Raw genomic sequence first — 67,467 nt, forward strand, 5'->3', positions numbered from 1 at the left:
TCTACTGCACTGATGTTACATGAAATTATAAAACAGTGATTGAAAGGAGCCCACAATGCCTTTTTGAATAGCCTGTGGGTGGATTACTCAATGCAACTACTGAGCCTAAGGCATCGAGGGTCTTAACCCAGGGCCTCTGCTTGAACAACAAGATCAGTTTCTCTGGAAAGTCAGAGAGCTCAGTCAGAGGTAGTGATGTCACTATCACATACTTTCCCCCTGATAATGATCTAAGTCCTTAGATATTAAGCATGAGGCAATCTTAAGAGCAATCCTAGGTTTATTTTTTTATCATATAATTCGTTCCTATGTAATACAGCTGTGTAGTACATACTTAGGCTACAGTGATCTTACATTACTACATTAGAATTAGGGATTTATAGGAGGGGAGGGCCTTTTATGTGTCTGTTCCCAGGGGCTCATTGTCTCCTAATCCATCCATGACATAGTCTGCTAATGGAGCAGCTGCTTCTAAATATGTTTCTCTCTCGACAGTCATGAACAGGCGCCCACGCCGATGCTATCTGTGCAGGTATCCTGCGAAGCTGTGCGGAGGAGAAATCTCCCAGATCTTATTGTAACTGCGGTGCTCGTGTAGCCTCTGGGTTTGTGAGAAACCTTCTCGACTGTACAAGCAATCAAAAAAAGGGATCTCGGTTCATAATCCCGGTCCGCACTCCATGCCAGCTGGGGGCGGTAAATGCGCCGTTTGGTTGTGTGCCACAAAAATATCCAGAGGAAGGAGAAGAAGAAGAAGAAGAAGAAGAAGAAGAAGAAGCAGAAGAAGAAGAAGACAACACTAACAGAAGTATAAAATGGAGGAAGCTGTGCTTTGTGCTAATTTTGTTTGACACACTTATTTAGCAGAAAAAAATTGCAGCGCAAGTTCTTTTGCATAATTTCCGTAAAAAACCAAGAAGACGTTTCAACTGTGTGCTTTTCAAGCCTGTTGTACTTTCAGGCCTAACTGGTGTAGGCTAGTGATGCTAGCCTGAGAGCTAGTTTAACTGTTGACTAATTTCGGCTTTAATCGCAACGACACAACATAATCACTTTTATTGTGGTGTGACCACACTTTTCTGCCTTTGAAGCGGACAGTCGAGTCGCAAGAACAGGTAAGATACGAGTTATGGTTCAAGTATTACTGTTGATTTAATCTGCAGATTATTGTCATTGTTATGTGTTAACCATTTGGACAAAAATGGTGAAAAATGCCCATCACAACATACTGGAGTCCAAGGTGATGTCCTCGAATGTCTTTATATTTTCAAAGCAACAGTCCAAAACCGCCAACTATTAAATTAACAGTGTTTTAAGACCATGAAATGCAACAAATTCTCACATTTGAGAGCCTTGTATCAGTGAATGTTTTGCAGTTTTTCTTGACAAATCGCTTAAATGATTATTCGATTATTAATGCACTGCAGCTGTAGCGGAATGACTACTTTTTTTCAGCAAATCCAATTAATCAGTCTGATATCAGAAGCTGTGGCCTCGCATTTAAATGGATCTGTCTCTACTTCAAAGGAATAAGCAGGAGAGCAACCTGGTCTGAATGAGAATATTTATTAACCTACCATCTTATTTTTGACATCAACCCCGTCATGAACAGGAAGGAAGATGGTTTTGCCTATTGTGAGGTGTGTTGCCCGTTTCTGGAGATTTTTTCTGGTTAGGGCCCACAGCAGTTGATGTTGAAGTCGGGTGGTCCGTAGTGAGAGAGAGGTTATTTCTACCATTTGCCTCATGTCTTTTTGGCCCTGTTAATTCCAAGAGGCCTCTGTCATATATCTGTCTGTTGTGCTTAGAGCTGGTCTTTTCTGGGAGTGGGTTGACTCACCCCTTCTTTTTAATGTCAGTGTGATAGTTTTAGTGTGAGGGAGTGAAATGAGATCCTCGGGTCCATACACAAACTGAATAATACCCACCATGACCTCCTCAGTGGCATACCAAGGATGCTGAGCTGTGTCTACTACATAGCTGCTGATTAATTTTTTGTTGATTGACTAATCAGTTAACCGAGTAATCGTTGCAGCTCTATGTCAGACGATTTATTGACCTTGCTAATATAATGGTTGGGCTGTAGTTTGTAATCTGTGTCCTTGTATCTTACTTCTTGAACATCCACTTGAATCGTGAGATATCTACTAGAGTTCAAACCCTTATTTTAAACCACACGTACTGTATATTGTTACCTGGTTTTCAGTGTTGTTGGCTGGACAACAACAGTGGGGCTAGCTCTATAAAGGTGAATGTTGCTGAGTGACTGAGTGAGTGAGTGCTGAAGTTACATCATTGGTCAGCCGGCTGAGTGTTGGCGTTTCCCCCATGGCTGTTGCTCTTTAAAAATGAATTGGCACAGACAGTTTCTATTGAATCATAAGTGTTGCCAATTTAGCGCCTTTGTCACCAAATATACTGACTTTTCACAGCTCTTTAGTGGGAAAAAAAGCACCTAGTGATAAATCTAGCGACTTTTGGACAAACCTTAGGAACTTTCCGTAGAAGAGAGTCGTCAGTATTGCCCTGCAAGCGCAAGGTCAGGCTTTCCCTCCACAGGCACATCTCTCTCAGCATCTTATTCAGTTGACCGTACTGCAGCTGCATAGATGTGAATGAGCTTCTAACTTTCTCTGAGTGATAATTTTACAAGTAAATATAGCCGAAATCACAGCACAGCCCTTTTCTTTAGCGTATGTGCATGGTAATTTTTTTTTTTTTTTTTTTTCTTTAGACGATGACGCGGTTGTAAAATCAAGATTCTTAGCAGTGCAGAGCTGCAGCTTGGAAATGGCTTAGAAATAACTGCCAGTTTACGTGTGGTCTTAATGGGCTGCGTTTCAATCACTATTTCATACTTGTTCCGTTTACAACAACAACAGAGACAGAAAAACATGTCAATGAGAACAGCTTTATTGGGAATTTGCCTATATTAAATTACTGTATTTGGGAGCACTGAGAGCAGGAGAGAAAAAAAAAATAAAGGGTGATCCAACCACATTCTAGGTTTTGACCTAGTCTTGTTTATTTATGTGCCTGATGTTGTATTGTCCTGTCTGAAACTTGTAATGCTGCTGTCCCAGCCAGATCTTAAATAAAAAAAAAAAATTAAAAAAAAGAATAATTATGTGTTGCAGAGGTTGTGGAGCTGGAGTTGGAGACGGAGACAGGAATGTCAGAGCTCTAGGGGTTTGGGGAGAGGGTAAAAAACGAGAGACTCAGAATCTGATGAAGAAAGAGATGACGATAGTAAGCACATTATTGTGTTAAATGAAAACATAAACACATGGTAGTTTTCTTTTTAACTAAGCTCATGTTCAGCTTTGATATCTAAAAAGGAAAATCTAGCCAAACTGACTTATGAATAAAATAGGGCTGAAACTGACTGTTATTTTCATTATTGATTAACCCTCTAATTATATTCTTGATTAATTGTTTAGTTTATGAAATGTCAAAAAATAGTGGGAAACACATTAATTTGCTTGTTTTAACTGACCTACCATCCAAAATCCCCCCCAAAATTTTCATTTATTACCATATCATTCAAACAAGCTCCAAATTCACATATTTGAGAAGCTGGAACCAGCAAATATTCGGCCTTTTTTTCTTGAAAAATGACTGAGTCAATGAATTGAGTGATTGTCGAAATCGTTGCCGATTAATTTTCTTTGGATCAGCTAATCAATTCATTGACTAGTCATTGACACACTGGGACACACTGATCTCTGTTGTAGTTTTTTTTTGTTTGTTGTAAGTCACAATTTCACCAAAGATTTTTTCTTTTGCAGAAATATGTCTGACTCCCCATGTGTGTCTATCCCTTCCATAAATGAGACTTGTAGCAAGAGGACACAGCTGGAAAATGGCTCTGACTCTCTCAGTCTAATAAAAAAAGCAGTGGTGGTCTTGACCAGACTCCCTGAATATAAGATCAGTGCTCTACGGCCTCCAACGCCTCAGCAGTTTTACAGTGAAGACGAGTCGCTCAGCAGCTCTGACTCTGATATGCAGTGGGAGCCAGGAGATGATTCTAGTGATTCAGATTTTTCAGTCTCAACCAATAAACAGAAAAATGCAAAACCGACAAAAATTGACACAACGAGAACACCTGCACCACCAACAAGCAGTAACAGCAACAACAACAACAACGGTAAGGCCACAAACAACACCATTACTTGAACACCACTACCACTCACAGATGAATAGCAATGGTTGAAAGAAAAATACTCTAGGACTTTACAATCCGTGAGGTTCATGTGTTTAAATATACACATTTTGTGTGTTTTTTCTGTTTTTTTCCACAGTGACAGATATAAGCCCCATAATAATATCCTCAGCTTTTGCCCATTCCTCTTATGAAACCACAAAGGTCCGTCCTAACTTGCCAGAGGGAGAGGTCAAAGTGGACATGATGGTGCTGGCCAGGAAGGGGCCCATGAGATGGCAACGGGGGAAAATAGTGGAAATTGTTACAAAGGGTACGAAAATTATATTTTTAAGCAGGAGTATGATCATAAAGATGTTAAAACAACAGTAAAACAAAATAAATCTATAAAATCAAAGTACCCATGGATGCATAATACAAGTATCTTGTGCTCTGTACATCCAAAGACCTTGTTGCTAGATATCTTCAATCAGTTATTTAATTAATTGATTATTGTATTGATAGAGAATTTGTAAATTGACTTTGATAAACGACTTCTATGATTAATTGATCATCAAATATGAGGATGTGATGCTTTTTTTACTACTTTTTATATATTTAAAAAATGAAATATCTTTGAGTTTTGGATTCTTGATCCAGCAAAAGATGCAATTTGAACATGTAAATTTGGGCTCTGTGAAAATGTGGTGGGCTATTTTTAACAATTTTCTGACGTTTTTTTTAGACTGAATTGAAATAGATTAATCAAACAAAAATGAAAAGATTAATCAGTAAAAATAATCTAAGCATAAGTTGCAGCCCTAATAATTATCGTTTTGTCATTTAGGTGGGTTATTTCACATACAAAAATCTAGATGCCACATATTCCTCACACGCAGATACAACATGGTTTTTAGAGAGAACTATGTTTTTCACTTTGATGATTAATTATAAACCACAAGGAAGCAAAAAATTACATATTGGTGATTTTACCCATTTCACTTATTGACATTTTGCTCTTTGCAGAAGATGGCCGGTTGAAGTACAAAGTTAGCTTTGAAGAAAAGGGGAAAAGCCTAGTTTCTGGACACCACATTGCCTTTGACACCACACCGAAGCTGGAGCAGCTGTATGTTGGCGCTCGTGTGGCGGTCCAGTGTCAAGATAACAAGTTCCGGTTCCAGCCTGGTATTTTGGCAGAGCTCCCCAGCAGAAAGAACCGCCTAAGGTGTGTTTGACTGAGTGTTTATCCCTACATCTATGAACCACCTAAATCTTGGGCACTTTTAGAAGAAACTAATACCTCAAAACCCCCTCCAGAAAATCCAAATGCTTTTCTAAGGGTTTGATTTAATTTTTCAGGTTCTTGGTCTTTATGGATGATCACACGCCGGTCTATGTTGGTTTACCTTTACTTCACCTGGTGTGCAGACCATGTAAGTTTGGTTATAGGTTTTTTTTTTGTTTTTTGTTTGTTTGTTTTTCTCCACACCTGAAGCCAACTGTCCTGCAAGTTACTGTAAATTCTCATATCCTATCCAGGACCTTTATTTACCTCTACTTCAGCAAGAACCAGGCCTTTATTTAAAATCGGTTTAGATTAGAGAAAGACATTTATTTCTAATTTCCTCTTTTTTCATATTTTATATTTCATCGTATTTGGGTCGGAAGCCTCCCTGTTTTCTGATCCACTCCAGTTTTAATGTGATGGCTATGCTGTTTTCTGTAAATGGGCACTTAAACGCCCTCCATGTTTACTTGTTGTCTTGTCAAAGACAGTGTTAATTAAATTTCAACAGCACTAAATCCATCAATGCAAGATAATAATCATGTCATACTCACCATCCTGTTTTTTGGAGTTTCTCTTCTTTAGCACAAATACTTTTTTCATTCACTAATTCCTGCTTAGGTTTCACATTAAAAGCCTACCAGGAAAGGCAGTTATAATGCCCCCTGAGCTGCTGGAATGCTTTTAATGTGAAACATCTGTATAGGAAGTGATGAGTATCACTGACGAGCTTGAAAGCGATCAAAAAAACAGCAAACTAGAAGTGATTGCAGATGATTCATGAAAAGAGAGACTGCTGTGAAGATGTACATTATGCTAAATTAACCATGTGAGCTATTGAAAGTTCAGGTCATTTCACCTGTTAACTATTCATTATTTATATATGATGGTGATGGTATGTGATGGTGCTTTCAAGGTAACCTAATGAGTTTTGGCCATGTGTAGGGCATGGAGCAATGATTAGGTCCCTGAGTTGTTTGTATCGAGTGAACATAATTGTATTTGGTGAACATGTTCATCCAAAGTGACTGCAAGATGAGTGACAGACTTTTTGTTTTTTAAACAGTGGAAGACGTTTTAGAGGACATTCCGGACAGCCCTCACAAAGGTTTCATGAAGCAGTACCTGAAGGACTGGCCATACCCACATTTAACCCAGTACAGAGTTGGACAGTCCTTTAATGTAGAATTAAACGGAGACCAGCAGAAGTGTGAGGTGCAGGTGGTCGACTGCAGCTTGATACAGGTGGTTTTTCAGGTCAGTATCATTTAGCACTGCTGGTGTTCATATGATGTTCTCTTCCTCTCTTTTTTGTTTTTTAATAATTCTGATATAACTTGGTGTTTGTGTCATACTCAGGACAATCAACATAAAGAATGGATCCATCGAGGCTCCATACGACTTGAACACATGGCCCGGTTTTTGGAATTGAAAGCGGGGGAGGAGCGTAATGATGACTTTGACTAAAAGCCCATAGACGCAGGTGAATTTTATTGTAGCTCGGGAAAATTTGAAAAAAGAAAAAATTGTAACTTTTATGTATGGTACAAATGTGCAGATATAGTTATTTGAGTGTTTATTGTGATTCCAAAAATAGTTGTGCATTATTACTCATAGAAAACATACTTAACAATACTAATTTTCAGTTTGATCAGAGATATGAATTTATGTTAAAATAGCTTTTGGCACCATGTTCAAACAGTTAATGTTTAAACCTATATTTGGCAGACAGGAGATCAACTTCTTCTTTTATTGTATTGTACCTATTTATTTATTTTATTCATTTATTTTTTTTTTAACAGTGTGACAGACCATTAATCCAGACTTTGTATGAATGAAAACACTTAATTTTATCAAGCACGGAGTGGATAAACAGTAACACATTTCAGTGTAACAAGTGGCCTGATCATCCAAATATATTTTTCTATGTTTTTTCATGGTGCACTCATATTTATGATTTGCATTAATGGGTAACACACATTAAACTGCTCATGTAAAACATCCTGGCCAGTGTTACATCAAACTGTAATTGTTCAGTTACTGGAAAAATACTGGAGGTGGTATTACTGGAGCATTTTAAAGAAGTGAGAGAAGGTGCTACGTCTACATGCTGTGAGTTTTGGGAAGCCGGAACGACAGAGTTAGACATGACTGTAAATGTTTTTTGTTGTGCTTAATATCCTTCATTTGTATAGGTTTTATTTTGATAGGTCCTGTTTGTCTTTAGTCTTGTCATTTGTTAAAATCTGGGAACAAATTGTACAGGGTAACCCAAACAAGTCAGTGATTAAATTATGCATATGCACAAAAGTCAATAGCCCTTGCTTTTCTCATCTAGCCAGTATTCAACATTTTCTCAACACTATCCAATTTGATTTCCATTCATTTTTTTTTTATATATACAGCTTCCAAATCCATTTAGTTTGTAATACTTTTGTTTCATTTTGTAAATAATAAAAGTAAAAAACGTTTTACACTGTATATTAGTCATTTGCAAGTGTCCTCAGCCCCAGAGATGTATTAATAATCAAATTTCTCAACCTTGTTCAACCTTGTCTTTTTTTCTGCTGTCTTCCAACATGTCCAACACTCTGCTTACTGTAAAGCTACAGAATACAGGCCCCTAATTACCTGTCGCTCAACAAAATAATCTAAGGTCTTAATCTACCTGAAATTTAAATGTTAAATTGTCCTGTTCAGTAAACATAGATTCTTATTTCATACAAACACAAAAAAATATATACTGACATATATATGTAAGGGCTAGTTCAAATTAGAGAAAACTGATTATACTGTTAGGTAAACTGTGAATTTAAATCTGCAAAAAGGCTAAAGCAGAAAGAGTTGTCGGTCGTTTGTCTGGACACGGGGGGCAGCAGTGAGTCTGTCACAGCCTGGCGCAGCGGCATGAGGCGAAAGAAGAAGCCGCACTCGAAAACACTCTTGGACAAGCTACACGGAGGTAAGATATATGTCCTATCGGAGGGATTTGTATACAAAATACCCAACTTTTACAATAGAAAAGGCGTCGTGGATGAGGATTTGCCGACGAGTTCGGCAAGTGTATCTCTGCTATCCTTCCCCGCTGCCGATGAAAACCAGCTCTAAGCCGTTTCCTTAACATCTGGGGCTGGCTCCCAGGCAGTGGATGAAGCGGTCTCAGCGGCCGGTCATGGTACAGGTCCGAGTGGCAAACCCCGCATTATACGTGTGTTTCTTAAATGGCCCTGTTTTTTTTTTTTTGTCTAGTCTGGTAATGTAGCTTGGCTCAGGCACTGCCCGGGTACAATAGAAACGAAACTCTTCTGTGCGTGCGTGCGATGTAACCTCGGACGACTGCGAGAAGTAAGGCTCCCATTTGACTCCAAAAATGCGTTTTACTTATTGTAACTTCCTTTGGATGTCTGACCTTTTCTGTGCAGAATGGTTTAACTTGTATGAGAAGTTGGACATTGGGCTGTCGTCGCACTGATCAGCCAAAGTTTCTTTGTACAACCAGATCTGGTTTTGTAGACAGTCACGGTCCATTATGCAACTTTCACAAGTGTGCTTTCGAAACCTGAAACCTCCAATGAACATACCAGTACTGGAGGAGACATCTTGTGTCCAACAGTCAAAATTTTGAAATTGAGAAATATTTGCATATCCGTAGATTCTTTATTTTTCAAACAGAGAGAAGGAGCGGATGCAATTTCAAGAATGCCCCAGAACCCCCGGACCCCCAAAAGCACCAGATTTACTCCACATCATTTGGGTCTACGTAATGTGATTAATTACAATTTGTTGGAATTTGCAAACACTGAAGTCTAGTATCATTTATGACGGGTCCTCAATCCTCCATCTCTGACCTCCTCCTGTAAAGGGATCTTTTGTTAAAATCTAGTTCCAAGTCCTTTACTTTAGTTACTTTTTATTTTATTTTTTTCTGTTTTTAAGGTTCATGAAATAAAATCTAACCGTGCATTGACATTTGCAGAAAGGCTGATTTTTAATGTCTGCTTGCTGCAGGGGTTGGACTTTTAAATTCGAAGATCAACAAAATAGATAATCTACCCGAATTTTTGCATAATCTTTGCATAGGATGAACTTTTAAAAAAATCTAACAACAATATATCCAGGGTGATTCATTGGTCAGGCTCTAGAAACTACAATAATCATCTTCTCTACCATGTTATCTAAACTCCCTGATCCACTGCTACATATTTGAACTTTCGACCCCCTTGTTTTTTTTCACCTCGCTGGTCAGTTTTATGTCACCCGCTATACCACAATGCTTTGAGAGGTGATTCACTAGAGTTCCATGGAGAATTGCCACGTTCTGTGGGTCTTGGCTGTGATGTAAACATCCTGAACATCTGTACGAAACAGTCCACAATTAGCCAGGTTCCTCACCACAGCATCAGCATCGTCATCGTTGTATGCAGTGAACACATGCAGACAGTTGCAGTTACTGTCAAAGTGTGGATAGACACTCATGGGTAGAAGTCATTAATAGTTTTAAGTTTTTACCCAAGCATCCATTCATCTCTGCGCGAAAAAACTCTAGAGACCGTCTTGCAATGGGCTCACACCAGCCGCGAGGCCTGTCAACATGTTGACGTTCCGACCCATGACCACTCAGTAGTCATTGCTGCATTATTACACGAGTACTCGGTACCTACGGGTTGGACCACACCCATCTTTGACCTTGGCCTTCATTTTGATCTCAACTACACACCTGTAAAGTTTTGTGAGTGTATGCTGCACGGTTGTGACGGTTATCATGGCGACAAAGTCTGTGCACAGACAAGACATGAACTGGTGGTCGACCGACATGGGCTCCTCAGTGGCCGATGGCGATGCTGATATTTAGAGAGCAGGGCGGCCGGTGCCTGATATTTAGTGCCAATATTATGTTGTTGTTTTTATTTTTTTGCATCTGATAAAATACAACAATTTAATAATAATAACAAATGAGACACAGAATTGCTGAACTTAAATGAACATTTATTTAACACTAAAGTATTATTATTCACTTGAACACAGAAGAATATTTGAAAATAAAAATTGTGCATTGTCTCCGTTTGCTTAATTAGATCTGCATTCTGCACTCTACTTATTATTTTAAATTAAAAAATGTCCACAAGTAATCAAAAAACTAAATTCTGTTAAAAAAAAAAAAGGAAACTTTTATTTAGATGTCTCCAGATGTATCTGCAGACATTTATACCAGCCCCACTGTTGTGGTTGGTAAATATTTTAAGATGCACAAAGGTGAACTGAGCATTCCTCAAGGAGCCTCAGCCATTAATGGCCTTGAAAATCAATAACAGACTGTGTATATTCTATTTTCTCTGTGACTGAGGCTATAGTCTGTGATTGCACTTGTTCACAGCACTAGATAAGGGACAGCAGTACTGTGCTGTTGCTAGCTCTTGTCCATGTCACTTGTGGTGACATTAGCTATTACCTGTAAACTCTGGCATAAAAAACAGCTGTTCTAGTAGATGCCAAAACTAAGGCATTGTGGCATGTGACCAAGTCCAAGAGGTGGCCCACCCACTGTGTGTACTCAGACTCAGCAGATGTGCCAGGAGCCACTGCGTTTTTGAAAATTTTAAATCCAAATTTTTAACAATCTTTGGCAATTTGTATTTTTCTCTGCATCATAAAAAACTTCTTTTGTGCCACCCCCTCAACTACACGACTGCTGTACACCTTACCTCTGGCATTCGATTTGACGCCTTGTGTGTTGCAGCGATTATGGAGGGGGATGAGATGGAGATGAGCAAAGAGGAGCTCCAAAGGTGGATATCGCAGAAGGTAAATAAGAGTGAGCTGATTTCCCCAGACGTGCTAGAGAAGTGCAATCTACTGCAGTCGCTGCTGGAAAGGAGGGAGAAACAGGCTGCCCACCTCCTGAAGCTCTGCGAGTGAGTGTCACATCTACTAAGTGCTCTTGTTTTCTGTCTCTTGGAAAATCGCTTTTGGACCAAAATTAGTCTCGCATAGCCAGACAAATTTAGACAAATTTACCAATATCTGGTCGAGGTGGATTGAGTTCATTAGATCCCAAGGACAAGACTTGACTGGAAACACAATTATTTGACTCATACATATTACTATTCCTTACAGTTGTTTGTACGTAGTTCTGTTTGGTAACAGCAATGGATTCATAATAGATTTGACCAATCGGGAGGGAACCTGATTTCTTTTCCTGTTTGTTTGTTTGTTTGTTTGTTTTTCTTTATTTGTTTTGTGTCCTCTCCTCTTTCTTTTTTATTTACATTACAAAAGTGAGAAATGTACGATGAAACTTCTTATTTATTTACTTAACAATTTAGAGTTAATTTTTTACGATTTAATCTTTATTTTATTTTTAGTTATGTAATGATCAAAGTGGCAAATCTGGCTATTGTGGAAAAACAAGTTTTTTTTAACACTGTTGACTGTGTTCTTAAAATCAAAGAAAACATTTTCCTGACTGTTGTAATTTACCCTGCTAATACATTTCCTTCAAATGTATCTACCCATTATAAAAACCGCCCTGTCCTGGTCAGGTTTCTTGGGATATAGCAAATATTACTAGTTGAAAGGGAAAGTGGTCTCAGACTATTGGACCCACAAATTATATACAGTATATTATACAGTATATGTGGGCATAGTTACACAGGACCATTATCGCTCTATTTTTATAGACCTTTAAAGTATGGCAACCAACCTTGGCAACCAAAAGCAGATGGCTACTTGCCAGCCTCGAAACCAGCTCTCAAACTGACCGACTACATGTCCAGCGAATACAGTTCAAGGGGGTTGAAACCTGGGTTAATCTCTGCTCTGTGTAGTCTGAAAGTTCAGCGCTTATCCTGCAGTGCTCACTAAAATAGAATAAAGTGTCCCTTATAGTTGACGGGGAAAGCTGGAGGCCCCCTTGACCCACGCTAATTTGTCTTGTCAAATCCAAAATATCAAATGCTACTGGGCTGGCCACTCTTTAGTGGCTCTGAGTCATGGCTGCACAAAATGTACCAAAGCCAAAGTATTGAAATATTCCAAGGGCATTTGTGTTAAGGAAAGATGAAAATGTTACGCCGTATTTGTATTAAAAAGTCGACATGTTTTCTTTTATTTATTTAAGATAGAAGAGTACAGGTCCCTTCTTTGTATTTGAAGTATAATTGTACAAAGTGTTTCTCAATGTCCTCTGCTTGATTCACGTCCTCATTGATAATGCTGTTGATGTCTTGCAGGTCTGTGGCAGCATGTGAAGCGACTGTGAAGAAACAATACTCTTTGCTGGGATGGGAGTACAAAGACACAGATTCTGATGATGACGATGATATCACCGATTGTGGTAAGACCATAATTTGTAAACGTGTCTCTTATTATGTCTGTTTCCATTGATAATTGCTCAGTCATTTTCAACCAGGCAAAGTGGCTTATTTTAGTTTTTTTCAACCTGTGCTTTTCACCTTTGTAGGAGTTACACCTCCATCACCATGCAAGTCTGTTCTCTCTGAGACTCAAGTCCGCCGTTCTCCAGCTACTAATGGCCTTACTCCTCTGTTACCAACAAGGCCGGACAGAGAGAATCTGAATAGAGATAATGGGAAAAAAAGCTCCTTTAGACTAAGGGAACCAGTGGTGGTCTTGACCAGGCTGCCTGAATGTAAGATCAGTGCTCTACGTCCGCCAACACCTCCGAAGCACGACAGTGAAAATGAATCCTCAAGCAATTCGGATTCTGATAAGCAGTGGGAGCCAGACGATGATTCAAGTGATTCCGATTTTTCTATCTCAGGTTTTAAGACGGGCTCAAAAAGGAGGAGAAAAATAGATCAAATGTTTAACGTAAAACTTGCCAAGAGTCATGCAACACTGCAGGCCGGCACGAATACTTACACTAAGAGCAATGCAGCGAAAACACCAGCACCCCTAGCCACCGCTAAAACTGGTGCAAACACTAATGCAGCGAAAACACCAGCACCCCAAGCTGACAGAAATACCAACTCTAAGCGCAACGCAACGAAAACATCGACGCCTCCAGCAAACACCAAAGGTAATGGCCATAAACAACACACCATACAATAACATGAACACCCCTCAGACTCAGAAACTTTTTTTGTTGCGTCACATACTTTAATTCTGATCCTGGAAAATTATTCTTCATTGCTTTCATATTGCTCCTGTCATGGAAAAAAACCTGAAGAAGAAATGTTTTTGTGGTTATTTACCTGTCCTTCAGCTGAAAGAAAGCTGCAGTGAAGATGGTCTGCTGTTAGGCATGGTTTATTTCTCTTCTCTTCCAATTTTGAGAGGAAACTTTCTATTTTCCTGTCAAGACATCAACAGTCACCATTGTATCTAGTCTGCTAACCAGTGCTATTATTTTGTTGGGCCATCTAATTTGTATACTAGGTATTATACACTGTAGAGGCCATTAGTAGTGAAAATATTGGCTGGTTTAATGTTAAAAATTAATACCAAAAGCTTTGCAAGAGATTAGTCCGCTGGCTAGTTGGCTATATATTAATATGAAAACAGTTTTTGGCGCTAACCTGAGTGAATTACAGAGTCATAGAGAAAAAGATATGAGATAGTTTGCTGTTTCATCATTTTTGTAATCTAACTTGTGGCACAGTTTCATCTTAGCGGACCTATCACAGTTAACTGAATTAACTGCCGAAACCCAGGCCAGCTTGTTTTAAAGCTGTCTGGGTTTGTGGATATTTGGACATCGCTTATTAACAGAAACCTCTCCTCTTTGCATTTCAAAAGAAGTACATAGACATAGGCAAAGAAACTAATTTACCTCAAGCTCATCAGTTAATGCGTTGTGTTCCTTTGGCACTGACAGGAGTAACCCCGGTGTGCATAGTATCAGCTCTTTGCCAGTCCTCTGAGGAAGCCACCAAGACCCTTCCTAGTGTGCCACAAGGAGAGGTCAGTGTGAACATGAATGTCCTGGCCAGGAGGAGGGCCATGAGCTGGCAACGAGGGAAAATCAAGGAAATACTAACAAAGGGTAAGACTTGTTAAAGCAATCTATTCAGCACCACAACGTAGAATACAATGCAATGTCTATTAAGGGGGATCGTACTAAGCAATTTTCCCCCAGCTAACAAAAAATAGGTTTGTCGAAGTATTCAGGAGTATTTATGTAACATCTGTGGAATTGATTAAAAATGGTTCATACCATAACTCAGACTCTTCACAAAGCTTCAAAACTTTCTGGTACAATAAGGTTGATCACAAGCAAGGTTAATCAAAACTTATGTAGCAGAGCAATATAGTACAAGTCTTGGGTACGCAGTCCTATGCTCATTGCATGTCCAAACATATTTATATACATTAACTACAATATTGCTGAATTGCTGAATTTCTGCAGAATCTTCTCATGCTCTCAACTACAGACCCTCCTTGCCTCCTGGGGGCACTCATAGCATGCCTGTCCATGCCTCTGCATTTTGAATTGTTTTGACTGTGGACAGCAAACCTTCACAAATCTGCAACTGGGAAATTTTTAAATGTTAATGTCATTTCAGTTTTATCTGTAACGGTGTGGACATACTGTAGCTGTGTTGCTCTGACTGTAAACGGAACAACTGTTTTTCCCAGACCCATCGGTAGGGTGTTTTAAATTCAAGGGGCTCATTGGGATTTAGTTGTAGGCTCATGATGTACAGCACTTTCACAAAAACTGCAAACTTTGTAGAAATGCTTTTCTTATTAGACATGCTTTTCTTATAAGGGTTTTTTTTTTCTTTGCAGAAGACGGTAGGTTGAAATACAAGGTTATTTTTGAAGAGAAGGGCAAGAGCCTTGTGTCTGGTCACCACATCGCCTTTGACTGCATGCCAAAGGTGGAGCAGCTGTTTGTTGGTGCTCGTGTGGTGGTCAAGTGTCAAGCTGACCAGCCCCACTTCTGCCCTGGTGTCCTAGCAGAGCTCCCCAGCAGGAGAAACCGCATGAGGTGTGTGTGTGTGTGTGTGTTTTTTGTTTTTTTTAATAATGAATAACTTTTACGATATTCAGATGTTACAGTTTTTCAAGAAATTAATTCACTATCTATTTTCTGCTTTAGCCAAATTCTGGTTTGATGAAATTATTATTATTTTTTTTCATCTTCCAGGTTCCTGGTCTTTATTGATGATCACACACCAGTCTACGTTGGCTTGCCTTTTTTTCGCCTGGTGTGCAGACCATGTAAGTTTAGGTCTTTTCATACAACAACTGTTTTTGAGGATTTATTTAAGTGATGATAGGTGCATTCGATTCAACTTTAACACCTGTTTTTTGGAAACCTGGATCTGGTGGAGAAAAGCCATTTTGAGTTGACCTCAGGCTGATCTGGGGTTTAATTCAGGTATACTCTAAGAGTGAAGGCAATGAATGTCAAAAACATGACTGGCTGATATTGTTTCTTTTACTTGTCTTTGTTTCATCATGATATATAAAGTCTAATTTGCCCTTGATAAAAATTTGACTCACTGCATCATATGAAAACCTTTTCGATGCTGATGTTTTCTCAAATCCAGGTCCCAAATTGATCATAATAATGATAATGGCATTTACTGTATTGCCGGCTAAAGGATCTCAATTCAAGGTCCACTTGCTTGCTGGTTTCTGAGCTTTCGACTCTATCACATGGTCCTCATCAGCAGATATAGTTTGCTCGGTTGCAATGGAAATGCACATGATTCTGACCACCTTCAAAATGTCTCATCCATGTTGGACCTAAAATTGAAATCTGAAAATTTGTTCTTAACCTCAGAAACGGCAGTTAACAAAGCAGTCTCAACTCAAGGTGCACTTACTCACTTGTCCTGAAGCTTTCAAGTATTCCTCAGAGTCTTCATCAATTTTGCACTTTATTATGTTTCCTATTTTCTATATGACGCTTCTTTGTGTACGGCTATGAACAATTACCAATGTATGAGTGATAACTGATAACAAATGATAAAAGCCAGACTGATAATCAAACTGAGATTCATTTTCATTTTCACATTATTATTCAGTCTGACGTCATTTTTATGTTAGCCGTAAAGACTTTCCTTTTACTTGCACCTGGTGAAAAGTCTTGAGCTTACTTTCTATACATACATTATTCTCGGTATCTTAGTCACAGCCCCCATGAACGGTCACCCATGCACTGAGGAGTTTATACTGACTCCTGTACATTCGGCAGGAATCTCTTTCCTTTCAGCGAACAGCAAATATTTTGACACAGATGCATACATTTTAAGCTGGTGACCCCAAGAGGAATCAAAGCACCAAACTCTCGCACTTGTTGAATCACAGTTGTCCACGGCGCCTACTATTTTACCACTTTGTTTTCATTTTTCTGTGACAGTGACGGACCCTTTGGACGATATTCTAGACGACACCCACAAGAACTTCATGAAGGAGTATTTGATGAGCTGGCCTTACCCACCCCAGACCCAGTACAAGGTTGGACAGTTAATTAATGCCGAATTTAACGGAGTCCAGCAGAAGTGTGAGGTGCAGGTGGTCGACTGCAGCTTGATACAGGTTGTTTTTGAGGTCAGTACGTTTAGACATTACTCTTTAAAGTATTTTCAACTGGATTCTTGATGATTTTATCCTGTTATGTTTGTTGAGACTGTGTCACTTACAGTAGCTAATGTGTTGTCACGCTCAGAAAGATCAGCATAAGGAGTGGATCTACAGAGGCTCCATACGTTTGGAACACATGATTAATATGAGAGAGCATTTGGAGTTGAAAAGGGAGGACGCGCAGAAGAATAAATCTACCTCAGGCTAAGGTAAATTAAATTTTTAATCTAAAACAAAATATGCATTTATTCGAGTTATACCCGGTATCTTATTTGTCTCCCCTGTATTTCTGTGTTTTGTGTACTTCAGAACGGTCACAATGTTGATGGTGGCCACTGTGCTAAAAATTGCCTCACAGCCCAGCGATGCTCGTGCAGGCTTGATTTGGACCACGGATGGGACTCACAGGTGCTGCTGAAGGTTCTGCCTGTTTGGAGTGGCTGAAAACTGTCAAAGTGTCTTGAAACCATAAAAGATTGGAATTGTTTGTTTATAAGAATATTTGTTTTATAGTTTTTGTGCTCTTAAATAAAAATAAATTGTCTCATTTTCTTCAAGCTTATTTGAAAGTTTTAACCCATAAATATGGTTATGAGGAAAGCGGCAACTATTTTAGATGTACATGAACATAAAAAACAGTGGAAGCCTGTTTTATCCAAGAAAAGAAAATAAACAAATTAAAAAGTTAGACATAAGTCATGGTAAGTCAAACGAATGAGAGAATTAAACATTTTGACCTAAGTAAAAATTATGATAAGTCAAAATGAAGAGTTACTGTGTCAAAATTATTCGAAGTCCACATTTTTACAACCAAGTCAAAATTAAGACGGCAAAGTGGGGAACTGCCCAGGCTTCCCCAAAATTCCCAGGTTTATGCTACTCTAACTCTGACTACAAAATCTGACTATTGCAAATTTGTTAGACACCATTTAAGTACAGTATTAACTATGACAGGTCCTCCATCTTGTGGCCCTGTCTTGAAGAGGGACCCTGTCTCAAAATCTAGTTTTAAGACCTTAATTGTTCTAGTTTATATTGCACTAATTTTATTTTAAATTTGTTTTTTAATCAAATTGCCTTTATTTTTCTGTGTCAAGCAAGGCAGTCTTTTTCTTTAATAATCAATGGATTGTTCAGTGTATAAAAAATTGAAAAAAAACACTGAAATGTGCCCATATCTTCCTTAAAACCCAGTAAACTCTCTTTGAGTTTATTCTCATAGAAAACTGGTAAACTAGAGAATATTGACGTGCGAATTTGGGGACCTGTGAATTTTTTGAAATGTTTGTTATCACCGATTTAAACAATGAATTAATTTTGAAAATTGTTGTCATTTGAATTTAGATCAGTCAAGTAATCGATTGATCCAAGTAATCATTTCAGCTCTAGAGCAGCCTACTGGGTGACTGTGGAAAGTTTCACAGTCAGTTTTTCATCCGGTGCCTCGCAGGACGTTGATCTGGTCGTAGATACTAAGTCAAACGTTGTGAGATCCGTCAAAAATTTTAAAAAAGTAAGTCAAATGTTTGACCTAGAAAACATTGTGAGATAAACCAAAAACAATTATAAATCAAAACTCTTTAGAGTCACGTCAAAAGTTTGACTTAGTTTGTCAGATTTATTAGGTAGTAAGTCAAATTTCAGGTTTACTGATTAAAATACAAATAATGTCAAATCCAAACATTTGACTAAATATTTCTCCATCAGTATTATATTTCGACATCAACTCATATCTGGGAAAATTAAATTTTGACCTTAAGATGTATTTATAACTGTTAGTTACGACTTGAGAGTAGTGAGTTAACTAGTCAACAATCTGCGGTTGTTTGTATACACACAGACGCAGGGAGGCGTTAGCACCTCTAGTCTGAAGCAGAACTAGCTGTACGGGGCAGACAGAAAAAAAAAAGCTGGCCGCTTGCAACAGAGCTTTGACCATCGGGCCAGCAAGAAGATAAAGGCGAAAACTGGAAAGCCACCACGGATTTCTTGTGGGACAAACGTACAGGCCTCGCTGCTAAAACGGTAAATACTATATATGAACCGTATCTTGCCGTTGAATAAGCCACATTCCGATCGAACGGTTAGCACGGCGGCTAGCGTAAGTAGCTGTTTAGCTGGTGAACGTAGCTAAGATGGCGGTCAAATTATTTACATTAGCTAATGTTGCTAGCATAGCATGCTATATGCCGTCGCTTGTTGGTCAGTTAGTTGCTTCGAGTTTAAATACATTTTTGTCGTTAATATGCTGGTGGTTGAAAATGGGAACACATTTAGTAATAGCACTTAATGTCCAAGTGGTTAGTGAAATCGACAATGTTAACGGCAGTGTTACTAACACTAGTAATGCATCGTTTTTCATGATATAAAAAAACATTAGCGACGCCTGTAGAAGTGTAAATTGAATGTGTGATTTGCTTATGATTTGAATCTTGTTAAAGTTAAACTGGTAATGGTTTTCCAAGTCAAGTTGTTTATTGTTTACAATTGTATGAAGCGCCACTACGCCTGCCAGAGGTGAGTTGATACTAGTTCAGTGGGATCATGCAACAGGGTTATTAAAATGTTTCCCCGCATTTGATTATTACTTCTCATTTACCTTTCTGTTATTTCACACATCTCCAGGCCCGCTTCAACAGTTGTCTGCTGTCTAGCTGCAACTATTTTTTGCACAGATTTAGAGTCAGCGTGCTTTCACTTCATGCACGTTAAAGTTGCAATGTGCGTTTCTGTGGTTTGCTGTGTTCAATTGTAGGTTAGGCCTCCTACACAATCAGGTTTCTTAACAAATACTGAGTTTATTAATCTTTTTGTCGTCAGTCAGACCTCTGATTTTTTTTTTTTCTGATCCGATTTTAAGGAGCACTTTGGTGTTGAATGTGTGGTGACAACAACAAAAAAAAACTGTTTCCAACTGCTTATTCAATTTGTTCTAGATTAGGTTTGTTCCTTTTTGTCCCCTTAAACTTTTTCCCCTACAGACTTACACAAGTTACAAAGAGACTGGCAGCCAGTGATGTGAATATTTGAATAAAGGGTCTCCTTTATTTGACTGCAATTGCTCACTGTAGTTATTAATTCAACAAACATTTCATTTATTTGAAGGGGCATTTTAGCTGTAGGCCTTCATTCTTTTTTAATTTTCTGTAACTCTTCATATGTCCTTTGTATGTCCTTTTTTGCCAGATGCCTCACACTAGACGGTATTCGTCTTCGGACAGAGACAGTCGAAGCAGCTACCAGGACCGTTACAGAGACAGAGACAGGGACAGGGACAGAGACAGAGGGCGAAGACACCGGCACAGAAGATCGCCTACTTACACTTCCAGCAGTGACAGAGACCGAGACAGAAGGGGGCGGGGACACAGACAGGAAGGGAGCTATGCACGCTCAAGGAGGTATGTTTGTGTGTATAGTGAGATTTGTTTGATTTCTTATGCTGAAAATGTATTTTACAGTAACAACTCTCCAGATCTTTTGTAAGTTTGGTTGGTTGCTGGTCTGTAGGTATTAATGTTTGATTGTACTCTGTTTTAGTCGTAGTTTTGACAATCGCTCAACGGAGCACCGGCCATTTGACCGAAGATACTGCGATCGAGACCGCGACAGAGAAAGGGAGCCACATGGAGCAACCGAAAGTTACTATCCACGCGACTTCTCCCCAAATATGTATGACTACCGACGCGGCCGTGAGAGGGAACGCGAACGGGATGAGTCGTATAGGCGGAAAGGCAGCAGGCGTAAGCACAAACGAAGGCGGCGTAGAACCAGGTCCTATAGCCCATCCTCCTCGGTGAGTACTGCCAGACCTGAGATTGTGTTTTAACTCTCCTCATCCTCTCTCTTTCCACCTCTCTCTCCTTCACTCAGCTCTTTCTGTCTCTGTCTTTCCCTAACAATTTCTACTCCTCAGCCCCTGGAATTGGTAAGTAGCACAATCTTTATGATTTGTTTTTGTTCTGTCAGAAGGATTTTTTTTTTTTTGTTTTTTTTTTTTTTTTTTTTTTTTTTGTTTTTTGTTTTTTTTGGTTTAAGTGGGTTTTTTTTTAAATTGGCATTTCTTTTTGGCAGAGCATTTTCATTTTTATGCAAACACGTTTTCATTGGTTTCTTAATGATCATCCACAAATTCTTGCTGCTCTTCAGATACACACCCACCATAGCTTTCCTAACTTCTTAACTTTGACTTTAGTTACACTTAATTCTGTATCTGTGGCCCTACCTTTCATAAAAATATATTTAGATTGTTATTTTAGATTATAGTTGTGTCGGAAAAGGCCTAAATGCCTGGGATAGCAGTTGTTTGGCCACTTGTGAACTTAGTGCAGATAGACTGAAAAAAGTGAAAATGTTCTACCAAACATCATATTAAATTCAGATTTAAATTGAATGTAGATTTTTGTTAAATTCAATGGCATTTAAAATGTCTTAGATTGATTTAAAATGCTGTTTTTGTGTGGGCTATATTTGACCACACCTGTGTATTAAGTAGATTTAAATTAAGTGAGCAAGGGGTTGAATTTGATATAGCATAATTGTTGGGGTTATCTTTATATGTTTCCTACTTGATTACATATGGTCCTCTCTTTTTATTTTCCATCTTGTTTAATGTGAAAAGTCAGCCTGATAAGTTTTGAATGAGTTATTTTACTGTCTTAATTGGTTTTTTGCGTTGATGAATGGATATGCCAGTTGCTTCTTTGTTTGTAAGCAGCTGTGGTTTAAAGGTAGAGGGGAGAGAGGAGCAGAGGACAACATGTGATCTTTGACTTGTTCCCTTGCACTATATCCCTATCGTTATATATTTCCTTCACGTGGTGTCATGCGTGAATCGCCCCATGACCACCAAACCCACCTACAACCACAACTACATCAACTACCACCAACACCACCCTCCTCTTCCCTCCTCGTCTACCTGTGCCGCCTGACGCCATGGCTGCGGCTGCCCCTGAAAACCCCCTGTTCCCTTTGGTCGTGTCGTGACCTGCTGATGGCGGTTTGGGTGTGAAAACAGCGGAGCGACAGCCGGACGCGGGCACTGAGTGTGAGGGACGACGAGGAAGGGCACCTGATCTGTCGGAGTGGGGACGTCCTGCAAGAGAGATGTACTCACTGCCACTACTCTATCGTAACCCTTCTCCATATGAGTATTAAAGCATAGAGCATTTACATGACATGGGAGTGCCTGATGATGATGATGATGCCTTGCTAGAATGCTCTTCGCTCTAGCTGAAATAGCAGGGTGGATTGCAAGAATGTTGAAGATTTTAGGAGGGACTTTAGATACTTTCTCCTTTTTGTTCTAGGGTTTTAAGCTGTGGAGCATTTTCTGTGTTTCACAGGTTACTTGACTTTTCTAAACATAGAATCCCATTCGCAGCTGTTTGTGTCTGTTGTGTTTTAGATTAAATCTCAGTTACAGCTTTAAATCTGTAACTTCAGCTAGCTATTTTCCGATATGAGGGTTTCAGGGATGTTGTTTATTTTATTTTCTTTACTAGACATCCAACATGCACATTGCCTGTTTAACCGTTTTATAGTACTACCAGCGCACATATAGACAGTACATTTATACTAGCACTTTTGTTATTTTCAGGACCATGCATTGTTTAGTAGAAATACTAATCATTTTTACAGTTTTACACACACACCTTGTCCTATTGGACAGAGACAGCTACATCATGAGAGGATGTGCCCTCAGTTTCGATGGCTGCAAATTGGTCATCAAAGGAAGGGAGCGCTTTACATTTGCCCCCTTATCATAGAGCAATGCATCTGATTATCATAGATAACCTCAATGTGTTTCAAGCCTGCCAGATTGAATAGGCAGCCATTTGAAAAGGGGATGGGCGCTAGCATGGATACGCCTGTCTACACTTTTGCATTATGTATTCCTGCCTAAGTCCACATGTCTAATGCTCCTGTTCTTTTTTTCCCTGCTCTCCCTTTCTCTTCCTTTTTTCTCTGTGTTGTGTTGCAGATGAGATTGTCAGTACTTTGGGGGAAGGCACCTTTGGGAGGGTGATGCAGTGCATTGATCATCGCAGGTGTGTGTATGTCAATTAAAGCTGAAAAACAAAAGCTGTCAGCTTGATTTTTTTTTTTTTTTTTAAAGAAACAAATGTTTTTGTGTTATGCTTGTCAGGGGTGAGACTTGAGCAAGAAGATATTGGGATAGTAATATTTAACATCCACGTTTACTATAGTTTAACACTGCTGTTTCCAGTCAGTGGCTGTTTATTTAAAAGCTACTCCCTCAGATTTTATCCAGTTTTTTTCTGCTACAGTTGTTGATTACATAGTGCAGTTTACTGCAGGCAAATTACTTCTTCTGTAGCTCGGCTTGGTGTGGCTGTGGGCATCTTTGAACACTGTGCCTCTCTTCTTGTTAGATTAATTGTGGAAGATCTGTTGTCTTCTATCAGGGCTAGAAATTTAAATCAAGCAAGTTAATTTTCATGGTCAGTGCCTTCACATAGTGACACATAGATTCTAGGCTAATGTCTTCTCACCAACTGGAGCTACTGTAGGGAGTGACTTCTCTTTTTATCCCATTTTATAAATTCAATGTAACAGTTGGGCCCTTTTCTGGGAACTGCATCTCCTTCTCAAAGTGAGGTTTACACACAAATTTGGTTTATTTTTTGTGTTTTATTACTTATGGTTACAGGGGAGGAGCACATGTCGCACTGAAAATCATCAAAAATGTGGAGAAGTACAAGGAAGCAGCTCGCCTGGAGATTAATGTATTAGAGAAGATCAACGAGAAGGACCCTGATAACAAATTGTGAGTTTTGACTCAATACTTTGGAGCTGCAACTAAATGAACTTTACTCATAAGTAACAATACTTGAACCAACACCATTTTCCTTATTGGAATTGGCCCATAAACCTAAAATGTACCTATACTGACAGTGAGTGTCACCAACCAGTATAGCTTTGGTCATGTCAGTAGTTTTGGTAGAAGCCTTACCCTTTCCTTGAAGCTTTTGAGAGTTACCAAGAAATGTTGTGCTAGATCAGTTTCTTTGAAAATTTCTGATTCAGCTGTTGTATCAGTAAACTGCTGTTGGCATAAAGGATCCATTACATCACTGACAAACCTCTTGTATCCTGTTTACCTTGCAGCCTGTGTGTACAGATGTATGACTGGTTCGATTACCACGGTCACATGTGTATCTCCTTTGAGCTGCTAGCCCTCAGCACCTTTGACTTTCTAAAGGAAAACAACTACCTGCCCTACTCAATTGGTCAGGTCAGACACATGGCCTACCAAATCTGTCTCGCTGTGAAATGTAAGTGTTTTTTTTGTTTTAACTTTAACTTTAATGTTCCTGTAATGAAGCTTTTTGACTAAATGCCCCTGCAATAATTAGTTTTCCAACAAACACACCTACATTCTTAGACTTATTTTCGTCAGTTGCCTACATGTGGATTGACAGGAGTAAAAGCAGCTGTTGTTTGTGGTAGAAAGCATGTAACCACACAAGGGCATTATAGCTCCAAATTGCATTGTGACCATTAACTTAATAAGCATCACAAGAGGAAATTATACTGTATAAATTCTGGCTAGGTCTGTTAAGACCTTGAGAACATTTGGAATAGTAAAAAGAACAGAACCCATAAAGATACTGACATTTGAGACAGTAAACTGAACAATTTATTTATTGAATTATTTTTAATAAGATACTTGTTTTTTCAGTATTTTATTTCTATATTCATCATTTTATGTTGTAATGATATGTTTCATCTAATCTGAATGGAATTAAGATCAGCCCTAGGAATGATTAGAAAATGGAATTTTGTAAAGTAACTTTCAGTTCATTTACAATCAGATGTGAAAGACTAAATAAGCAATGCTTTTTTTTTTTTCTCCATAGTTCTCCATGACAATAAACTGACACACACAGACCTAAAGCCTGAGAACATCCTGTTTGTCAACTCAGACTTCACAATGTCGTACAATGTAGAGAAGGTAAGAGGCAGTAGTATGCTAAGGAGAAAGGTGAAAAATATTTTTTAGGTGTCATGAATAAATATGAAATACCCACTGCTGTAACTTGAAAAAAGAAAGCGGATAAAGTAAAGTGGGATTGTGCTTTTGTATTGTACACCTACTACTACAACAAAGTTTGCATAAGATTTTGTAAGAAAGTCAGTCTAAGCTCAGTAATTCTGAGAAACACGTGTGTTTTCTGTCTTGCAGAAACGAGAAGAGCGGACGGTTAAGAGCACAGCAGTCCGTGTAGTGGACTTTGGCAGCGCCACTTTTGACCATGAACACCATAGTACCATTGTGTCCACTAGGCATTACCGTGCCCCTGAGGTCATACTAGGTGAGAATGACTATAAGCTGTTGGCCACGAATTCATTGAAAACACAACTTTTCAGAAAGGCATGTATGATTATTTCCACAAATCACAGGTCCAGTAAAGAAAAAGGACCAGATATTCACCAGGGAAATCAGTTTGGGGATGAGCAGCTTTGCCTGTTTCAGTTGGCAAATCTCGGTTTTTCGTACTTTACTCTGTTGCTTGAAGATTTACCGGGAAGTTCCTATAGAAACAGGCTTCGTCCTATGAATTGAAACAAGCTCAGCATCCCCACCCTGATGTTTGTTTGCAATTGTTAACTCCAGCCTGGAGTACCATCCATATAGGACATACATTTCTTAGTATTTTTAATGTATTCATTATGTGTTTTTGTCCTTCAGAGCTGGGCTGGAGCCATCCCTGTGATGTGTGGAGCATTGGCTGTATCCTGTTCGAGTACTACCTGGGCTTCACCTTGTTTCAGGTACAACAGCATCAAACTGCTACTAGCAGGTTGCAACCAATAGAATGGCCTCACTTATGTTTTAAGATGAGGAGAATAATAGGTAGAATGAGTTACCTGGTCGGTTAGATGATCTGGGCCCATATTTATCAAACATTACAGAATCATCCCCCTTATCAATTGTCCACCCAATGGGAATTTCTAACACGTTAGCACAGCTCTGAAGCTCTTAACTCTGGAGGATATCAGGGTAATATTAGAAGCGAAGATAGTTTAGTTTAGTTTAGTAAGAAATAAATAAGGACTGACTTCCCATTTTGAGATGATTGATAAATGTGGCCTTATATCTCGCCAAACAATGAAAGACGTTTGCTTGACTAAAAACATGTACTTGGCATGTGTAGATTTTCTTCTTCGCTGCTGAATTATTGTCATCCATCTCATTCTTCTTTCAGACTCATGACAACAGGGAGCATTTGGCCATGATGGAGAGAATCCTGGGACCAGTGCCCTCTAGGATGATTCGTAAGACAAGGTGAGAGAACATACGAACACACCAAAGTGATACTTTTTTTTTTTTTTTTTTTAAATCCACATGTACACAATTGAGCATTGCTCACACTGATGTCTGTACCCTCTCAGGAAGCAGAAGTATTTCTATCGTGGTCGTCTGGACTGGGATGAGAGTTCCTCAGCGGGGAAATACGTCAGAGAAAACTGTAAACCCCTGCGGGTAAGTGGAGTGGATGCGTAGTGGAAAAGGAATAAATACGATATTTAACAGGGCTGAAAAGTGAAAACTTCTGTTGTACTGAAAGAGCCAAAGTGTCTATTTTGTGCTACAGTTCTTCTCTTGACAGTCACTCAATATTCCCCCTCATGTTTTTTTGTTTTTTTCCCCTCTATGTCCTTCCATCAGCGGTATCTGCTGTCAGAGGCGGAGGAGCACCACCAGTTGTTTGACCTCATTGAAAGCATGTTGGAGTATGAGCCCTCGAAGAGGCTGGTGCTGGCTGACTCCCTCAAACACCCTTTCTTTGAGAATGGTGGCATTGGCGAGGCAGCAGGCAGCAAAAACTGGGAGGGCAACCGAGACATCAGCCGGTGACCCATGAGCCTCCAAAGACTGAATGACAGAGGAGATCAAGTCTTTTATATGTGGAACAGGTGAACTGTTGAATTGCTAGGGGCTTCAGATGTTTTCTGTCGTTAATCATTAAAGCATGGACATCTTAACTTCTTGCTCCTCCATCCCGTCCCTCTGATGTCCACCTCTGCAGCCACAAGGGGAATGTTTTTTTTTTTTGTTGTTGTTTTTTTTTTTTGCAGCAGCAGAGACCAAAACAACTCACAAAAGACTGGAAAAGGGTCAAAATTAATCTTTTGTAGTTGTCACAGCCTCAGTACAGGACAAAAACCTTAAATGGAAGAGCGTTTGTACCCAAAGTAAGCCTCTATGCAGCTCCGGTCTTCCTTTTGACTTCTGAACCACCTTTGTCCCTTCCGTCCGCCCGTCTATGAATTTCATCAGCATGTAAAGAAAATAATTCACTGAAGAAATGAGCACTACTACAGTCGGTCATAAAAAACTCAGTTTTGGATAAGAAATATCTTCTGATTCTGAAGTCTAAGGAAAGGGTAAAAGGGAGATTGAGCTGTATATGCAGTGCGAGTCCTCACCCAAGTAATTCTAAACATGGAGACATAATCTATTATGCTAACATCAAATTAGTAAATTTGAATATCATATTTCCTTGGAAATTGCAAGTATCCCCAGCAGAGCCAAGTGTCTCAAGTTTTTGTTTACGTTTTTTGTTAGGTGAGCACTTGAATTGCATATAAATTTTCATGTTTCTTTTTTATGTATAAAAGGATTACCCCCTATATGGAGACTTACCCTTAATCCTTGGTCATTAGGCCTGTTATTATTTGCCAATGAGATGATAATGGTGATGGACACTCCACACACAGGCCTTTGTAGCCTGTCTTATTGATATATATACTGTTTGTTATGGTATGCAATGCTTTCTGGGTGTGAGTGAGTGCGTGCCTGTGTGTGTGCGTGTCTGTGTGTGTGTGTGTGTGTGTTTAGAGGTGTGGATGGAGTGGCTGACATTTCCATGGTAATGTTTTGCTCAGAGACTTCTTAGTAGTTCAGCATTAGTCATGGGAATATTATCACATACTTTCAAACACAAAAAAACAAACTGCCTTTTTCCATGTGTGATATGGTCAGACCTGAAGTCTCTCCACTGAGGTTAAGCACACAGCTCCTGGTGGTAGCCAGTGAGCCACACACAACTCCGGTTGACATATTTATTTTGACTTCCAATAGGTCATAGTCCCCACCTCCCACCTGTAAAGTTGGACTTGTTTTTTTTGTATGAAATTAAAGCGTATAAAATTGTATATATGTATGATTGTGTAGAATTAAAGTTAAGTCCTTCTTGCCAGAGGCTTATGGTGTTCTCAGTATCAGTTTGGGCCTCTGGTAGCTAAAAGGAGGCGTTCTGTCTTTAAAAACCACCACTGTGTCCGAGTCCATCTCCTACCTCACTGACTAATACCAATGCTGGATTATTGGCAAAAAGATCAAAGGGGTGGCTGAAATGCGATTGTGGACAAAAGGAGAAACTTGTCTCTAAATGTTTGATTGTAGTCCTTTCAAACAACAAGATGCTTATTTTGTTTTTAAAGTTGGATTGCAGGGGTTAGACCTTAGACCTTCAAGCCAGTTACTTGTGGCTCGAAGAACCTTCTAGTTTTTAGTGCAAAGCTTGCAGGGACCCTGGAGCCGATCTTGACCTTTCCAAAAATGAAACTACTTTTGACCACAGGTAAGTGCTCTTAGCAGTCACATGCACGGCTGACGTATGCTTCCCATTATCGTGTTAATTTCCGTTTAAAAACTAACCTCTTTCTTTTCCTTCCAAAACCTAAGCTCAGCTGTCACCCTGTCAGGACAGGAGGGGAGGGAAACGGGTGATCTGCTGCAGCAGGAGTTTCGATGCTTCGTCACACAAGCTTCACCATCTGTCGGTAACGTGCCAGGCTACTTGTGCTTTGTTAGCATCGCTCACTATTCGCGTTCTTTCACCCTTCACTTTTGAACTGTTCATGGATGTAGCAATAGTTGTAGAGCCCCCTACTATACTGTTACTATACAGCAATGAAATTGCCAAAGGGCCCTGTCACACAACAGGACTACAGAATAAAAAATAATACAGGGCCTCTACTATTTTATTTCAAATTGTGCTGAAATTGACGCTGGGGGTTCCCTAGAGCCCCAGCCTGGCCTTGGTCACTCGGGTGAGTTGCCAACTTGGACTGTTTGTTGCTCAGAGAAAAAGAAATCAAAGTGTAAAGAAATGTAAGACAACAGCAAATATGAAGTAATATAATGATGCTGCTATTTCACTGAAATTGCCAGAACTTGAAGCCGGTACTCTGTGTCTTTTGTAAATTTGATATTTGTAAATACAGAGTTGTAGGTAGTAATACCAGCAATTTGAAGCATCAGAGCCAAGTGACTTATTGAATTGGGGATGGACAGAGTTATTTCTTCCCAGATCTGGTTTCAGTTCTGGGTTCACCGAGTGAATGGGTTAATGAATTAAACTAGTCATTCAGCTTTGTGACTCAGGTGCTTAATGTTTCCAGTCAATGAAGCTGCCTTTCCGTCTTTAGGGGGAAGAAAGAAATCCTCTTTGTGTCAAAAGCAACACCTTCCACTTCTCGGTCTGTCCACGCTCCATCTGTCTGGCCTCCGCTGACACTATCACCGAATGATCTCGGCAGCTGTTACTTAAACTCAAACTATACAGGTGGTTGCTACTGAAATTTAGAATGTGACTTGGGAATTTACTACCGCTAATCCACTTTAAGTCTAACTGCCTGCTGTAAACACGATTGACCTGATATGAGGTATGTAAGTGGTCAAATGTGAACAAGCAGCTGTTCTCCTGAGCAGGTTTGTTTTGAACTGCTTCTGTTGTTAATGAGATAAACGACTCTTGCGTCTTCAGCTAATCTCGTTTGAGGACCAGCGAGGTCATCAGTCAAATAGCCATAAGAGCAGACAGTGAGAGAGCAGAGGTGTACACGAAGCGAAGTCCTGGAACGAATTCCACAAACTGACTTTACGCCTCACAGCTTTGACAGCTGATTGTGTCTACAGGAGATGCCACTTGCAGGTGAGTCCCACTGTTTCTCTGAGGCTTTTACAGTATGCAGTGTTCATTTGCACTTTTAAAATTTGACAGCTTTAGAAAACGAGCACAGCTGTGTAGAATACTTGCAGGTTGACCGTATATTTAAGTAGATAATGCTCCGGTGCTTTTTCTTCACATTTTTAAATGGAAATGAAAGCAGCATGAGAAAGTAATGCTGCTAATACAAGCTGATGTTAAGTGTTGTTGGCATAATTGTTCTTTGTATTTGCAGATAAAAGCCTCATTCCTGGTGTAAATTAAAAGAAGAGCGTCAACACTGACATTTGTGTTCATCTGATTTAGAAAGAGTAAAGACAGTGTATAATCCTACATGCTGACACTGTCACAAAGCCAAGGAAACACCACCTAATTAACCGACAAACATCAGCAAGAGACAAACTCTGAGAATGGATTCCCTCATGTCGCTGGGCGCTCCCCTGAAGCAGTTCACCAGCTGTTTGTCAGGAAAAAACACCTCCAACAACAGAGGGGCCAAGAGGAGCCAGTCTGTCCGCAGAAGCAGCTTCACCCGCAGGAAGAGCGTCAGTAGGAGGAGAAGCCTTCCCTGCAGCAGCCAGAAGGTCCCGGACTCCTGGCTCAGAGTGTACCAGGCTGAACTGAAGAGAGAAAGGTACGGTGGCTCAGTAGAACTGTTTCAAAACAGATCCATTCATAAATTAAAAGTGATATCATCTTTAAAACAGGTGTTTTAATCTTATGGTGCTATTTTCTTCCCAAATAAACATGCTCTATATATATATATAATATATATTCTTTTTTTCTTTGAATCAGAATTGTTTTTCAAATTTTCAAACAATGTGACAACTCATTTAGGAATTAAAACTTTGCAGTTACTGTCTGGTTATCCAGCTGAGACTCTTCCCCATTTAGCCAGACAGCCCTGGCTTAATGGGGATAAGGCTCTTCCTCACGTGAATAAGCTGCTTGCCCATGTGCTGTGCCTGATTGGGGCCCTGTGCTGTTTGCCACAGGAAGCGACAGCAAGCCATGCTGGCCAAGAAGACCACTGAAAGGACTGTCAGAAGAACTCACTTCAGGAGCCACCACTGCCTCCCAAGGGTAGGTGAACAGTAAAATCAAAGTAAAAAATTCAGATTTTTTACTATGCAAATCCAATATTATTCAACCTCTCTTCCACCTGCACCAGACCACAACAGCTAGAAAACCGGCCCCGGCAAAGGACGATTCCTTCTTCGGAGCCTTCCAGGGCCTCAGTCTGGACGAACTGATTGGAGGCACAAGTGGATCTCCTGCTGTCGGTCCTTCTGCCGCAGGTGGAAGTGATCAGTGTAAAATCATGTGAGACCCAACATTTAAGGACAATCGGACTGTTTAAATGACCCTCGTACTCAAGAGACTGAAGAGAAAAAGGGCTCATGGAAAAAAGGTGATTTAAGAATAAGAGGTTTGCACCTCGGGGGGGTGGGGGTGAATTTGTTTGGATTAATATCTTTATTTGTCCTCAGAAAATGTATTGCTCTAGGAAAGAGTAGTGCTTGTTCTTGATTCCTCGACGATTCAGTATGTAAAGTGTATCAATTTCTATTTGTGTCTTTTCATGAAATATTAAGGTTATAAACTGATACAAGTTGGACTTGTGTAACTATTTTACTCATCCAGTGTTAAAACTCCTGAGCTAGTTTCATTTTGTGGAACCATTTGAAATCCAAAGCAGAAACTAAGCAGGTAAAAGGATTTTATTCAGTTTTCCCAAAACAACAAATAGAAAATTATGTGCAACAAACACCTGGCTGCTGTTTGGTGTTTTTACTGACAGTATTTCACTGAATAGATTTAAAAACATGCAAAACTAGTGGGGGTATCAAGACACTAATTCCAAAAATGAACAGGTAGCTGGTCCAGAAATATTTTCCTGTTTTGCGTATTCCAAGGTATTGTGTGTAAATCCATTCAGTACTGTATTGGCTTGTAAAGTGATTTGTAATAAAACCCAGATCCTCAAAAGCAATAATGCTCCTCCAGAACTCAGCTTTATCTGTCATTTTACTTTCTGAAATTTTAGGCTCAGCTTTGTAGACCACAGTAAGGTAGGCTTGTTAATACCAAGCTTTATTTAGTTTTAAAAAAATAAAGAACAAAAAGCAAAAAATAAGGACAAACAACATTTTTTCTCATCAGTTACAGAAATGGAAGATGCATCGTTTCTTTCTTACATGAGGCAGGTATGATCTCTGGGTCCAGATCACAAATATGTACATTAGAAAACCAAGTACAAAACTATGAGGAAGTTGTTGTACAACAAGTACCCTGATGACGACTACACAGCTAACTGCAGACGACGACGTGAGGATACACAGAACTGAGGGTTTTTATAATGGTGGGTTTGAATCTAGTGAAGTCCAATTTTTACAGCATCATTCCCTCTGTTCCATCTTGACTTTTGGGGGCTTGAGGAAGGACCTGTTCTTTTTCTCCTTGGTCTTGCCTTTGGCCTGGAAGTTCCTCCAGCTGTCTACGCGCCCATCCCTTGTTTCCTGAAAAAATGTATTACAAAAAATTGGTCATACAAGAAATGCCAAAAGCAAGACCATCATGTTTTTATTCATAAAGAAGTAACCAGTAAGGTGAGGGAATGCACCTCAAAGTTTTTCTGCCACTCTCTCTCTCGCTTTGCTTTCTCTGCTGCCTCAATTTCTTCCTCTCTTGCCCTTTTCCTGGTAAGTAAAGAGAAACAGAATAAGAAATCCATGACTTTTTTTTTTTTAAAATGGTGAAATCTCTAACAACATTTTGATCAGATATAGTATCACCATTTCAGTGATGCGGTGAAGGCAGGTTAACATTGAATGAGTCTTGTAGAACAAAATCATAGTGTAAATACTGAATACTGTAATTTACCTTTCATGCATTTCCTTTGCTTCCCTTTCCTTCCTCTTGATTTCAAGCTCTGCGAATAGTTTCATGGTCTGTTTGTACACTGCTTGCTTGAACTGGAAAAGGACAAGTTGAGTCACATAGAACCCATATATGGTGATGGACATAACCATGACAAATATTGGTAATTGTACTGGTAATAAATATCCTAATAATTCACAGCTAAATACTTTTTTTGGGGGGGGGGTTGAGGAAAGTTTCTACGGAATTAGCTGTAAAATAAAGCGTTACCCAAATATTTGCTATATTAACCTCTCTGAAAATCCTATTTGTCTAAATTAATGTTTTTATCACATTAAATGTATGACACTGAGTAACTGGTTGTAATTTTAATGTTTTGACTGCTATATCCAATTGTAACAACAATTAGTGGACTGATACAGTTTTTTAAAAACACGACATTGTTAAAGATTTAACAGTTTAATATATAAAATTGAATACATACATATACATATTTTTGTCTTATAATGTAATCTCGATTTAGATCAGATTTTCTTTTTAATACTGTCCCAGTGCATATTTTTTATGACTGACTTACCACTTCAGGGTCATCCTCCTCTACGTCCAATGGCTTCCCTTCTTTCTTCAACTGTTTCCTTTTCTCCTTTACCTGTTGTTGAATGGTAACATTTTATTTTCTGCCAACCAAATACCCATCAGGAGAGCTGAGTAACATGGACACAAAGTGCCTGAAATGAATGAAAAGTAAGGAAATGTGTTTAACACTCACCATGTGCTCCACATATTCCTTTCCTGCATGGATCACATCTAAGGCTCTCTTCTTCTGTTCAGGATCCAATAGGAGTTTGTATGCTTTGTCCACAGCTACAACACAGTGAGATGTTCAGGTGAAATTAAACTTGTGCTATCTACAGAGAGCCTACACAAAGACAGAAGCTGGACGTAATATTTCAATGTCTGTTAACATGATACGAATTAATCTGTGGGTGTAAGGATTTTACCTTCGAAGGCTTTCTGTGATCGGTCTGGGTCATCCTGATTTTTGTCTGGATGGACCAAAATGGACAACTGCACAGTTAAGAAACCAAAGATAAGGAATTAAGAAACAGAATACACATGATTGGACTATCATTACGACCATAGACAAGACCACTTAAATGCCTGCCCCGCCCCCCCCACAGTTCTTTTGCTTACCGCCCGAAATCTTTTCTTCAATTCGTCGTCTGTTGCATCTGGGTCAATTTGCAGCACCTGAAGATTATATCAACATTTTACTGATAACAAAATGTTTTATATAAGCACCTTTTTATCAAATGTCTCAATATAAGATTAGTAATATGCTAAAATACAGTTGTTATGAGAGTAATGGTGGCAACATTATCACGCTCTGATGCAGGTTTTATGCTAGCAGATTTGTCAGCCTGTTGATTGTGATAAAATTCACCACGTAGATCAAAGCATGAGGTAAATATGTTGCTGTTTTGCCCTGTCAAGTACCTCCCTTTTTCTCTGATTCTTTTCTGGTAAACACTGGCACCATATGTAAGCTAAAACAGTAGTATTGAAATGACCATTTCGGCTCAATTACATCAGAAATTTAATTTAAATTTCACCGATTTTTTTTAATTACAAAGAGCAATCATCCCAGTCATTTATCAAGTATAGATACAGACACATTTTTAAAAATTTCCAAGATGTGTTGCTTGTTTTTCCCCACTCCATGTCATTATAAATCAAAACTTTGGGTTATCAGCTGTTGGTCAGACTCACTTTGGGCTGTAGTAACTTGATTAACGTGATTGGTATCAATATTTTGACATTTATTAACTGACAAATGTATTAATACATACAGTACTGAGTGAACGTTTTAGGCCTTAGATGTTGAGATTCTTATCCATCACGCAGTAACACCAGGGAGGCGTCTGATTGGTCCTAAACTCATCCTGCAGCATGACAACCATCCCCAAAAATACAGCAAAATAACTATCTTCTGAGACAAGAAGAACAAAGAGACCTGCAACAGGTGGTCTGGCCCCCACAGAGCTATCAATGATATCAACATCATGGAGTCAGTCTGGAATTACATTAAGAGGCAGGAGAACTGTTTGGCAATGTCTCCATGATGCTTGGAACAAACTGCCCGCCAAGTACTTTTAGTCCCTAAAACGTTTGCACAATACTGGACATTAATAATGAAACTACTTCATCTGTACACTTACTTCAAAGGGATTGAGATTGAAGTAGGATGAGCCAGGTCTGAGCAGTCTGTCAATCTGCTGCTTGGAGGTTAACACAGAGTCTCTCTTCTCAATCTGCTTCACCTGTTACAGATATAGACATATATAAAAGTAAAGTAGGCACGTAGACGATCCTTGGTGGTGTCCTGCTAACATCAGACAGACGAAGCTGCTCAGTAAACGTTAGCTTCTTATCGTTAGCTGATGCTAATGTGTGCAAGGCCTCGTAGGCGATAAACATGAACATCGGTGAGTAACAGACCTCAGCCGATGCACGGAGAGCGACCCACACTTTCGAAACACATACATTCAGATAAGCTTCATCATACCTCTGTGTAAAAGTTTTGAAATAATTCATCCGAAACAATCTGAGAGGGCTCTCCTCCGGCGGCCGCCATCTTCCCCCTGGTTTACGTGTGACGTGAGTATCATGTGACCGTACAGTTAATAATCCAAAATTGATCTTCTAATACCTCAGGGTTATTAATATGTGGTCCATACATTAAAAAAACGAGTTTAAGCCAATAATATTTAATTATCGATTTAAACTGGAATTTACTTGTTTTTTTTTTTTTTAAAAAGCAAGGTTATGTTGGAATGGCTATAAAATTGTGAAAAAATAAGATCGCATAGAGATGGTACTATACAAACTACAAATTATCTGTACTGAGGAGGAAGGACGCCAAACTTCATTTATACATGAGACGTATTTACTTTTTCTCATAAAAATACTGCTTGTTGCTTTATTTTGAAAAGATGAGAGTAATTTCCGCTTCGAGTCGCGCTTATACGTTTCAGTGTTAAATGAGAAAAAATGTATTGTGGTCGTAACACGGTTGCACTCGCAATAGTTTCATTTTTTTTTTTTCAGAGCAGGCTGATTCACGACTTTCCGGAGGGGAGACACCCCGACATTTTCACGTATTGTTGTTTAATGGTGGAGCCACATTTAACGTTCGGTGGCCGCCCAGAGAAAACGGCCGACTTTTGCATTGGGTTTCTGAGGCATACGACTACAACCACAAACCTGTGGTGCCAGCAGCTTCGCCCAACGACGTCTTGCAGCGTATAGCAGGCCGCTTACCAGTTTAGAAATCAATTTTAGCCCTTCGGAGTGCCGAAGCAGAGATGGCCTCTAAAAAGAAGACAAAATTTAACCCGAGCTTTAAGGCTCTCAAGTCATGCATCTCCAATTAGTGGAAGTATCCAGGGGCGAGGCAGTGAGTGGGACTGGCAGGGACAGGTTAGAGTCAGCGCCAGTTGTGTTTACATGCACACCCCCCCCCCTTCCAACTGGCTTGACTACTGAAGTGCACAACTTGACTTCCCAAGAGGATCCAAACTAGCAAATGTTGTGCTCAGGTGTTAAAATGCTGTAAATAAAATATCTCTAAAAGAAACTGTAACCATGCATACACAAACACACATATTTACTTGGAAAATAAAATGTATTGCACAATCAAGAGAAACAGATTTCCCTTTACAGTAAGATTTCCTTTGGCTGGACAAGGAAGCAGCAGTCTGCTGGATGGAGCTCTGGATCACGACATGTCCACCAGCTGTATCCTCCTACGCTTCTGCGGTAAGTGAAAAAAAAAAGAAAACAAACATTTAACATTAGAATATAGGCATTTCTCAAGACTAATGTACTACATATGATAAGTACTGTTGTAAAAGGCAATACTCTTTACACCTCATGAATATCAGTTGTGGTTGTTACAACTTTTCTTCCAATCTTCAGTGATAAACAGACTCAAGATGGGAAGACTGGTTAATAAAAATATTACTTTGACATTTACATTTATTGAAACCAGTAAGTTGATTCAGACAGTACAAATCCTACAAGCCAAAGCGTTCTCCGATACCTGAGTAGTTGCACTAATCCACAATTATTTCTCACCTCTGCTGCCTGCTGAGCTGTACGCAGGGAAGCCAGCTTGTCTCCGCATGGGTGCTGGACCTCAAGGGTAAGTAGATCATTCTTAGGGATGCAAAATCCCTGTGCTGCGTCTCGTTTGCACCTTGTGGAGAACCGTCTCCTGACTCAGAGCTAGAAAAGGGCCACATAGACAAGGACATGTTAAATAGTAGTCGATCAGTTTCTAAGCGTCAGCATGACTATTAAACCCGCTGTAGACTATATATCATGTGATGCAATACATCGACAAACAGCCCAAAAATTGTATGTGCCACTTTTCTGACAGAGACTTAGAAAAAATTCTGAAAAACCAACTTACAGAACTTATGCGGGGAAGTAAACAGGACATAAAGAGACAACTAGGACACCAGACATTATGTTTTAAAATATAACAAAACTCAAAAATAGAAACATGTTGAGACTTTCTGAGCATTAGTTCAGATAATGAACAATCTTACCAATCAGTCCCTTCCATTTCTGTGAACTCATTCACATGGATGGGGGGCAGCTCCTTTACTGCCTGGTGACAAGAGGCAACATATAAAGACACAGTTCTGACATGAGAAGCTGTTTAAAGACACTCCAGCATTTGATGGCACTTCAATGCAAACCAAATTTGTGTGTCAAATGATACAATTAGATACTGTGGTCACTATGTCCCAGTCTTACCTGTGTACTACACTGTAAATTATGTAGCCTTCCTACTGCCATCTTGTGGTGTTAAAGGGTAAAGACATCGGTTTTGAGGCATATTCATTGTTCCAAAATCAGCCAATTTTACCAATTTGTACTCGGTATCCCCACTGCAATCTGAATACATTTTAAAAACAGCTCCTTTATTTAACATTTACATATTAATTAACACCATTACAGCTTTGAAAATGGCCAATAAATGCGGTATCCGATATAGGAACAATGGAGCTCTAGTCGTGCTCATGTTGAACTGCTACCTCTAGCGGCGTAGGAGAGGAAAGCCCCCCCCCCCCAAATTCACAAAATGTGTGTGCAGACAGCTGAGGTGGTTTTGGTGCAGTAAGCCAAGACAGGCAACAGGTGCTTGCAGGGTTTCGAGGTTTATAGCGCTTACCAAATCCTTGACTGTCTGGCTTCTGGCTGTTAAATCCAGTCTAAAGCAACAGCAATTTTGGCTCTTAAAATGAGCATGACTTTTCATTTGGCTTAAGGGGAAAAATGTGCACTATGTGAGGGAAATGTGCACTCTTCATGTGTTCTATAAACCCCAGAAACATGCTGACAACAATTGGTTTTAATATTTTCAGTGATTCTTCATTCAAATTTAGTGACCTGTTTTCTTCATACCCTGGAAAAAAAATAAATCACTCCTACTAAATTAAGAAGCTCGATCCGTAGTACAGTATATTAGTAAGGAGACAATAAAAAGACAGAATAAAAAGTACAATTATGGGTGGTGTTTCTCCAGTGATTACAATTAGCTACAGGAGAGGAGACAGTACTCTGTGCAAGGCTAGCTCACCCTTGAGTACCGTTCAGGTGAGTTCCTCATTCTAGTGGTGCCGCTCTCAATGCTTCTCCACCTAGGCAGGTTGGAATAAGAGGACAGACACATGAAACAAAATACAATGATACCATGGTACCAAAAGGCAGATGCTAAAAACACTTTTCTATGGTAAACAGAGTCTGACAGGTGATCACTTGCTATGGCAGAAGGCACGTTTTAAGAATTTTAACCCTTTGGATGGTCAGATCCTTGGTGTCTTCAAAAGGAGAGAAAAGATGAGATGATGTGCAGATTTTGGAAATAAAAAAAATGAATTGGAGACAACTCAGCATACAAACACAAATCCATTCAAATATGTTGCTCTAACTGTTGTAAGGGTGTCGGTATCAGGACCATACCAGCGTGAGTAACATCTCACCAATATCCAAGATTGTCCTCATCTTTCAAGTGTATTTGAACAGGTGTACACAGTATATGCTTAAGTAGATGTCAACCTATCTTAATTCACCACTTATGTTAAAAAGGTGTGAAAAAAAACTAATACTGCAAAGCACAGTAAATGTACACTTGTGAAAATAAGGCATGTTTACTTCTATGACATTACTTGTACTGCATTATTAAACTACATCCCATAGAAATGTGCACAAATCATCATCAAATCTCTTCACATTTCTATACTTCTGCACATGAAATGCATTTCCTTGGCTGTATCACATTGGCCAAAATGTTTCCCTTGCTGGCTCTGATTGGACAAGCAATAAAGGATGAGGTAAAAACAAAATACAGGGAGGAACCATTTGAGGCAAAGTGTAAAGGGATTAAAAAAAAAAAAAAAGGTTTTACCAACGGTAATAATATTAGCGAAATTTTACTAATAGTTCAATAAGCAAGGATAAATTACTTATGTAAAGCACTCAAGGTTTTCCTTGTGTTCATGAATGGCAGAGAGCAACATTTTGTGAAGGTAGGCTGAGGTTTACAAAAGCATACGCTGTTTACCTGTGTACACAGTTTGAAAGACAGGCACAATCTTGGGCAATGGCAAGGAGTCAAATTTACACTGTTCGGTCCTTTAATTAGTTGTTAGTAATACTGTGAATTCACTAAATTCTGAGTGCAGGAAATGACTATAGTCTGGTGTAACATGCACTGAAAAATAAAGGGTTAAAATCCTGTTTAATCACTTTATCACCTTTCAAGTTCTCTTGTCCCGTTGTCTGATTGCACAATTTCAGCCTTTTGAGATTATCCTTTGAGGCAAAAAAATTTGACTTGGAAAAAGATGATCTTCATCCAAATGTGAGAATTGAGGTAAAAATCAAATCAAATACTGAATAACAACACTGAATTTGAGTATCTGACAATTGACTGATGCTCAGCTGAGTTTTATTGAAACGGAACAAACGTAAAAGTTATAAATACAAAGAACATCAGAGAACAAACTGCTATGGCTCTTAAGGTAAGCCAAACCAAATTCTATTGGGCAAGTTCAAAGAAAACATAGGAAGTTATGATATCAGTTTTAAAAAAAACACAATTTGTCTACCTCTAGAAATGCTAGGCATACACTTTGAACATTACAAAACTTTGATTTCTTCTTTCCTGTGGATTCTTTTCTCCACCATTGCAAAAAATGAAGTATGAAGCTCTAACCATATGCATTTATTTACAAGCAAGTCCCTAAGCAACTATGAGAAACCACAAATAAAGGGAGTACAAGAAGGAAGGGGGAGGAAAAGGGCATGGACAAAAACCTCCTGCAAGGCATATTATTATTTAATGTCCTCTCAGACTTTTGAGAATGAATGTCCACTTTTTTGTAAATGTTCATTGTTGGCTTTAAAAGAATCAGGAACAAAAAGTAACAATAAAAGTGTTTTGTGTGTGTGTGTTTTTTTTTTTTTTTTAAGACACATGTCCCAATGTAACCGTAGGAGTAAGAAATGATTCACCACAACGGTTACGTTCATTTCTTCAGCCAAAAGGCTTTCCAGCCAATCATCTCGAGCCAATTCTGGGGTCTGTCCGTTTTTTTCTGAGATATATACAGACTTTTTTTCATGAGGGATGAAGAATAAAAAGTCAATCAAAAAATTGTGGCCAATCTCCTGTTTTTTTTCTTTTTATTATTTTTCTCTTTTTTTGTTGTCACTTTGTCAAATACCTTTTGGTGCATCTACTTCCACTGCTGCCCATAAGAATCCTGTGAAAACTCCATGGTGTCATTACTGTAACCATAGTTACCAGAATAGTCGGCCCCTTGCTGCAGGGGCTGCTGGGCGATGGGCTGGGACCCCCAGTTCTGTTGGTTGTTGGTCTGGCGGCGCTTGGAGTCAGGCTGGTTAAACACGTCTGCCTTCCTCTTTCCGCCGACATTTCCCCCGCGATTGCCCCTGGCCCCGCGAGGACCACGGCCCCTCTGCGGCTGGAAAGGGGCTCCCCGCCCTCCTCGGCCACCCCTCGGACCACCAAGGGGTGGCCCTCTTTGGGCGTAGCCGCCCCGGCCTCGTGCCGGTGGTGCTCCGCGTGCCCTAGGTGGAGGAGGCCCTCCCCTGCTGGGACGAGTACCGCGGCCCCTCATGCTGTACACATCTTCGTAGCCGTAGTAAGGGTCTTCATAGCCACCACGGTAGTCATGATAGTCGTAGCCATAGTAGTCATCATAGTAGTCTTCATATCCATAGTAATCTGGTGGGTAGGCATAGCCCCCTCGGCCACCACGACCCCTACCTCGGCCTGGTGGTGGCATGCGTGGAGGCGGGTAGTAGTAGTAGTCGTCATACCTGCAGAGGGGAGGATAGTGTTACATTTATTGATTCCTTATTTGAGAATGAGTCAGACAGTTGACTCGTCCCATGTCTCCATCGGTCTGACTCACCCTGCATTCCTGGTAGTCTGCCGAGCTGCTTGGCGCTCTTTCCTCTTCTTGTCTGGGGGCTTTGCCAGGACGATCTCAATCTCCTCTCCTCCTAGCTCCTTCCCGTTCATGTCATCCATTGCCTTAACAAAAACAGAATAATCCATTATAATGACTTACATAAACTCATCAGACATGCAAAATAATTTGTCCAAAGCATAAAAAACAACAACAACACACCTTTACAGCAGCATCCCTTTCTTCAAAATGGACAAAAGCATAGTCTTTAAGTTTCTTTACTCTCTCCAGCTTTCCAAACTGAGAGAAGGTCTTTTCAAGGAGCTCTTCAGTCACCACTGTGGCCAGCTTCCTGACAAAGAGCACCTTCACCTATGGAGATTTAAAAAAAAAAAAAAAAAAATTCCAAGATTACCATATAGAGAGTGCTGCTGAGTGTGGCTGTGTTCTTCTGAAGTGCAAAAGAACGAGGCACAAGACTTGCTAACCTTGGCCATGACCTCTGGGTCTGGCTCAGCGACAGGGTCAGCCCACTCCACAGTGACTGGGTTCCCCCACACCTTGACCTTGCCACTCATTAGGCGGCGGCGAGCCTGTGCTGCGGACTTGTGGTCCTCATACTCCAGGAAACAGAAACCACGGTTCTTCTTCTTGTCATCTGGCTGATGGTATAGTATCACCTCTTGGAGACCCTCTGTAAGATAAAACAATAAAATATCTCAAGCCTCGGTTGCTGCAGTTTTCATGCCTATTATCATTCATGGTAGAGGATCTGGTTTATTAAGTTTGTAACACACATCCACCTCTGTGCATTTGAAACTAACCTGTAACTTTGCCAAAGTCTTCCAATATACTTTCCCTTGTCTTGTTCTTTGGAATTGATCCAACAAACAGGCGATTGTTTGCAACAGATATACAAACTCCCAAGTACTTGCCAGGGCGGATTTCATGATTATCACACTGAAAATAAAAAGGAGAGACCAACAACTGTGTCAAATACATTGCAAATAAACAGCAACTTAAAGAATGATGCTATTTTCAAAAATGTCAAGAGTAATCATTTGAAATTTCCAGTTATATTGCAGACTGATACAGTTTTTCCAATACCCTGCCATACCACTTACAAGCTTCACAGCTTTCTGCGCATCATCCTTATTGCAGTATGTGATGAAGGCATAACCTCTATTTTGACCAGACAGAGGATCCATCATTAACCTGAGGTCCCAGATTGGACCAGCAGACTCAAAGAGCGGCACCAGCTCATCTTCATACAAATCTCTGGGGATTTTTCCAACAAACACCTGATAAGAAAGAAAGAATTGGATGGTCAAGGGATATTTAGGATACTTTAAGAATTATATAATGCAACAGAGACCCAATACTTTTCACTCAATTTAAAATATTACAGCCTTGAAAATAATGATAGACAGGTTTCAATATCTATCTACTTATCTATCACTTAGTAATCACTTATCTACCTCAGTTCCAATTCCTGGCTGTGTTCCTTTGAATACGTCCTCAGGTGGGGGACCTCCATATTTTCTCTGCCCTGTTGTGACATCCAGGGTGTATCCTGTCCGCTCCAACAGAGCCTGAAAAAAACAAAAAAAACCAAAACAAAACATAAACTTAGCTCCCTGGCTGCAGAGGCTTGTTTATATGACATTCATTCTGTCCTTCTACAAAACAAAGTTCGGCCACGTGACTTTGTTTACCTTTATTTTCACCTCATCTGGGCCCTTGGTGGACTCTTGTACTTTACTTCCTTGTTTTTCTCTCTGTCTGTAGGTCTTCATGACTCCACAAAGGAAAGCGCTTTTATTCTACATTAAAAGAAACAAATGGGGTATTATTTGCAACAATATTCATTAACATAAAACTCCACTGAAACACAAATTAGGATGTCATGCATCCACGTGGTTACCTGTACATGGGACAGATCGCTTTCTTTGAATTGCTGCAGAACAGTAAGCGCTCCCTCCTCATTAAACTCCCTCAGTGCATCAATAGCCCTTTCGTCCAGGTCAAGATACGCCACCAAGCCTACAATTACAAGCGATGGTCACTTTCAGCCTCAGCAACAGTAGCCACTTTTAACTATTGGAGCCAAAGCAACAGTCACCCACCTGTCTGGAAGATGTTGTCGAGACTTTCAGCCACTTTCTGGGGCAGCCCAGCATCAATAAGTGTCTGGTAGTTCTCTGTGTGTGTTGTTGTCACATCCATGGGTTCTTCTTCCTCCTTTGCCGGGGCAGAACTACCGTTCACCTCAGCGGCAGCCATTCTCCTGTAATATGGCAACCAAGACAACAACAACAAAAAAAACTTCATCTTAAAATGTTATTTTTCCTGATCAGGAGCAAATACTAGGATTTCTTTATCTCAAACTGAATTAATGTGTGAATATAGCGAACCTTCATAAACCTGTTATTGACTTGACTATATATTTTTTTCTATTGAATGGAAATTGTAACCTGACATTTAGTTGATGGTCTATGTAACTTTAAAACCATTACTGTAATTTCAAATAATGATACGAGGCAATTTTTAAGACCATAACAACAACAAAATAGAATTACTTTTGTAACCAAATCGGTTTGGTAACTGAAGCTGACGGGGAAACATTCAGTTATTGTCCGGTAACACTACCCGGTCACTTAAAGAAACCACCGTCAGCCACCGTTCCGCCCCCTTCACATGCAGTTTGCTAGCTAGCAAGATGGATACATTTCTTTTTTACATTTAGATGCACAAAGTCTGTCTGGGCGTATTCCACAGTCAGTTAGATGCATTTTCCAATTTTGAGAGCAAAACAAATCTCCAAAAAAATGTTCCTCATGTTGAGCTCAGAGTGATATCGGTTAGCTTGCTGACTAGCTAACGAGTTTATACGAAGGCCTCGCCGACACCTTTCACAAATCGAACATACATGCTCCGTACAAGCTGCAAACAGATAGTTAGCACAACTTACCAGTCTAATTCAGGAAACTAACAGTGGCGTGCGTTAAAATGTGAAACGATGGATTTGTAGGACGTACAAAAATGTCTAATATGAAGAATACGTTTTAGTCTAACCCACAAGACAGATTTCCAGACAGCTACAGTCTCGTCGTCGGCTCACCCGAACAACGCCACCGATCAGCAATCATCGCGAGATGTGGACGAAAAAACGCGCAGTAGGGTGAGTATGTTTGTTTTCACATGCCAAGACAAGCGTCCTCGTATGGTCCAACAAATGCTTACAAAAGGTTTTAGATACGCCCTTAGATTATATAAGGTACAAAAGTAGCTTCGATTTAACACCACTAAAGCTAGAGGAGATTGATAAATCGCCGCTATGTGGCTTTGCTATTCAACCTGAACGGTCCGCAGTCAGTCAGCGGGCAGCGCAGAGAATAAAAACTAACGCTTCGCCATCAACCGTCCAACCGCGGAGGTTGGACTTTCACTGGCACGACTTCGGCCCAACGAATTCCACCGTTCTGCAAATACTACATACGGGCTCAGCCTTTTTTCCCCCCGAACAAACGAAGTTATTCAAATTAACAACTGACATGACAGAAAACAAGACTGATATACAATGACTCACACACGTCCAAAAGCTTTCATGGAATGCGAAAAGTTAAGTACTTTATTGTTTCTTCGTATTCATGATCTCAGCATTAAGTCTGATACAGAACCTGCCTTGACGAGCAGTAAATTAATCAATATCTGATGATCATTGACTCGGCAATAAGATGGTCGGACTCTGAGGAAGAGAAATAATGCCAGGCTTCCCCGCTTCAGTCATCATGTTTAAGCTTTCTGATTTTGCCCTTGTGCCGGTCAATCTCCTTCTGTAGGCGCTCGATCTCCTTTTTGTGGTGATCGATCTCCTCCGCGTGATGCTTCCTCAGCGCCTCCATCTGCTCCTTCTCCTTCTGCCTGCGGGTGGAACCAAAGTGAAGGGAAACCGGGTTGAAACCGTGCGGGAAAACCCAAGGATACAGGTACTGTATGAGCCTTCAACGGCAGGATTACTAACATAATGACCTGCGTCTCACCTGAAGTACCGCTCCTCCTCTGCCGCCTCTCTCTTTCCAAATGCACCGCCTGCCTCCCTCACCGAGCCTCCTCCACCACCACCTTTGCCTGCTCCCTTGCCCAACTCACCAAGCTGGAATAAGCAGAGGAAATGCGTTATAATTCATTCGTTGTACAAACAACATATTTGAAAAGGCCCTCTCAGATTCTTCCAAGTAAATAAAGTAAAAGGGAGGTTCACTTAACACTGTGCAAGTTTTTAATAATTTAACAAGTAAGTAAATATGTTTCTCCTTTAGTCTCAATTTGTAAATCTGAACTAGATTAAACATTGCACTTGCTTGTTAACTGCTAGTACTTCAACACGGTTTGGACAGACATGTCTTTGTTAGTTGCTTAAGACAAATTTCACTGAGTAAATGGTATTGTTTCTATCTGCTCAGACTGACAATCTAACAGCTGGAGATTATCTTAAACCTCTTTGTTGAATATCAATTTATTCCATATAAACCCACATTTCTTAATTGATTTAAAAAAAAGTAAATAAAATCGAGCAATCCTCAAACGATCTCTGTAAGAGCAAAGCAAAACAAACAAAACTCCACTCTTCTTTAAGACATTGTGAATTACACGATGTTTTTCATGTTTTTATTTTTGATGTATTCCTTTTTCATACTGTCTCTGCAATAAGTTACAAACCTATAGGTGCTGCTGGACATATTGTCTTATACATTATATGAATTATTATCTATGCAGACTTTTGTCTGCATTATTCATTAAAGTCTTTAGGGGGGAGGAGTACATATATTTCAATTTCCGCGTCATTACACAGCAACAGGAGTGCACCTATCTGGTAACACAGCAGCTTTTTTTTTTTCTTCTTCTTTCTTTTTTAGTTCAGAATGAATGATTGTTACACATTCAACATTGCATTGGAGCCATTAGCAATATACTGCAATCTTTTACATGCCTACATCCTTATTTACTAGCTATCACCAATGAACCTGCACAGTAAGGTCGTCCCTCACAATACAAGGTAGCAACTAGATAGCTTGGCTAGCTTCATGAGGCTTTCGGACGACAACAAGCAAGATGTAGCGAGCTAACGCTAGCGTTCAGAGCGTCTCCTGCCACCAGCCCACCACGGTTTACCTGATCAGATGCCATTCTCATCTGAGAGGCGATGCACCTCCTTAGGTTTGCTCTCAGGAGAAGCCTTGACATTGTCACTCATATATTTTTTTTTAAATGTAACTACACAGAAGGAGTGAGGGAGGGAGGGGGGGGTAAACTTTGATGTAGTTCTACTGCTCCCAGCTCAAAATGCGGAAATTTGAAGTAAACGTCTCATTAGGGCGTGGAGAAAAGAACCTCTGGCACTTGGAGCCTTGCTGCTTGCTGCTGCTGCTGCCACCAGGCGGTGAGGGGGGGTAAGAGCTGCGTCAGTTAAGGGCAGCGGGCTCAGCTCACGTTGCGGGACATGCACTTGTGATTTGCCCCTGTGCTCGCGTGAAGCAGCATTTTGTCAACATGTGTTTAAAAAAAAAAAAAAAAAAGAAAAGTGCCAAGGAATGAAATCTAACGTATTAAACTAGTGTGCAGTTTCATTTGCAGTTTGACATTTCTCCACTAGAGTAAATTAACTAAGTTTACTGGGAAGAAATATGTTATTTCATACCATTTTCATAACTCTGTCGGTTATGCAAGAAATCGGTTAGAATTAATTAATTGAAAGTGTGCTAATTGAACCATGTCTCAATTTCCCCTATAATTAGCACTAGATTGCATAGTTCTCGCCAGGAAACTTCCAGTAAATTGTCAGGAAATCTCGGACCCAGGAAATACAGCATTACACAAGTTTAGTGCAATGGTTCATTAAATTTTTCTTGTTGCTGCTGTATGTCACCGAAAACAGTATGAATACTCCATACATTGATGTGAAGACATTTTATGATTTTGATGGTTCTGTATTCTATGTGCATATAGTTTGCACTCCATAAAGATAAGAAGTTGTCTGGGAATCGAAATTCATTTATTCATCCACCTTTTCAACCAGTGATTCATGTTCGAGATCACTGAGGGCTTGAACTCTCTGCGGCATGCACAGATACACAAGGAATCCACTCTGGCTGCGTCTCAAGTCCAAGTAGGATAAGTGGAGCACCATGCAAATATTGGGGGAACATGCAAACTCCCATAATCTTTTGCAGACTTGTAAACCTTACTCAAGTTTTGCGGCAATACAGACCACAGACAGAGTTCCCCCCCTGTCTCTTCCTTTGTGTTCATTTTTATCTATTAATCACTCCTACAAAGCTGCACTGGCCTGTCTAATTAATTTCATGCTCATATGTTGTAACCACTGTCTATAGAACTGTATGCCAATCTAACGTCCCTGTGTTGTGGACCTATTACTCAAAAGGATGAGACCAAGTGCTCATCTCTCAAGTGCGGGATGAGACACATTCAGCAGCACAAAGGGAAGCTTTGCACTGTAAAGAAAAGTGGTGGGTGTTTAGTACTAGATGAGTCATAATGGAGTTCCACTGATGAAGAGTCCCCCCTGCCAGACGGTACTCATCCCAGCAAAGTACGTTGTTAGCTCTCCTCCCTGACATTCCCCTTTCATCGTCTGAATCCAGAAGAGTTGATGGTCAATGGGCGAGTGTGGGGGTTGTATGATGATGTGCTGCATCCTATCAAGCTGTTTAATTTCATCAATGACCATGATGATCTGGAACTTCCGGTGAGAAGAAAAGCATGAGGACCTGTTGGCCCGCTGTGTTCTGTTATATAACATCCTTGGTCTGTAAATATGGAGGGAGGAAATACAGAGACATAAGGTATAAAGGCTTGCACACAATTTAGAGATTTTGCAACAGGAGGAGTAGGAGCAGGGTCAGTGAGAAAACACTTTTTCGCAAGTTATCTCTGAAGAAAAGGAGGTTAATTGCTTTTCAAGTTTAGATTTAAACACCTAGAGACACATTTTGGACATTACTTTATACACTCACCAAGCACTAACACCAGGAACACCACACCACAGGAACACCACACTAATGCTGGGTAGGATGTCCCTTTGCCCTCAAAACAGCCTCAGTTCTTCACGGCACGAATTCCAAAAGATTTCTGCAGATCTGTCAGCTGCACTACTGCGAATCTCCTGTTCTACCACCACTTTTGCTTTGTGACATGGTGCATTATCATGCTGGAAGTAGCCATTAAAAGATGGTAAACTGGGGCCACAAAGAATTGCACATGGTCAGCAACAGTACTCAGATTAGGCTGTGTTATTCAAACAATGATTAGTTGGTATCAAGGGTCCCAAAGTGTGTTAAGAAAACCTTCCCCACACCATTACACCGTCACCACCATCCTGGACTGTTGACACAAGGCAGGTTGGGCTCATGGATTCATCCTGTTGATGCCAAATTCTGACCCTACCATCTGCGTGCCTCAGCAGAAATCCAGATTCATCAGACCGGGCTACATGTTTACAGTCCTCAATTGTCCAGTTTTGGTGTGCCTGTGCCCACTGCAGCCTCAGATTTCTGTTCTTGGCTGATGGGAGAGGGACCCGGGGTGTTCCTAATAAAGTGCTTGGTGAGTGTACTTGTCCACATCAGTACGAGGAAACTGTACAACTGAGGTAGTAACACTCTTGCAACAAATGGTGGCAGTATGCTCTCATACAGCTGGAGAGCATCTGCTATGTGTTGCAAGGAATATGGAATAAGAATATGCTACCATTCATATAACATCCATACAAAAGAATTCCTTCTTCTCTTGTAATGGACGACAGCAAGTGTCTCATTTTGTTTTAAATTGGGATGGAAATTGAGTTTCATATGAAAAATGAATATTGCAGCGCAGTAATCATTATTGCACAGAAGGTTCCATTATTCATAGAGGTAGCTGAATCTACTGCATTCGTCACATAACTCAACTATGACAAATGTAAGAAAACCAATCCTTCAGAAAAGATGGTGTATAAGAGTAATGAGGGGAATATCCTTTTTTCTACATAGATAGAGTCACACTGTGTAGAACTTCCATTCGAATACCTTTTAATGTATAATTACCTCTTAGGATACAATAATTCCTGCCTGGATTGAACCGGAAAGCCTTTTGCTATGAGAAAATATCAGCTACTGCACTGAACCAAGAGGAAATTTTAAGTTTTTGTGTGTGGCAATGCTTGATTGTGCATGGTACTTTTTTATGGTCATGAACGGACTTCCGGTCTGCAGGATACAGAGCAGCCAGTTACCTGGATCCTTTCAGAGCTGCTCACCTCGCCAGCTCAAGTGTTGCCATAGGAAATAGTATCCTGGCAACAGCAATAACCTGAGCAAAGACAAAGTAAGGTCATGCAGACAACAAGATGTGGCACAGTGTTCCTGTATGAACAATCCATTTTCATAACCTCTGCTTGCACGGATGTTCATTACAATTTAGTGAAAATATACCCTCAGCATTTTTGCATTATTACTCCATATGACATTTTATGTGAACTAACATTTAACTTGCATAGTTCTGTTTAATAGCCTTTTTGGTGCAGTCTTTTTTGAAACCATGTTCGGGTGTCATGTATAATTATCTGCCTCCTTTTAGTGCACTATCAATAATTGCATGAAATAGCGCTCAAATCTGAAATTGGTGCAGGCTTCCAGGAAAAAGCAGGTTGATATACCTCTGGGGAAGTAATAGAACCTTTTGCTCAGGATTTCAACAAATATTGTTGAGTTAATAGCATTGTGTCGGCATGGAGTCGCTTTAGTATAAGGTACTAAAATGACATTCCTCTCCTAGAAACCTCTATCTTATGGAGCACATCATAAATGTGTCCTCATTGGTTCTTTAAAAGTATTTAGACTTCCTGGTTTCCTTTGTGTGCATTCAGCTTGTATAATTCTCAGAGTCTGCTGGTACTTAAACTCCTTGTTGGTAATAGCCCTTATGAGGTGCCTGAATGTTGCCACTGTTGCCATGGTGACCATCAGGCCTGATAAAGGGGTTCAGATTCATTGTGTTCTGTACATACAAGGTCTTTCGGACAAGGAACAGTGGCAGACATTATTTACTGGATTCACAGGCAGCTTGGCAATAATTAAAAGGGGAACTGACTCATTTAGCAAATTGAAAAACAGCCAATTAGTTCTTTCAAAACAACCTGGCATCACAGACTTATATTGCTCTCTCACAGTATTGTTGTAGCTTTCGCTGAAAGCTGCATTATAATGTAAAAAGGTTTGACTCCTTGAATGAGTGAGTGGCGTTTTAGCTAAATGCCATTATCCGCATGCTAACATGCTCATGTTTAGCAGTTGTAATGTTTACCACGTTCACCATCTTAATTTGGCCGGTTAGCATGCTAATATTTGCTAATTAGCACTTCACGCAAAGTGCAATTGAGGCCGATGAGAATTCATTAGTTTTGCAGGTATTTTGTCATAAAACAAAGTGGTGGACAAATTAATATTTTGACCTGAAGATGGCGCTAAATGAAAAATTAAGGGATCATCAAAGTCATTACGACTCATCCAGATGGGGACATGAATTTTTGTACCAAATTTAAAGGGAACTTTTTCACTCAAGACCAAAAATGTCAACCACATGATGGTGCTATGGGAAATGTCAGTCAGATTACCAAAATCATAAAGGTACATGATCAGGGGACCATGAATGTCTGTAAAAAATGTTGTACCAATCCATGTTGAGATTTTTTGCAGGAAAAATTCAAACTGGACTGACCTGCTGGTGGTGCTCCAGTAAATGTGAAGGGATCATCATAGTCAGTAGGATTCAGCCTCTGAGGAGCATGAAAGTGTACAAAATTTAATGTCAATCCACCCAGTAGTTGTTGAGATATATCAGTATAAGCCAAAGTGGTGAATTGACAGAACAACATTGCCATCCCTAAAGCCATGCAGCTACCATGACTGAAAATTATATCTTCTCTTTAAAAAGCACTGTCCATTTCCCGTGTGTCCCCAATAGTTTCATTAACTAGCAACTGCTCATACAGCCTTTCTATTGACTCAATCTCTTGTGACCACATGGAGCCTCTCTCCGGGTTCCAACTCATTTTATTGCATAAAATGTCCTATTCACTTCAATATTAAAGCCCTCTGCATTCCATCAGTACCAAAGCTGGTCATAAGCCTCTACCAGTCCAGTCGACCCCTGGGGTTAGCATACAGTCTGAAAGTGAGACAAGTAGTAATACCCTCTACGAAACCACTCTCAAGAGACTGCTAGCATTTTGCTATGACGCACAAGCACAGCTGTAATCCACCACATCAGGGTTTTTGTCATTAAGAGGTAAAGGAACCACACGGGGGTTTCCTTTTTTTCAAGGAAGAGTGATCCTTTATCAACCCCAAAGATGTGTATATGTCAAAAAGAAAAGCACGGATAGTGTTTGGATAGGTATGTGTGATAATACCAATCTCTGCTCCCTTCTCATTGTCCCTGCTCCCTGTGCTGATTCTCTGAGTGGACTGTGATTGCAGAGAAATTCTGCAGTCAGAAAAGGACAAGCCAGCGGTTTAAGCGTCTCAGAGTCTTGCTTTCAATTCTGTTATGCTCTGGAAAACACGAGTATCATTTGAGCTGAAAACAATGGATGCAGCTAATCTTCAGAGCTGAAGTTTTGTGTCCCAGTAACTTCATCTGAACACAATGTAATAAGTCTGAAAAGTACTAAAATCTGTGGTGATTTCTAAGTCCTCTTTTTGGGTGTTGGGTGTTAAACTCATACTTTCAATATTAATAATGTGACTATAAAATCCAAGTTCTAAATTAAAAACACACCCCATAACATGAGGGAGATAAATACACCAACACCACAAAAATTGCTAAGGGTTTCAATCAGTCACAACAAAAACTGAAAACTGTTCAAGTTTTTACTATTTATTGCAGGAGTGAAGAGAAAAATCTTGGCCACAAGGTCCATTATAGTAGGAGATTTTGATCATATCACATGATCTTCATCAGCACATGGAGTTTGCCCAAATAAATTCTTTTATTCGGAAAAGTTCAAGGAAAGATTTTGAACTATTTCATGACAACAGGGCCAAACTCGTGTGATGTGATCAAAAGCTGTAGAACGTCTGCTGAATGGAACCAGGGGTGAGATTGTTTTCTCATCTGCTGTTTCCAAATTGAAGAATGGATTTCGAATCGCAGCTTTATTGCTGGGACTGTGTATCGGTCTGTAACACACTGAACGGGATGCTGCCTTTATTATGTCCACACTGCATGTCATTGCAATAACATTATTTTAGAAAACAGTGAGCAGGTGTTCCTTCAGTGTCTTAGCTCTGCAATATGTTGACAGGTTGCAGGGATACTAATTGAAAGACATTGACTGGTCCCAGGGATTTAATCTATTTACCAATACTGCAGTTCTGAAACAGTTTCTCTAGTCACCACATCTTTCAGTATCTCAGATAAAATTTCACCTCACACTGTCATACAACTGACAACCAGCCAACAGCGGCATCATTAATGATTTCATGCATAGACAACCAAAGCCTTTCTTTACTTTCACTGCTTTCCTCAGCCTTTTCTTTTCTCCTTGTTCTACAGTATAATATCGTCCGCTCTGCAGTGATTCAGTGATGACTGATGTCGAACTGGACATGGTATCGTTATCATCACAGGGAAATTCTGGTTTTTCTTACCCCCTCCGCTGGCAAGTCGGAGCACATCATCAGTTGCAGAACAGTGTTAGTGGAAGCGGTGGAGATAATTTGCTTGCAAGACAAGAGGGTATTGTTTTTGCCCGCGCAACTTTAACCCCTCTGGTTGATGTACCAGCATGTTAATTTGTTTCATATTTCTCACATATTTCATATTTCTTGTTTTTCAGATTGATCCAAATAATTTTAATATCTGGGTGAAATTTGTAATATACAGCTTGAGAATAAACATACAGTATACTGCACATGGAATCACAAATTTGAAAAAAAAAAAAGTTGAATTATTTGAATCACGTCCCAAACTGTTATGCAGGGTTAAAGAAAAGATTATTTATCTCACTGTATTTAATTTTCTCAAGCTTAAAACCAATAGTAGTAGCAGGAAATTAAGACAGTTCCGTGTTAACCTTTCTGCTGCCTCACACTTGATAATTATAATAATTAAATGTACTGCTGACAATCATTAAGAAGACATTACTGGCTGTAGAAAGAAATGGCTTCTTCTTTTTCACTTCTGTCACTTCTCTTTGGGAGTTCAAAGACCCTCTTCTCTTTGCCCATTTCGAGGATTAGCATCTGTTGTTTCTATAGCAACAGCCTTCAATTAAGAGACAGACAGGACCACGCTGGTACTGCCAGCAAGGTGCTAATTGATACTGATTTCACCTCGGGAGGGGTCAGGGGTTGTGATGAGAATTAGGACTTTTGTGTGTGTGTGTGTGTGTGTGTGTGTGTGTGTGTGTGTGTGTGTGTGTGTGTGTGTGTGTGCGTGTGTTGGAGGGTGGGGGGTGGGCAGTCATTAACAAATTTAGGGTGTTATTGGCATTGGGACACATAGACACTGCATCTGCACACACTGGTTATTGGGATTTTGGAGAAAGAGGCTGTATCCTTATAGAATTTAGTAAGCAAGCAATGGTCCAGGCTTATTTATAGCTGCATACAAAATACCTGAATGTGTCTATGTGGGTATGTGGGCACAGGGTATGTGCGTGTGTCATTGGCAGCTGCTGCTTATTGTGCTTGCACCCTTATGCTAAGTTGTGTTTCATGATGAAGCATGACGGATGCAGACAGAAATTTGTGTCATTCAACATTCATGCTTTTTCTTATGTGAACAGAAATAATAGTGTCAAAATGTGTGTACATTTGCTCCCTTTTTTTCTTCATGTTTTCCATTACGCCTGTCTGTGTCTGTACCTGTCTGTCCATTTTACAGTCTTGTACACTAATTGCAACTATCTGCGGGTCATGAAATGAAAGAAATACAAATCATAAGGGCCCACAGTGACACATATGGTATATTTCAGAGTCACATTTCAGATGCTACAAAATCGATTCCAAAATTAGCGCTCAGAATTGTCATTAGCAGACTGCACAGACATTGCACAGTTGACTTTTGGTGTGAAAATAAATTAGCACAAAATGTTCCACAAAGGAAAAAATATTCAGACCCCACCGAGAAAATTGTGCATATCACGCGACGTGGTAACAAACATGAAATGCTGTGAAAAATTGCACCTACAGTAAAACAACTTTGTAAGAAGCCAACCTGCTCTCCAGCTGACCCCACAAAATGAGCATAGCTCAACAAATGGATGATGTAAATGTCCTATTGTTTGTGCCTTGGAGCAGAATTACAGCACATTACTTCAATTGAAACGAAGAACAAGAACTGATTATGGAGGCGAGAGAAAGCAGAGTGGATATACTGCAGACAAAGTCAGCAAAACTAAATTTAAACTGTTGAGAACATTTCCTATTTTTATAGAGGTCAGAGTCATATTCTAGCCCCTGTCAAATGTGTTTGTTTTCTCATTACTCAACTTCATAGATCTTTTTTTCTCTGTAATGATTCCCCTCCCTGCAAAGCATGAAAATAGAATAGAGGAGATTTGCACTTTTATCATCATAAGAGGTTGCTGCTTTTTGTACCTGCAAATCAAGGCTATATTTAGAGAGTGACATGTTTGCCAGAGGATTTAATGTGGCAGGAGTTCAAAATCCATTTATCCACGTTCCCACTTTCTACACACTGCAGTGTTTTCAGTTTGTTATCCTACTTTTGAATTTTTATTTTTAGGTGCTGATTTGTTTTGTTCTGACTTTAGATATTGCTCTCAGACAACATGCCAATTTGACTCTGCAGGAGAAGTTATTCTGAATCTGATTATTAGAAATCTTCAGAGAATGTGAGATTTAAAATTGTATTTCACCAGTACAAAGTGTTTATTGGGCAATAATTGAGGAACACATTTTTCATGTAATATAGATGTGTTTTATTAGAAATAAGTCACATTCATTTTGTGCTGTGAAAACTGTACATTTACGGAAGGTAGAACAGAACATAAATAACAAAGTATTGACAAGAAAATACAAATCATAAGGGCCCACAGTGACACATATGGTATATTTCAGAGTCACATTTCAGATGCTACAAAATCGATTCCAAAATTAGCGCTCAGAATTGTCATTAGCAGACTGCACAGACATTGCACAGTTGACTTTTGGTGTGAAAATAAATTAGCACAAAATGTTCCACAAAGGAAAAAATATTCAGACCCCACCGAGAAAATTGTGCATATCACGCGACGTGGTAACAAACATGAAATGCTGTGAAAAATTGCACCTACAGTAAAACAACTTTGTAAGAAGCCAACCTGCTCTCCAGCTGACCCCACAAAATGAGCATAGCTCAACAAATGGATGATGTAAATGTCCTATTGTTTGTGCCTTGGAGCAGAATTACAGCACATTACTTCAATTGAAACGAAGAACAAGAACTGATTATGGAGGCGAGAGAAAGCAGAGTGGATATACTGCAGACAAAGTCAGCAAAACTAAATTTAAACTGTTGAGAACATTTCCTATTTTTATAGAGGTCAGAGTCATATTCTAGCCCCTGTCAAATGTGTTTGTTTTCTCATTACTCAACTTCATAGATCTTTTTTTCTCTGTAATGATTCCCCTCCCTGCAAAGCATGAAAATAGAATAGAGGAGATTTGCACTTTTATCATCATAAGAGGTTGCTGCTTTTTGTACCTGCAAATCAAGGCTATATTTAGAGAGTGACATGTTTGCCAGAGGATTTAATGTGGCAGGAGTTCAAAATCCATTTATCCACGTTCCCACTTTCTACACACTGCAGTGTTTTCAGTTTGTTATCCTACTTTTGAATTTTTATTTTTAGGTGCTGATTTGTTTTGTTCTGACTTTAGATATTGCTCTCAGACAACATGCCAATTTGACTCTGCAGGAGAAGTTATTCTGAATCTGATTATTAGAAATCTTCAGAGAATGTGAGATTTAAAATTGTATGTCACCAGTACAAAGTGTTTATTGGGCAATAATTGAGGAACACATTTTTCATGTAATATAGATGTGTTTTATTAGAAATAAGTCACATTCATTTTGTGCTGTGAAAACTGTACATTTACGGAAGGTAGAACAGAACATAAATAACAAAGTATTGACAAGAAAATACAAATGCGTATTCAATACAAGTAACTCGAGGTATGAATCGGGCTGTGGGCAGGACAGAGGAATTCAGAAAAGGACAGGGGAATTGGCTGGTAGTACATACTGTTGAGTTACTGACAAGGTTATCAAAAACACACTGTTACAGAAGACATGAGGTTCAATTACTCACTGCTACACAGCGGAGAGTAATAACAAATATCCTGAAGCACATTTTAAAGATATTCATAGGCTATCATTCATTTTATATAATGTTTGCTTTATAGAAGTACAATTAACTACCTTTCACAGCTCCAAATATGAAGTCTTGTGCTAACAAATCTCTAGCGAATAAATTCCTTGAATTACTAATACAGATTTGTTATACAATATTCTCATAAAGCATCTATATGCTCTGTAAATATGAGGAAGATGGTATAAAAGTTTTGAAACATTGGTAAGAAAAAAACTCGGCCTAAATCCTAATATCAGTCTTGCTTGAGCATCAAGCGCCCATCATATTGCACTATTTCACACTGATGGCTAAAAACACAAATGTGTTGAAGTCTTGAGGACCCGACGCTGCACTGGAAGTCATATCAGCGCCGGGAGCCTCTGCACGGTCCAAGAGTCCTGCAAGGCTGAGAAACAAAAGGGCGATGATGAATGGTCTTGCTGACCCCTTGAATCCATACGTTTGACATGGAAGAGCCTGCATCTTGTGCCAGCTGAGAGAGGGTAGGTACCCCCCCCATATCCTCACATATCCACCCAGCGTTCCCCAGAGTGCACTGCTCTTCCTGTTTGAGAGTCTGTGTTCATCCTGGTGCTGGTGTTTTGGCATCAAAGCAGAATGCTGGAGAAACCAGGACATGTTGGGTAACTAACCACCACCTCCATCACCACTCAGTATGTTTGTCCCGATGCAGTCCATATGGGCTCAAAACACATTACTGATGCACTGAATCACTTTTTTGAGCCTAATGTTGTAGGTCTCAGTACAAAAACAATATAACTTGTGGCTGACGGTCATTAGGGGAATGAAAAATCAAAATATAGGCTATTAACTCAATAATGACATTAACAATAATAATCATAACACTGACAATAATCATTGTAATAATAATAACCATGGTGGTAACAACAGTGAGAAGCACTATTAGCATGATAAAACCTGTTCTCCTCTAGAGGAGTTATTTTCTCAGTACAGAGTCTCATATTCAGTTCTGTTGAAGCAGTTCCGGGTATGAGGCAATACAAATAAACACACAAGCTGAAAAACTAAAATAAAATTACCCACGGCACAAAAACAAAACGTGTGTGCCCATCTACCAAAGTGGTGGACTATAAGCATGAAAAGGGTCCCCTATGCTCTCGCGCCTTGTCCTATTTTGGAAGGTAACTTGGCCGGTAGAATAGCAGCCAAGAGTTCCAGTTGTTCCCCCCGAGAAGCAGGGAGGACACACCGTTTTAATATTATTAAACTTTCTCCAAAGTTGAGTTGAAGGAAAAAAGAAGCACAGACATGTCGACCACATCTTCTGAACCCAGGCTGAAGGGTTCAGGAAACCCCCGGTGAGGCATTAATGGAACCACAGCCAGTCCTGGTCCATGGAACCCATTGATCGCTCCACTAACCCTATGCCCTTCAGAGCACTCTGACAAGAGACGCTTTAAGTCCACACAGAGAAGCTACATTAAACATCCCATCACCACCAACTCCACTCTTCCATCCCCCCTTCTCTCCCTTCCTTCCTGCTCTGACTGAGGGTTTGAAGACATTGATTCTGGGACCTACTTTCTCACTTTCTCCCTTGCGTGGTTTCCTCTACTCTATCCATACAGGATCACATTCCCAAACCAAAAAGGTGACTGAGGTGAAATCAGGCGGCTTTGCTAGCCCCCCTCCTCCCCCTCAGACCTCTGTCTGCAGGTCGATGATGTCCTGCCCCACTAGAGGGATGGTGGTGCTGGTTTTCTCCCAATCCACAGAGTGCAGCTCCAGAGGTGAGGCAGCTAGGGGCTCCAGGTCTTTGCGCACCCACGCAGGGGGCGACTGCGGTATTCCCCGAACTCCCTCCCATGGCCTCTCCATTGGAGCCTGCTGTTTGTCCTGTTGAGGCAGAAAGATGAGCCACTTTAGCACTGGTGTCTCTTATCAGCCCTGAGCAATTCCCGATTTAATCAAAATGAAATGGGCTTCGTTACATCAAAGGTGATTTTCTACTAATGAAAGTCATATTGTCATTCAGGGGAAATTATTCCTCCTTGAGGCAAGTGTAATATCTGATGGTGTGTCTCGTCTATAGGCAGCAAATTTGAGATGTGTGAGGTTGTATATAAACACTCACGCTGTGGTTCGTTTTGTCACTTCCTCCTGAAGACACACTCCATCTCACAGACTGTAAGAAGGAAGAAAATACATCCTTATTTAAATGACCTCAAGGTAATAACAACCATAGTTCAATACGCAAATCACTGGTTGTTTAATAAGGTCATTTTTACAATCTTTTTATAACATTAGAATCGCCTCTGTTGTATTTCTCTTTTTACTATTTGTCTATATCGTCCTGCATTTCTTGGAAATAAATGTTCATGGAAATGGGAGAGGAGTATATCATCATGATGTGTTACCTTGCTGTCAGACGCAGGTGACTCTCTATCTTTCTCAGCATGATGTAGCTTCCTGTTTAGGTCCTGGAACATGTTCTGGTGGCGTTTCTTTGTGTGCATTATTTTCTGTGGGAAGCAAAGAAAAAAGGGATTTACTGTCAAAATTTATACAAGCTATTATAAATTTCATGTGTATTGCATGTCATTTACAATCTTAAGAACAGACAGTATCCAAACATTATTTACCTCAAAGTCCAACTCAGCGTAACGGGATTTCTGTCTCTGCAAAGAGAAGACGGACAAAGAAATTGGGTTTAGTTTCAGATAAATATTAAAGAATTCATAATGCAACCATTCTGCAAGAGGTCTCACTACTCCATCTAGCTTACCTCCAAGGAGCTCATGGACAGCGTGGAGATGGTCTCACTCTTGGACATCATAGAATTCATGGACTCGAAGGTGTTCTCCAGGCTGCTGTGGGTGATGTGGGACTCACTGGACATGTTGTGGATATTCTGGATGGGCGAGTCTCTCTCTGAATACGACACGCTGACCTGGTCAGGGGGGATCGACTTGATACCGAAGGCAGCCTGGGGCTCAGCAAAGGGCCCGCCGAGGTGCATCAGTCTGGCCTGTGGCAGCTGCTCCACGCTGATGTTATATTTTGTCGGGTCATCTTTGGGCTTGGACCTCAGGGTGGAGGTAGTGTTGGGCATGAGGACGTAGCCGCTGCCGTCAGAGATGCTGCCCTCGACCTGAGCCCTAGCGAGATCGGCATCCAGCTGCTTGAAAAGCTCCCCCTCGCAGACGTATACAGGTTTCCCACAGGATGGGTCAACTCCTCCTGCCAAGCGGCTCTTCTCTCTCTTCAGGGTGAGCGTGTGGCTGGAATATTCGGGAACCGCCTGCATGTGGCTCTTACTGGGGTTGGATGGCAGGGTGTGGAAGTTGGAGCCCATGGGAAGAGGCAGCTGAGGAGGCGGCATCTTCTCTTCAGAGGAGCTCTTCATTCCTTTCAAGAAAAATGTTAAGAGAGTTAAAGAATAACAAGAACCATGCCACGTCTGAAATATCGGCTCAATAAATATTCTCTCTTTTTATGCATGATCAGATGTTTTAAGTGCAAGGCTCACAGAAATTGAAATGCAAATGAAAAAATGGTTAAGGGCAAGAAAAGCTTTATGTAAAAGGGGCTTACCTTGTCTGCTTGAATCTCCATCCTTTTCATTATCAGACTGCTGATAAAAGAATAAAAGATTTTCTATCAGCGCTTATTGTATGCACATATCTATTTAGTGGTAAAATGCAAAAGGCACTCAAGACATTAAAAAGGCAATAAGCCAAGAAATTTACCATAAGCTGGGTGTGGCCATTGTGAAGGGAACTGCCAGAGTCTCCATTGCCATCGTCCTTGCGGTCAACTACTCTGCACTTTACAGCTTCTTGAACCTAATGGAAGAAAAGGGGGGGAAAAAAAAAAAAAAAAAAATCAGGTAATTCTGCTTAAAAACACAGCTCATGTAACCTCATAAAGACAAACAACCAACAAAAGCAACAACTTTTCTTTTTGTTTTACTTCCCCTTACTTTTTTTTCTCATCTAAATGTTTTTCTTACCTCTCTACGCAGGATGCAGTGAACCATGACGATGATGAAACCCTCCAGAGAGTCGAACACGGCAAAGAGGATCTGGAAGAGGGCTGAGCGGCGGTCGGTGATGGCCAGGACAGCAGACATCCAGGTGAGGGCCAGGAGAGGCAAAACCACGCAGGAGCTCCACAGTGATGCCCTGCAGGGTGAGGAACAACAGATTAGACACAACAGGCTCGTTCAGGCTGCACTGGACTGTCCCCTACTGGCAGAACTCTATTCTCTCCTCTTGTTTGATTGTGAGCCTTGATATCAAAGCACAGCATCAATATACCTGTAATGGGACTGATAAAGGCGATAAGCGAAATACTCTGGTGCACAGAGAAGATCAATAAGACCTACCCGGCTCTCTCCTTCAGCTTCACGTCGGTGATGCCGTCCTTGGACACCAGCTTGTTGAAGACCAGAATACCAATGACCATATTCACCTGTTTGCGAGAAAAAAAAAGAAAAAAAATCCTGGATGAGACAATGTAATAATGGGTAATGCATTTACAAAAAGACTATGTGTTGTGATCGACTGGGAAGTCAGTGTCAGAATACACACCAAAACAACCGCTGCAGCAGGGCCAACGAAGGAGTAGAGAAGTCCGCCCTCAAGAGACAGCCAGCAGCTAGAAAAGAGAAGGAGGAAGAATGTTAATGCTTAAGCTAAGAGAAGAGTTTTTCAGGATAAATGCAGAGAAAAGAGAAGGTGAAAAACTGGCAGTTAAGTCTGGACTTACTAGTTGACTGTGCCATATCCCTTCGCTTTTGTGAAACCCACTGACACAGCCACCACCAGTGCAGGAAGGCCTGCAAGATAGAAAATATGCAAAGGAGGGGGGGGGGTCAGAGCTTAATATGATTTACAAAAAAAAAAAAAAAAAGCTATTGAGAAAAGTGACGCAACAGAGGAGGAAAAAAAAGAGAGAAGAGATGAACCTAAAGACACGTGCTCTTACCCCAGCCTAAGCACAAGAAACGCTTGCGGATGATGCGGTTGCGCAGACGACCAGTGACAGCCATGTAAGACTGCCAAGCTTCTGTCAGCACCCAGCAGAAAGAGGAGAGGAAAAAGAAGTGCAGGAAAGCAGCTACGAGAGTGCACACCACCTGTGGGAGCCCAGGAGGAAGGAGAGATAGAGAGGAAAGAGGAGAAATCTGTGTCAGTGGCGCTGCTACTTCCAGAGTCCCCAAAGCAGTGAGTTTAAGAGAGGTTCAAAGGAGAGGTTAGGAATGGCTAGGAAGAGTGTCTTATACCTTGTTGCGAGCCTGAGTTTGTCCGACAAGAATCAGGGCATTGGAGCATATAATGGAGAGGCAGAAGTTGATGAGGATAACGGAGCGCTCGGAGCGGATGTACCTGGAGTTTTGAAAAAGGGAGGAGAAAAGAATGAGTTTCGGGGAGCAGTAGGTGGAGGAGAGTGAAACCAGAGCATGCGGCACATATAGTTAAAGGCTGACATGGCTGGACTTTGCTCGTAGGGTTACTTACTTCCACACGGACACGTAGATGATGATGAGGAGCAGCAGGGTGAGAGAGGAGACCCCACAGCCAACGATGAGAGTCACGGACGGGAGCAGTGCCTTGTCCATGATCTAAAGAGAGGAGACGAGACCATACGTGCTTAGAGCTGATCACAAACACACGTACTGTTCATGCAAAGGGGAAACCGGGATGAGACCAACGCATATACACATACACGCACACGCACGCAGGCACTGGCGAAGCCTCTGAGTGTGCGCTATCTGGAATAGCAGACAGCTCCCTGTAGGCAAACAGTTGAATGGCACAATCAGGCCACGGCTGAGGCAAGGTGACCTCAAGGTGAACATGTCAGAAAGATGGAGCAGCGAACTAAACAAATGGTCAGGGTCGCTGCTTTCTCCATTGCGCTTTTGAGTCAGCAAATGAGGCAAGGAGGATACTGCACATATATCTCTCTCCACCAAGCAAGGAGGGGGGTTGTTCAAGTCCCAGGGGCAGTTCAGGGGGGTTGCTGTATGCAGTCATTAGTCTGAGCTGCTACAGCAGCCCTCTAATCATTGACAGACATCCTGAGCTCCTCTTTTTCGCTCCCCTTTAGCTCTGTTTCAGTATTTTTTCACTATGTTGGTGTTTTTGCGTCAGCTCGCAGCTCCTTGCCCGTCCCAGCAGGAGTGAACAGGTGGACCATTATCACCTGTGCATTAATCTGCCACCACCTGCCCTTCTGATCTCTGACAGCAGCTTAGCACCTGCCACTGCCAGCTGCGGTGACCGTCCCGTGTTTCAAACAGCCCTGGCACCGAACCTCTGGTGGAGGAAACAGAGAGGGGATTGTCTTTTGCCTGTCCTCCCTGCTGCTCTTTCACCTGGTGGGCCGACGGGTCACTGCTGCACACACAATACTCAGCTCCTTGAGACTTTAAAGCCCTCGCTGCTCGGCTAACACACCTACAAACCCCCAGCAGCTAATTGTGTGGTTTTACTGCATCCATAATCTTTGTCTGTCTCACACCTACTCTAGTGGCTTTAACGAGGTTTTGAGTTAATCTTAACACCTCTGATGAAGTTGTCATCACCACAAAGTGTGTGAGGTGGATACAAATTGCTTGAGCTATGTATGAAGAAGTCCTCATTGGCAAATGGTGTAATTATATTTTTGATGATGTGTTAAGAGGGAAGCAGGTGAGAAAGGGCTTAGTGGCTCCAAAAGGTGAGTGAGAAATTTTCCTGAAATGTAATTAATCTGCAGGTATCAAATTAGCACAGATAGAGGGGGAAGAAATAGACACCGCTTTGGCCTTCACTTGATTTATGATGGCCATAAATTCTTATATTGCAAGCGTATGTGAAGCATGGCCTCTAATACTTCTACCACTGTTGATAGTGTCTCAAAATTTGAATGGGACAATACTGAGCCTTGAAGGATTGTTCCCCTCCATCTCAATATGTGCTCCACATAGACTCGGCTGATATCAAAGCACAGCTGGTGAAGGCTGGCCTACGGCAGCCAAAGACTAATTTAGTGTGGCAAATGTGTTTCAAAATCTATCCAACTACATCAGAGGTGCCCCAAAACAGATGGTAGATAGCAGAGTGGTGAGCCGTCTTTTTGCTTCAGCCTTTACCCTATCGGGGGGAAGAAAAAAAACAACATGGGAGATACAGTATGTTCTGTTCCCTCTCTTCCCAATCTCTATATCTGGGTTGATGCTTGCAACATGGACCTCTGAGGGAAATCCAGATGGCCAGTTAGACCTAGATATGAAGCACGTCTTCTGCCTGTCCTTGACTGAATCCCCTGTTCTAATTTTGAACACATTTGAAACAGATAGAAGGAAGAAAAATGTGCATTCACCTTTTTTTTTTTTTTTTTTCTAATTTATTACCCCAGTGGTCAAGGACATCTGCTGTACTATGCTCCCCCTGGACCATCATGTTTCCAACACACATGATGCTACAGGAGTCTTGAACCCGGACCATATCGAATGAGAGCTAACACGCTGCAGTATCTGGCTGTTTTTTCCACATCTCCTCACTCCTTTCTCTCTGCATCTCGCTTCTCACTGGTGTTCCTCATATGGCTGGCAAGAAGATGCTATGGCACACATCAAAGGATGGATGGAGAGACGGGTGGTGGTGGCGGTGGTGGGGGGTGGGGGGTGGGGGGCATCAATGCATGACCAGACGTCTGTCTCTCATTGGTCCGCCTCTCTGGAATTTTCAGACTGGCTGCTGTGGCCGAAGAGGAAGGAGGAGGAGGATGCAGGGATAAGGTGGAGGAGGGGGATGGATGTAATGGAGAATTCAAAGATACTGTCAGACGGAATGATTGGCGTAGCTGCCTTTTTAGTGGTCGGGCGAGGTTGAAAGGAGCAGGGTAAGCGCAGCCTGTAGCAAATATGAGAGGTGCTGTTCAGACGGGCAAAGACAAATCAAATGTTGGATGTAAACAAGAAGTTGGAGGGAAAGAAAAAGAGGAGACTAAATTGGTTTTAGCAGCAGAAAAACACTGCAGTTCAAATTCATAAGCTGTTTTGTTTTGCTGACTGCACGCTAAATAAAAGGAGGGAATTATGTGCACTTAAAATACATTTCCTTACAGAGATAGACATCTGTTGATTGTTTTTTTTGTGTTTGTGTGTGTGTGTGTGTGTGTGTGTGTGTGTGTGTGTGTGTGTGCAGCAGCAGTCAGATGCACAGCAGAGATGGACAGACCATTTCCTCTATCCTGGAGCTGTTCAGAGAAGAGAGGCGGGTGGTGGGGGCCTGGCGTGTGTGTGTGTGTGTGTGTGTGTGTGTTTTTTCCCCTCAGCATCTCAGTTATCAAAAATCACACAGGCCGAGTTTGCCTGCAGAAGCCGTTACCACGGCAACTGGAGAGCGAGCAGCCCTGGAGGCAACACAGCCTACGGAGGAAAATTACACATTGTCTTTGCGCATGAAATACAACGACGCCTAATGACAGATTTCGGTAATCAAAGCATCCGCTGCGCAAAAGTCCCCCTGCACTAACTCTGAACATACTTAGGCTACACAGGCATAATTCAAAATCCTGCATAATCGGAATTTAAGTGCAACCTCTGATTAAACGATGATCAGAAAGTCATTCTGAGTGACTGAATTAATGATATGGGATTATTCTTTCTTAATTGTCATGCAAGCAACTCCCCCGGCTATTTCCCATCGCTGCAATAGGCTAATATTTATTTTGTCAATTATGCAGCCGATTACAAGCAAATAAGCATTACATCGACAGGGTCGTGCAAAATCGACATGCCAATATGCAAATCACAGTGCGTTCATTTTAAAAAAAAAAGGCTAAACGCAATCCCTGCATGTCAACATGTTGCTCGGTTATTTCCCCTCAATAAAAATCAGGCAGGCTGCAATTCTCCGATCGGCGGCACCTGCGCGGAGACAAAGGGGAGCTGGCAGGCAGCGCTACAGCAAACCGCTCGAAAACAACAAGTAGCCTACTATACGTTCACACTGCATCCCATTCACACGCACACACACGCACACACAAGGGCTGCACGAAACATTCAAGATGTATGGTGGGGGGGGGAAACAAAACAAAACACAAGCTCATATTTGTGAAGAGTCAGAAGACTTACCGAGTCGAAGTTGATGCGCGCTAAAATGGCGAAGGTGGAGGGGCTGTCACACACGCATTTGGTCTTGAATGAATGAACGGGGACCGATCTGCAGCTCCGAGCAGACCACGAGCCAAGCAGAGAGGAACTGCACAGGGAAGGAAGGGGAAAGGGAACGAAGGGTTAGGAGAGGAGAGATCTGACAAATCACTCATGTGAATGTCACATAAGGGATTTATTATATATATATATATATATATATATATATATATATATACACACACACACACACACATACATATATATATATATATATATATATACACACACACACACACACACACACATATATATATATATATATATATATATATATATATATAATAATCTTATTTGAATTTTAAATAGCCCAAATTTATAGGAAGATATAGTTTTTTACATTTTACATGACATTTAAATACTGACATAAGTTCTGTGATCCAGTGTGAGAAAATAAATGCCTGGGCTGCTCAGTTGCATCTCAGGAAGCTTTGATGATGGCTTTCACATTTATGTGATTAATAGCCATCTATGCCATGATTGCTGATGATAGGCCTTCATAAATCTCTTTATTAGCATAATCTGTATCCTTTCTTGCTATGGTTAATCTTTTCTCAGTAGACATGAGATTATTGGCAACACTTGGCCAGTGCACTGGGGACCAAGGACAATGTGTTCCTTCTTTTGAAAAAGAAGGAGGGGAATGTGAAGACAATCTGAATTATGATTTGCTTTTTCTCCATTGTGAAGAAATCTACACGGCACTTGATTTTTGTACATCAAATTGAGTCTTTTTTTGGGGGGGGGGGGCTTAATATGTGCATATAAAACTCTTATTCCATGCTAAACCTGATCCTGACAAAAAAGAAATGAATTACATTACAAACAGAAAGTAAAATCAAGAATGAGTGCTTAATTGAGGCCATCTTTCAAATTAGATGCACTTAAACAACCTCTACAAATCCCACAGCTCCACAGTATTTTGCTGAGATCTTGTTCTGAGACTGAAGCCAAACAAATCAAGATCGGCCTTAGTGTGTCAGCAGCACTAGCAGCAGATGCCAGAGAACACAGAGAAGGTTATAAGCAACACCCTCGGGCTCTCACTGGTGACTACAAAGGGGCATCATAGCCAGGAGGTCCAGCCTGGCACAGAGACTCAGGGGAGGACGGACACGAGGGAAAATCATCATGCCAGTTAACTGGAATGGCCTCTAAGTATACTTGGCTTCACAATTTAATGCGTGCCATGTTCAGGTTGTCATATCATGCAGAAGGGTTAAATGTTCTGTGTTGAAGTGTGATGCAAAGTAGGCCTTAAAAAAAAAAAAAAAAAAAAGCATGTGCATTCCTGTTATTTTGTTTCCTATCTTTTGATTTCATGTAACAAAAAGCAGCAGATCATTTTATCTGTATCCGTCTGGTTAAAGTTCAGTGTTGGAGGAGCTAATTGACCACTTCCTGTGATCAGAAAGCTCACAAAAATATGCAGCCCTGCAAAAAACCATTGACCCCAAACTCTGCCATCAGCCAGAGCTTCCTCCTCTACCATTTC

The 67,467-nt window shown here is 40.5% G+C and overlaps 8 protein-coding genes across 19 annotated transcripts in view; 4 read left to right on the top strand and 4 right to left on the bottom strand.

Annotated features, from left to right (window-relative positions):
• Positions 1–762: 762 nt before the first annotated feature.
• setdb1a (SET domain bifurcated histone lysine methyltransferase 1a) lies at positions 763–7,977 on the top strand. Of its 3 annotated transcripts, XM_040121216.1 has the most exons (8): positions 763–1,115; positions 3,138–3,249; positions 3,789–4,150; positions 4,305–4,478; positions 5,171–5,372; positions 5,507–5,580; positions 6,499–6,689; positions 6,792–7,972. In XM_040121216.1, exons 3-8 carry the CDS (start codon positions 3,793–3,795, stop codon positions 6,897–6,899), a joined length of 1,107 nt encoding a protein of 368 aa, XP_039977150.1. In that variant the 5' UTR covers positions 763–1,115; positions 3,138–3,249; positions 3,789–3,792; the 3' UTR covers positions 6,900–7,972. The 3 variants fall into 3 exon arrangements, with proteins under 3 accessions (XP_039977150.1, XP_039977151.1, XP_039977149.1); XM_040121217.1 differs by lacking the exon at positions 3,138–3,249 and having other exon boundaries at positions 5,174–5,372; positions 6,792–7,977; XM_040121215.1 differs by lacking the exon at positions 3,138–3,249.
• Positions 7,978–8,288: 311 nt separating this feature from the next.
• Positions 8,289–17,520, top strand: LOC120785972 (histone-lysine N-methyltransferase SETDB1-B-like). 5 transcript variants are annotated; one of them, XM_040121005.1, is made up of 10 exons: positions 8,289–8,394; positions 11,170–11,344; positions 12,662–12,765; positions 12,892–13,470; positions 14,269–14,436; positions 15,183–15,384; positions 15,544–15,617; positions 16,765–16,955; positions 17,074–17,197; positions 17,298–17,520. In XM_040121005.1, the coding sequence occupies exons 1-9, from the start codon at positions 8,340–8,342 to the stop codon at positions 17,194–17,196; spliced, it is 1,671 nt and encodes a 556-aa protein (XP_039976939.1). In that variant the 5' UTR covers positions 8,289–8,339; the 3' UTR covers position 17,197; positions 17,298–17,520. The 5 variants fall into 5 exon arrangements, with proteins under 5 accessions (XP_039976939.1, XP_039976940.1, XP_039976943.1 ...); XM_040121006.1 differs by lacking the exon at positions 8,289–8,394 and adding an exon at positions 8,413–8,640; XM_040121009.1 differs by lacking the exon at positions 8,289–8,394 and adding an exon at positions 8,413–8,613.
• An 876-nt stretch (positions 17,521–18,396) lies between these two features.
• Positions 18,397–29,534, top strand: clk2a (CDC-like kinase 2a). Of its 4 annotated transcripts, XM_040121195.1 has the most exons (16): positions 18,397–18,501; positions 18,829–19,013; positions 20,175–20,386; positions 20,526–20,781; positions 22,003–22,093; positions 22,969–23,035; positions 23,659–23,775; positions 24,117–24,283; positions 24,869–24,963; positions 25,195–25,324; positions 25,702–25,784; positions 26,219–26,298; positions 26,406–26,496; positions 26,683–28,600; positions 28,705–28,802; positions 29,451–29,534. In XM_040121195.1, exons 3-14 carry the CDS (start codon positions 20,175–20,177, stop codon positions 26,869–26,871), a joined length of 1,578 nt encoding a protein of 525 aa, XP_039977129.1. In that variant the 5' UTR covers positions 18,397–18,501; positions 18,829–19,013; the 3' UTR covers positions 26,872–28,600; positions 28,705–28,802; positions 29,451–29,534. The 4 variants fall into 4 exon arrangements, with proteins under 4 accessions (XP_039977129.1, XP_039977128.1, XP_039977130.1 ...); XM_040121194.1 differs by having other exon boundaries at positions 26,683–28,802; XM_040121196.1 differs by lacking the exon at positions 18,829–19,013 and having other exon boundaries at positions 18,403–18,501; positions 26,683–28,802.
• An 824-nt stretch (positions 29,535–30,358) lies between these two features.
• si:ch211-81a5.8 (uncharacterized protein LOC560648 homolog) lies at positions 30,359–31,943 on the top strand. The gene is made up of 3 exons (XM_040121201.1): positions 30,359–30,605; positions 30,967–31,054; positions 31,143–31,943. The coding sequence occupies exons 1-3, from the start codon at positions 30,382–30,384 to the stop codon at positions 31,296–31,298; spliced, it is 468 nt and encodes a 155-aa protein (XP_039977135.1). The 5' UTR covers positions 30,359–30,381; the 3' UTR covers positions 31,299–31,943.
• A 101-nt stretch (positions 31,944–32,044) lies between these two features.
• dnajc8 (DnaJ (Hsp40) homolog, subfamily C, member 8) lies at positions 32,045–35,552 on the bottom strand. The gene is made up of 9 exons (XM_040121198.1): positions 35,418–35,552; positions 35,071–35,172; positions 34,046–34,102; positions 33,853–33,919; positions 33,621–33,715; positions 33,429–33,500; positions 32,855–32,946; positions 32,595–32,670; positions 32,045–32,490 (listed from the first exon to the last, which is right to left on the bottom strand). The coding sequence occupies exons 1-9, from the start codon at positions 35,484–35,486 to the stop codon at positions 32,371–32,373; spliced, it is 750 nt and encodes a 249-aa protein (XP_039977132.1). The 5' UTR covers positions 35,487–35,552; the 3' UTR covers positions 32,045–32,370.
• An 899-nt stretch (positions 35,553–36,451) lies between these two features.
• Positions 36,452–44,606, bottom strand: LOC120786316 (heterogeneous nuclear ribonucleoprotein R). Of its 3 annotated transcripts, XM_040121709.1 has the most exons (15): positions 44,333–44,603; positions 43,488–43,648; positions 43,286–43,404; positions 43,077–43,184; positions 42,840–42,953; positions 42,486–42,662; positions 42,186–42,321; positions 41,850–42,055; positions 41,584–41,733; positions 41,365–41,486; positions 40,731–41,269; positions 38,502–38,562; positions 37,465–37,526; positions 36,989–37,138; positions 36,452–36,665 (listed from the first exon to the last, which is right to left on the bottom strand). In XM_040121709.1, exons 2-12 carry the CDS (start codon positions 43,642–43,644, stop codon positions 38,528–38,530), a joined length of 1,863 nt encoding a protein of 620 aa, XP_039977643.1. In that variant the 5' UTR covers positions 43,645–43,648; positions 44,333–44,603; the 3' UTR covers positions 36,452–36,665; positions 36,989–37,138; positions 37,465–37,526; positions 38,502–38,527. The 3 variants fall into 3 exon arrangements, with proteins under 3 accessions (XP_039977643.1, XP_039977642.1, XP_039977641.1); XM_040121708.1 differs by lacking the exons at positions 36,452–36,665; positions 36,989–37,138; positions 37,465–37,526; positions 38,502–38,562 and having other exon boundaries at positions 39,856–41,269; positions 44,483–44,606; XM_040121707.1 differs by lacking the exons at positions 36,452–36,665; positions 36,989–37,138; positions 37,465–37,526; positions 38,502–38,562 and having other exon boundaries at positions 39,856–41,269.
• A 363-nt stretch (positions 44,607–44,969) lies between these two features.
• atp5if1a (ATP synthase inhibitory factor subunit 1a) lies at positions 44,970–46,707 on the bottom strand. The gene is made up of 3 exons (XM_040122026.1): positions 46,537–46,707; positions 45,405–45,517; positions 44,970–45,285 (listed from the first exon to the last, which is right to left on the bottom strand). The coding sequence occupies exons 1-3, from the start codon at positions 46,606–46,608 to the stop codon at positions 45,144–45,146; spliced, it is 327 nt and encodes a 108-aa protein (XP_039977960.1). The 5' UTR covers positions 46,609–46,707; the 3' UTR covers positions 44,970–45,143.
• Positions 46,708–56,475: 9,768 nt separating this feature from the next.
• The window catches only part of LOC120786687 (adhesion G protein-coupled receptor B1-like), a 24,423-nt gene continuing 13,431 nt past the window's right edge, over positions 56,476–67,467 (bottom strand). The window contains exons 18-32 of the mRNA XM_040122236.1: positions 65,895–66,021; positions 62,287–62,390; positions 62,052–62,154; positions 61,754–61,904; positions 61,535–61,604; positions 61,357–61,423; positions 61,152–61,237; positions 60,777–60,948; positions 60,514–60,609; positions 60,359–60,398; positions 59,550–60,172; positions 59,407–59,442; positions 59,182–59,286; positions 58,899–58,949; positions 56,476–58,660 (exon numbers count right to left, since the gene is read on the bottom strand). Coding sequence (XP_039978170.1) covers positions 58,463–58,660; positions 58,899–58,949; positions 59,182–59,286; positions 59,407–59,442; positions 59,550–60,172; positions 60,359–60,398; positions 60,514–60,609; positions 60,777–60,948; positions 61,152–61,237; positions 61,357–61,423; positions 61,535–61,604; positions 61,754–61,904; positions 62,052–62,154; positions 62,287–62,390; positions 65,895–66,021 — 2,029 coding nt within the window. The 3' untranslated portion in view covers positions 56,476–58,462. The remainder of the gene's footprint in view (positions 58,661–58,898; positions 58,950–59,181; positions 59,287–59,406; positions 59,443–59,549; positions 60,173–60,358; positions 60,399–60,513; positions 60,610–60,776; positions 60,949–61,151; positions 61,238–61,356; positions 61,424–61,534; positions 61,605–61,753; positions 61,905–62,051; positions 62,155–62,286; positions 62,391–65,894; positions 66,022–67,467) is intronic.

This window comes from Xiphias gladius, chromosome 24 (genome assembly GCF_016859285.1).
Source record: "Xiphias gladius isolate SHS-SW01 ecotype Sanya breed wild chromosome 24, ASM1685928v1, whole genome shotgun sequence".
NCBI lineage: Eukaryota > Metazoa > Chordata > Actinopteri > Istiophoriformes > Xiphiidae > Xiphias > Xiphias gladius.

Bases quoted from the DNA above. Each gene is read 5' to 3' on its own strand.
- setdb1a (XM_040121216.1), top strand. From the start codon at position 3,793: ATGTCTGACTCCCCATGTGTGTCTATCCCTTCCATAAATGAGACTTGT. The intron at 4,479-5,170 runs GTACGAAAATTA...TGCTCTTTGCAG, and splicing joins AGTGGAAATTGTTACAAAGG to AAGATGGCCGGTTGAAGTAC. The intron at 5,581-6,498 runs GTAAGTTTGGTT...TTTTTTAAACAG, and splicing joins TCACCTGGTGTGCAGACCAT to TGGAAGACGTTTTAGAGGAC.
- LOC120785972 (XM_040121005.1), top strand. From the start codon at position 8,340: ATGAGGCGAAAGAAGAAGCCGCACTCGAAAACACTCTTGGACAAGCTA. The intron at 8,395-11,169 runs GTAAGATATATG...TGTGTGTTGCAG, and splicing joins CTTGGACAAGCTACACGGAG to CGATTATGGAGGGGGATGAG. The intron at 16,956-17,073 runs GTCAGTACGTTT...TGTCACGCTCAG, and splicing joins TGATACAGGTTGTTTTTGAG to AAAGATCAGCATAAGGAGTG.
- clk2a (XM_040121194.1), top strand. From the start codon at position 20,175: ATGCCTCACACTAGACGGTATTCGTCTTCGGACAGAGACAGTCGAAGC. The intron at 20,387-20,525 runs GTATGTTTGTGT...ACTCTGTTTTAG, and splicing joins AGCTATGCACGCTCAAGGAG to TCGTAGTTTTGACAATCGCT. The intron at 24,284-24,868 runs GTAAGTGTTTTT...TTTTCTCCATAG, and splicing joins AATCTGTCTCGCTGTGAAAT to TTCTCCATGACAATAAACTG.
- si:ch211-81a5.8 (XM_040121201.1), top strand. From the start codon at position 30,382: ATGGATTCCCTCATGTCGCTGGGCGCTCCCCTGAAGCAGTTCACCAGC. The intron at 30,606-30,966 runs GTACGGTGGCTC...TGTTTGCCACAG, and splicing joins GCTGAACTGAAGAGAGAAAG to GAAGCGACAGCAAGCCATGC. The intron at 31,055-31,142 runs GTAGGTGAACAG...CACCTGCACCAG, and splicing joins GCCACCACTGCCTCCCAAGG to ACCACAACAGCTAGAAAACC.
- dnajc8 (XM_040121198.1), bottom strand. From the start codon at position 35,486: ATGGCGGCCGCCGGAGGAGAGCCCTCTCAGATTGTTTCGGATGAATTA. The intron at 35,173-35,417 runs GTATGATGAAGC...TATCTGTAACAG, and splicing joins TTCAAAACTTTTACACAGAG to GTGAAGCAGATTGAGAAGAG. The intron at 33,716-33,852 runs GTAAAATCCTTA...ACTGTGTTGTAG, and splicing joins ATCACAGAAAGCCTTCGAAG to CTGTGGACAAAGCATACAAA.
- LOC120786316 (XM_040121708.1), bottom strand. From the start codon at position 43,644: ATGGCTGCCGCTGAGGTGAACGGTAGTTCTGCCCCGGCAAAGGAGGAA. The intron at 42,954-43,076 runs GTAAACAAAGTC...TGTTTTTTTCAG, and splicing joins CAGATGAGGTGAAAATAAAG to GCTCTGTTGGAGCGGACAGG. The intron at 42,322-42,485 runs GTAAGTGGTATG...TTTTATTTTCAG, and splicing joins CGCAGAAAGCTGTGAAGCTT to TGTGATAATCATGAAATCCG.
- atp5if1a (XM_040122026.1), bottom strand. From the start codon at position 46,608: ATGTCAAGGCTTCTCCTGAGAGCAAACCTAAGGAGGTGCATCGCCTCT. The intron at 45,518-46,536 runs GTAAACCGTGGT...TGCTTATTCCAG, and splicing joins TGAGAATGGCATCTGATCAG to CTTGGTGAGTTGGGCAAGGG. The intron at 45,286-45,404 runs GTGAGACGCAGG...TTCCACCCGCAG, and splicing joins GAGGAGGAGCGGTACTTCAG to GCAGAAGGAGAAGGAGCAGA.